The sequence below is a fragment of the Engystomops pustulosus genome, chromosome 7, assembly GCF_040894005.1.
Source record: "Engystomops pustulosus chromosome 7, aEngPut4.maternal, whole genome shotgun sequence".
NCBI lineage: Eukaryota > Metazoa > Chordata > Amphibia > Anura > Leptodactylidae > Engystomops > Engystomops pustulosus.
The window spans coordinates 1,130,178-1,202,266 of NC_092417.1; the positions used below are offsets into that span (position 1 = coordinate 1,130,178).

General features: G+C 47.4%; 1 protein-coding gene across 2 annotated transcripts; it reads right to left on the reverse strand.

Annotated features, from left to right (window-relative positions):
• Window positions 1-6,723: 6,723 nt before the first annotated feature.
• On the reverse strand, window positions 6,724-50,255 carry LOC140068635 (V-type proton ATPase catalytic subunit A-like). 2 transcript variants are annotated; one of them, XM_072114018.1, is made up of 15 exons: window positions 50,206-50,255; window positions 33,598-33,683; window positions 27,365-27,493; window positions 26,936-27,150; window positions 26,646-26,783; window positions 26,395-26,546; window positions 24,740-24,902; window positions 24,477-24,585; window positions 24,233-24,355; window positions 23,896-24,010; window positions 23,465-23,528; window positions 23,090-23,293; window positions 22,659-22,753; window positions 13,601-13,772; window positions 6,724-7,513 (listed from the first exon to the last, which is right to left on the reverse strand). In XM_072114018.1, exons 2-15 carry the CDS (start codon window positions 33,677-33,679, stop codon window positions 7,421-7,423), a joined length of 1,854 nt encoding a protein of 617 aa, XP_071970119.1. In that variant the 5' UTR covers window positions 33,680-33,683; window positions 50,206-50,255; the 3' UTR covers window positions 6,724-7,420. The 2 variants fall into 2 exon arrangements, with proteins under 2 accessions (XP_071970119.1, XP_071970120.1); XM_072114019.1 differs by having other exon boundaries at window positions 33,598-33,680; window positions 50,206-50,235.
• Between the last annotated feature and the right edge of the window lie 21,834 nt (window positions 50,256-72,089).

The following is a 72,089-nucleotide window of genomic DNA, read 5'->3' on the forward strand; positions in this document are numbered from 1 at the left end:
CGTGCCCCCATGTGATGTGTGGATGTGCGGTGCAGTTCTCTTTCTCTCCTCGTGTTGGTCTTTTTATCTTGTGCCACCATGTGATGTGTGGACGTGCGGTGCAGTTCTCTTTCTCTCCTCGTGTTGGTCTCTTTATCTTGTGCCCCCATGTGATGTGTGGACGTGCGGTGCAGTTCTCTTTCTCTCCCCGTGTTGGTCTTTTTATCTTGTGCCCCCATGTGATGTGTGGACGTGCGGTGCAGTTCTTTCTCTCCCCGTGTTGGTCTTTTTATCTTGTGCCACCATGTGATGTGTGGACGTGCGGTGCAGTTCTTTCTCTCCTCGTGTTGGTCTTTTTATCTTCTGCCTTGTCATTATTTGTGTCTTTAATATTACGTTGATTATACATCATATTATGGGGCAGATTTATCAAGCTGTCTGAAAGTCAGAATATTTCTAGTTGCCAATGGCAACCAATCACAGCTCAGCTTTCATTTTACCAGTGCTCATGAATATTTTAAAGGGAAGCTGTGATTGGTTGCCATGGGCAACTGGAAATATTCTGACTTTCAGACTGCTTGATAAATCTGCCCCATTATGTGTCATGGGAGTGGCTTGTTACAGTACCTACGTACCAGAGGTGTCTTACTCATAATCCCGGATGGACCAACTGTTGGCCGCAGGGATACAAAGGTTAATTGTTTAATTCTTTCCTCGCCGTTTCTCTAGAGCACCGCACTGGCTACGAGCATTCAGCCTCCGCTGTGCAATTCATCGCCTTACACGTGGTTTTTATTTCCTTCTTAAATAATATTTTCTCCTTGGCGCTATAGACAGATGGTTTGTGTCGGGTCCGGAGCGCTCATCGCGTCTGTGTTGGTTTCCGTAAAATATGCAGAGTTTTCCAGGATTGGATAAGGAAAACCGCGCCTCTTTTAGCTCCTTGTAAGGCAGCTCCCTATGCATCAAGCATGACCTTGAAGAGGCCTCATGACATGATGCAGGATTAAAACCAAACCAGAAGGAACAGACTCCCGGCTGTAGACGGCGCTGTATGATGTTTCCACCTGGTTGGGTCTCATCAGTATCATAGTATCATAGTATATAAGGCTGGAAGGAGACGCAAGTCCATCAAGTCCAACCTTCAAGAATTAAATAAATGTTTTATCCCCATAACCTGTGATATTTTTTCTCTCCAGAAAGTCATCCAGGCCTCTCTTGAACATGTACATAGAGTCGGCCATAACAACCTCCTGCGGCAGAGAGTTCCACAGTCTCACTGCTCTTACAGTAAAGAACCTTTGTCTATGGTGATGGTAGAACCTCCTCTCCTCTAGGTGTAGAGGATGTCCCCTGTCTATGGTGATGGTAGAACCTCCTCTCCTCTAGGTGTAGAGGAAGCCCCCTGTCTATGGTGATGGTAGAACCTCCTCTCCTCTAGGTGTAGAGGATGTCCCCTGTCTATGGTGATGGTAGAACCTCCTCTCCTCTAGGTGTAGAGGATGCCCCCTGTCTATGGTGATGGTAGACCCTCCTCTCCTCTAGGTGTAGAGGATGCCCCCTGTCTATGGTGATGGTAGAACCCCCTCTCCTCTAGGTGTAGAGGATGTCCCCTGTCTATGGTGATGGTAGAATCGCCTCTCCTCTAGGTGTAGAGGATGTCCCCTGTCTATGGTGATGGTAGAACCTCCTCTCCTCTAGGTGTAGAGGATGCCCCCTGTCTATGGTGATGGTAGAACCTCCTCTCCTCTAGGTGTAGAGGATGCCCCCTGTCTATGGTGATGGTAGAATCTCCTCTCCTCTAGATGTAGAGGATGCCCCCTGTCTATAGTGATGGTAGAACCTCCTCTCCTATAGGTGTAGAGGATGCCCCCTGTCTATGGTGATGGTAGAACCTCCTCTCCTCTAGGTGTAGAGGATGCCCCTGTCTATGTTGATGGTAGCACCTCCTCTCCTCTAGGTGTAGAGGATGCCCCCTGTCTATAGTGATGGTAGAACCTCCTCTCCTCTAGGTGTAGAGGATGCCCCCTGTCTATGGTGATGGTAGAATCGCCTCTCCTCTAGGTGTAGAGGATGCCCCCTGTCTATGGTGATGTTAGAACCTCCTCTCCTCTAGGTGTAGAGGATGTCCCCTGTCTATGGTGATGGTAGAACCTCCTCTCCTCTAGGTGTAGAGGATCCCCCTGTCTATGGTGATGGTAGAATCGCCTCTCCTCTAGGCGTAGAGGATGCCCCCTTGTCCTGGTCACAGGCCTAGGTATAAAAAGATCTTTGGAGAGATCCTTGTACTGTCCGTTCAGGTATTTGTACATTGTAATGAGGTCTCCCCTCAGTCGTCTTTTTCTAAACTGAATAATCCCAAATTTTGTAATCTGTCATTGTATTCTAGTCCCCCCATTCCCCTAATAATCCTGGTTGCTCTCCTCTGCACCCGTTCCAGCTCTACTATATCCTTTTTATACACTGGTGCCCAAAACTGTACACAATATTCCATGTGTGGTCTGACCAGGGATTTGTATAAGGGCAGAACTATGTCTTTATCATGAGAATCTATTCCTCTCTTGATACATCCCATTATTTTATTTGCTTTAGCAGCAGCCGCCTGGCTCTGGTCACTAAAATTAAGCTTACCATCCACCAATACCCCAAGTCCTTTTCAGCTTCAGTTTTACTAAGTAATTGACCGTTTAGAACATAATTATACTTTTTGTTTCCATGGCCCAAGTGCATAACTTTACATTTATCTACATTAAACCTCATCAACCATTTCTCTGCCCATCCCTCAAGCTTCCACAAATCCCTCTGTAATGCTAAACTATCGACCTCAGTATTTATTACTTTACACAGCTTAGTATCATCTGCAAATATTGAAACTTGACTGTGTAAACCCACTACAAGGTCATTAATAAAAATATTAAAAAGAAGTGGCCCCAATACTGACCCCTGTGGCACTCCACTGGTAACATCAACCCAATCTGAGAATGTGCCATTAATGACCACCCTCTGTTTTCTATCACTAAGCCAATTACTTACCCAGATACACAGATTTTCTCCTATTCCCAGCAGTCTCATTTTATATACCAACCTTTTATGTGGCACGGTGTCAAATGCCTTTGAAAAGTCCAGATATACAACATCCACAGCGTCCCCCAGATCCAGTCTTGAACTTACCTCCTCGTAGAAACCAATCAGATTAGTCTGACAGGACCGATCTCTCATAAACCCATGCTGACGCTGGGTTATAAGGTTGTGCACAGTGAGATACTCCAGGATAGCATCTCTAATAAACCCCTCAAATATTTTCCCCACCACAGCAGTTAGACTTACGGGTCTGTAGTTTCCAGGATCGCTATTTGATCCTTTTTTGTATATTGATACCACATTTGCTATGCGCCAGTCCTGTGGAACATAACCAGTCCTCAGTGAATCTTCAAATATTAAAAATAACGGTTTGTCTATCACCGTACATAATTCATGCAGAACCCGGGGGTGTATGCCATCTGGCCCAGGTGATTTATCTATCTTAGTGGTTGAGAGGCGGCGCCGTACCTCTTCCTGGGTTAAACTGTTGACATTATAAAAAGAATTTACATTATTCCTCATTGTGTCTCCACCAGGGGATTTTCCTGGGTAAAGACAGTTGAGGGAACTGGTTTGGCTGTGTGAGAGGCTTGTGACTAGGGTCAGAAAGGAAGAGTGCTCCTTATGGAGACTGCCAATTAGGCCACCGTGTAGGCGTGTGGAGTCTTATAGCCATGGATGCTCCACTAGGGGATTCTGGGAAAATATGCAAAGTTTCCAGGATGGGATAAGGAAAACTGCGCCTCTTTTAGCTCCTTGTAAGGCAGCTCCCTATGCATCAAGCATGACCTTCAAGAGGCCTCATGACATGATGCAGGATTAAAACCAAACCAGAAGGAACAGACTCCCGGCTGTAGACGGCGCTGTATGATGTTTCCACCTGGTTGGGTCTCATCAGTACAGTGTAGGGATCTGGTTTGGCTGTGTGAGAGGCTTGTGACTAGGGTCAGAAAGGAAGAGTGCTCCTCTTCCTTTCTGACCCTAGTGTAGGCGTGTGGAGTCTTATAGCCATGGATGCTCCACTAGGGGATTCTGGGAAAATATGCAAAGTTTTCCAGGATGGGATAAGGAAAACCGCGCCTCTTTTAGCTCCTTGTAAGGCAGCTCCCTTGACATCAAGGTTTCCGTAAGGAGTTCCCTTGGTAACGCGGCCGGACGCCTGTCATGGGCCGTACACTAGTACTTGGCTTGCGTTCTGCTCATGCGGGTCCGGCTCGCACAATGTTGGCTCGCGCTTGGATTATTACTTCTGCGCATTGTTGCTGACTCGGGGGATGAAGATGAGAAGCCCGGGATATATATTTTAAACCTTTTTCATGTATTTTTGTTCACTCTGCACTGGTCACGTCCTGGATGTGTATATGATAATTAGAAACTATAGGGCAGATTTACTTACCAGGTCCATTCGCGATCCAGCAGCGCGTTCTCTGCGGTGGATTCGGGTCTTCCGGCGATTCACTAAGGCAGTTCCTCCGACGTCCACCAGATGTCGCTGCTGCGCTGAACTCCATCAGAATGCACTGAAGTTCACCGTCCTACGCTGGGTGCAGGTAAGCGCGTGTAGTAGTACCCCCCTATGTGTCTATGTACTAGTATTTCGATATTTCATATGTATTGCATCATCTTGCACCAATTGATGCATTTAGATTCTTAAAACCCCTGTATAATGATATTATGACATAATATGTTAATTAGGGGGTGGGAATTACATGACCATGTGATCACTTACTTTTGAGATATATATGCTGTTCACCCACATCACTTGGCTTGAAAAAGGCTCCTTGGAGCCGAAACGTCGCTGTTGTACCTTATTGTACCTCTGAACATGGAATAAAGAACCTCACTTATTTACCACTTACATCGGATGTCTCGGAATACTGCTTACCTTATATATATTTATAGTTATGTGTGTAGATGGATAGTGATGTGTGTGTAGATGGATAGTGATGTGTGTGTAGATGGATAGTGATGTGTGTGTAGATGGATAGTGATGGGTGTGTAGATGGATAGTGATGGGTGTGTAGATGGATAGTGATGGGTGTGTAGATGGATAGTGATGTGTGTGTAGATGGATAGTGATGTGTGTGTAAATGGATAGTGATGGGTGTGTAGATGGATAGTGATGTGTGTGTAGATGGATAGTGATGTGTGTGTAGATGGATAGTGATGTGTGTGTGTGTGCAGATGGATAGTGATGTGTGTGTGTGTGTGTGTGTGTGTGTGTGTGTGTAGATGGATAGTGATGTGTGTGTGTAGATGGATAGTGGTGTGTGTAGATGGATAGTGATGTGTGTGTGTAGATGGATAGTGGTGTGTGTAGATGGATAGTGATGTGTGTGTGTAGATGGATAGTGATGTGTGTGTGTAGATGGATAGTGATGTGTGTGTAGATGGATAGTGGTGTGTGTGTAGATGGATAGTGGTGTGTGTGTAGATGGATAGTGATGTGTGTGTGTAGATGGATAGTGATGTGTGTGTGTAGATGGATAGTGATGTGTGTGTGTGTAGATGGATAGTGATGTGTGTGTAGATGGATAGTGATGTGTGTGTGTGTAGATGGATAGTGATGTGTGTGTGTAGATGGATAGTGATGTGTGTGTGTAGATGGATAGTGATGTGTGTGTGTAGATGGATAGTGATGTGTGTGTGTGTAGATGGATAGTGATGTGTGTGTGTAGATGGATAGTGATGTGTGTGTATAGATGGATAGTGATGTGTGTGTATAGATGGATAGTGGTGTGTGTGTAGATGGATAGTGGTGTGTGTGTAGATGGATAGTGGTGTGTGTGTAGATGGATAGTGGTGTGTGTGTAGATGGATAGTGGTGTGTGTGTAGATGGATAGTGGTGTGTGTGTGTGTGTAGATGGATAGTGGTGTGTGTGTGTGTAGATGGATAGTGGTGTGTGTGTGTGTAGATGGATAGTGGTGTGTGTGTGTGTAGATGGATAGTGGTGTGTGTGTAGATGGATAGTGGTGTGTGTGTAGATGGATAGTGGTGTGTGTGTAGATGGATAGTGGTGTGTGTGTGTGTAGATGGATAGTGATGTGTGTGTGTGTAGATGGATAGTGGTGTGTGTGTGTGTGTGTGTGTAGATGGATAGTGATGTGTGTGTGTGTAGATGGATAGTGATGTGTGTGTGTAGATGGATAGTGATGTGTGTGTGTAGATGGATAGTGATGTGTGTGTGTAGATGGATAGTGATGTGTGTGTGTGTAGATGGATAGTGATGTGTGTGTGTGTAGATGGATAGTGATGTGTGTGTGTGTAGATGGATAGTGATGTGTGTGTGTGTAGATGGATAGTGATGTGTGTGTGTGTAGATGGATAGTGGTGTGTGTGTAGATGGATAGTGGTGTGTGTGTGTGTAGATGGATAGTGGTGTGTGTGTGTGTAGATGGATAGTGGTGTGTGTGTGTGTAGATGGATAGTGGTGTGTGTGTGTGTAGATGGATAGTGGTGTGTGTGTGTGTGTAGATGGATAGTGGTGTGTGTGTGTGTGTAGATGGATAGTGATGTGTGTGTGTGTGTGTGTGTGTGTGTGTGTGTGTGTGTGTGTGTGTGTGTGTGTGTGTAGATGGATAGTTGTGCTAGAGTAAAAACATCCAGTCTGGTGGTACACATAAAACAAACAGCGGAGGACCATGAAGTTTTGGTAGAAATGTTTGTTCTTCATAGTAGTAACCACATATATATATATTCATCATTCTGCTGAAGGTTTTGGGTTCCTTTTCCCTTCTGTCCTTACCAGAGACATTCTCTCTTGTCTCAAATATCCATCTCATTAATGGGGGTCTCCTCTAGTGGAGACCCTGGAAGAGATCTCTGATGGGGTCTTCTACAGTGAAACCATAAATGATTGTTAGGTTGGGGTCTTAAATGAGGTCTTCTACAGTGGTACCATATATGAGAGTGGGGGTGGAGGTCTCATTTGTTGACTTCTACAGTGGTACCATATATGAGGGTGAAGGTCTCAGTTGGGGACTTCTACAGTAGAACAATACATGAGAGTGGGGGTGAAGGTCTCAGATGGGGTCTTCTAGAATGGTACCATATATAAGAGTGGGGGTGGAGGTCTCAGTTGGGGACTTCTAGAGTGGTAGCATATATGAGGGTGGAGGTCTCAGACTGGGTCTTCCAATGTGGTACCATATATGAAAGTGAGGATGAAGGTCTCAGATAAGATCCCCTCAGCTTTTCAGCCTTTAGAGTCCAGGGCAGATACAGGGCTGTCCACCGCCGGCCTGCCTCCTATAACCCCAGTGTATGAAGAGTCCTCTGCGGAGAGCCCGTCACAGTCTATACTTCAGGGAAATGTTGCATTAAATAATCTGTACATAGAGGGTCCCAGCAGCCTCTTCTTAGTCCTCCAGGCTGCGGAAAGCCGTCTGCATCTCCTCGTACAGCTGGGCATAATCGGCCTTGATCTTGGCTTCTCCATCCTTCACGGGGTCCTAAGTGGATGTGAATATAGAAACTTGGTCATGACTGGAATCAACCAACCAGGGTACAGGATCATAGTGATGCCACCTGTGGTCCCTACTGGATCCATCATGTTTCTGTGGTGCTCTGTGTATAGCGCCCAACACGGCGCTGCCCTCTATAATATTCTCAGTTCCCACATTGACCTCTTACTGCAATGCCTTCCACCTACTACCCACGACCTCCTCCATGATACCCAACATGTTGCCAACATTACCTCCTATTTCATAGTCCTCAATTTAGTACCCACCACATTTCCACATTAGCCTCCTGCTGCAGTACTTTCCAAATACAACCCACCATCAATGTTCCTTCTATGACCTCCTGCTGCAGTGCCCTCCTTATGGTGCCTCCATGTCCCCTCTATGACCTCCTGCTCCAGTGCCCTCCTTATAGTGCCCCCATGTTCCTCTATGACCTCCTGCTCCAGTGCCCTCCTTATGGTGCCCCCATGTTTCCTCTATGACCTCCTGCTGCAGTGCCCTCCTTATAGTGCCCCCATGTTCCTCTATGACCTCCTGCTGTAGTGCCCTCTTTATGGTGCCTCCATGTTCCCTCTATGACCTCCTGCTCCAGTGCCCTCCTTATGGTGCCCCCATGTTCCCTCTATGACCTCCTGCTCCAGTGCCCTCCTTATGGTGCCTCCATGTTCCCTCTATGACCTCCTGCTGTAGTGCCCTCCTTATGGTGCCCCCATGTTCCCTCTATGACCTCCTGCTGCGGTGACCTCCTTATGGTGCCCCCATGTTCCTCTATGACCTCATGCTGCAGTGCCCTCTTTATGGTGCCCCCTTATTTCCTCTATGACCTCCTGCTATGGTGCCCCCATGTTCCCTCTATGACCTCCTGCTGCAGTGCCCTCCTTATGGTGCCCCCATGTTCCTTCTATGACCTCCTGCTGTAGTGCCCTCCTTATGGTGCCCCCATGTTCCCTCTATGACCTCCTGCTGTAGTGCCCTCCTTATGGTGCCTCCATGTTCCTTCTATGACCTCCTGCTGCAGTGCCCTCCTTATGTTGCCCCCATGTTTCCTCTATGACCTCCTGCTGCAGTGCCCTCCTTATGGTGCCCCCATGTTTCCTCTATGACCTCCTGCTGCAGTGCCCTCCTTATGGTGCCCCCATGTTTCCTCTATGACCTCCTCCTGCTGTAGTGCCCTACTTATGGTGCCCCCATGTTCCCTCTATGACCTGCTGCGGTGGTGCCCTCCTTAAGGTGCCCCCATGTTCCTTCTATGACCTCCTGCTGTGGTACCCTCCTTATGGTGCCCCCATGTTTCCTCTATGACCTCCTGCTGCAATGCCCTCCTTATGGTGCCCCCATGTTTCCTCTATGACCTCCTGCTGCAGTGCCCACCTTATGGTGCCCCCATGTTCCCTCTATGACCTCCTGCTGCAGTGCCCTCCTTATGGAGCCCCCATGTTTCCTCTATGACCTCCTCCTGCTGCAGTGCCCTCCTTATGGTGCCCCCATGTTTCCTCTATGACCTCCTGCTCCAGTGCCCTCCTTATGGTGCCTCCATGTTCCTTCTATGACCTCCTGCTGTAGTGCCCTCCTTATGGTGCCCCCATGTGCCCTCTATGACCTCCTGCTGCAGTGCCCTCCTTATGGTGCCCCCATGTTCCCTCTATGACCTCCTGCTGCAGTGCCCTCCTTATGGTGCCCCCATGTTCCCTCTATGACCTCCTGCTGTAGTGCCCTCCTTATGGTGCCCCCATGTTCCCTCTATGACCTCCTGCTGTAGTGCCCTCCTTATGGTGCCCCCATGTTTCCTCTATGACCTCCTGCTGCAATGCCCTCCTTATGGTGCCCCCATGTTTCCTCTATGACCTCCTGCCGCAGTGCCCTCCTTATGGTGCCTCCATGTTCCTTCTATGACCTCCTGCTGTAGTGCCCTCCTTATGGTGCCCCCATGTTCCCTCTATGACCTCCTGCTGCAGTGCCCTCCTTATGGTGCCCCCATGTTCCCTCTATGACCTCCTGCTGCAGTGCCCTCCTTATGGTGCCCCCATGTTTCCTCTATGACCTCCTGCTGTAGTGCCCTCCTTATGGTGCCCCCATGTTCCCTCTATGACCTCCTGCTGCAGTGCCCTCCTTATGGTGCCCCCATGTTTCCTCTATGACCTCCTGCTGTAGTTCCCTCCTTATGGTGCCCCCATGTTTCCTCTATGACCTCCTGCTGCAGTGCCCTCCTTATGGTGCCCCCATGTTCCCTCTATGACCTCCTGCTGCAGTGCCCTCCTTATGGTGCCCCCATGTTTCCTCTATGACCTCCTGCTGCAGTGCCTTCCTTATGGTGCCCCCATGTTCCCTCTATGACCTCCTGCTGTAGTGCCCTCCTTATGGTGCCCCCATGTTCCCTCTATGATCTCCTGCTGTAGTGCCCTCCTTATGGTGCCCACATGTTTCCTCTTTGACCTCCTGCTGCAGTGCCCTCCTTATGGTGCCCCCATGTTTCCTCTATGACCTCCTCCTGCTGTAGTGCCCTCCTTATGGTGCCCCCATGTTTCCTCTATGACCTCCTGCGGTGGTGCCCTCCTTAAGGTGCCCCCATGTTCCTTCTTCGACCTCCTGCTGTGGTGCCCTCCTTATGGTGCCCCCATGTTTCCTCTATGACCTCCTGCTGCAATGCCCTCTTTATGGTGCCCCCATGTTTCCTCTATGACCTCCTGCTGTAGTTCCCTCCTTATGGTGCCCCCATGTTTCCTCTATGACTTCCTGCTGCAATGCATTCCTTATGGTGCCCCCATGTTTCCTCTATGACCTCCTGCTGTAGTGCCCTCCTTATGGTGCCCACATGTTCCTCTATGACCTCCTGCTGCAATGACCTCCTTATAATGCCCCCATGTTCCCTCTATGACCTCCTGCGGTGTAGCCCTCCTTATGGTGCCCCCATGTTTCCTCTATGACCTCCTGCGGTGGTGCCCTCCTTATGGTGCCCCCATGTTTCCTCTATGACCTCCTGCTGTTGTGCCCTCCTTATGGTGCCCCCATTTTCCCTCTATGACCTCCTGCTGTAGTGCCCTCCTTATGGTGCCCCCATGTTCCCTCTATGATCTCCTGCTGTAGTGCCCTCCGTATGGTGCCCCCATGTTCCCTCTATGATCTCCTGCTGTGGTTCCCTCCTTATGGTGCCCCCATGTTCCCTCTATGACCTCCTGCTGCAGTGCCCTCATTGTGGTGCCCCCATGTTCCCTCTATGACCTCCTGCTGCAGTGCCCTCCTTATGGTGCCCCCATGTTTCCTCTATGACCTCCTGCTGCAGTGCCCTCCTTATGGTGCTCCCATGTTCCCTCTATGATCTCCTGCTGTAGTGCCCTCCTTATGGTGCCCCCATGTTCCCTCTATGATCTCCTGCTGTGGTTCCCTCCTTATGGTGCCCCCATGTTCCCTCTATGATCTCCTGCTGCAGTGCCCTCCTTATGGTGCCCCCATGTTCCCTCTATGACCTCCTGCTGTAGTGCCCTCCTTATGGTGCCCCCATGTTTCCTCTATGACAGCCTGCTGCAGTGCCCTCCTTATGGTGCCCCCATGTTTCCTCTATGATCTCCTGCTGTAGTGCCCTCCTTATGGTGCCCCCATGTTCCTCTATGACCTCCTGCTGTAGTGCCCTCCTTATGGTGCCCCCATGTTTCCTCTATGACCTCCTGCTGCAGTGCCCTCCTTTTGGTGCCCCCATGTTTCCTCTATGATCTCCTGCTGTAGTGCCCTCCTTATGGTGCCCCCATGTTCCCTCTATGACCTCCTGCTGTAGTGCCCTCCTTATGGTGCCCCCATGTTTCCTCTATGACCTCCTGCTGCAGTGCCCTCCTTTTGGTGCCCCCATGTTCCCTCTATGATCTCCTGCTGTAGTGCCCTCCTTATGGTGCCCCTATGTTCCCTCTATGATCTCCTGCTGTGGTTCCCTCCTTATGGTGCCCCCATGTTCCCTCTATGACCTCCTGCTGCAGTGCCCTCCTTATGGTGCCCCCATGTTTCCTCTATGACCTCCTGCTGCAGTGCCCTCCTTATGGTGCCCCCATGTTCCCCCTATGACCTCCTGCTGTAGTGCCCTCCTTATGGTGCCCCCATGTTTCCTCTATGACCTCCTGCTGTAGTGCCCTCCTTATGGTGCCCCCATGTTCCTCTATGACCTCCTGCTGTAGTGCCCTCCTTATGGTGCCCCCATGTTTCCTCTATGATCTCCTGCTGTAGTGCCTTCCTTATAGTGCCCCCATGTTCCCTCTATGACTTCCTGCTGCAGTGCCCTCCTGCTATGGTGCCCCCATGTTCCTCTATGACCTCCTGCTGCAGTGCCCTCCTTATGGTGCCCCCATGTTTCCTCTATGACCTCCTGCTGCAGTGCCCTCCTTTTGGTGCCCCCATGTTTCCTCTATGACCTCCTGCTGTAGTGCCCTCCTTATGGTGCCCCCATGTTCCCTCTAGGACCTCCTGCTGTAGTGCCCTCCTTATGGTGCCCCCATGTTTCCTCTATGACCTCCTGCTGTAGTGCCCTCCTTACGGTGCCCCCTTATTTCTTCTATGACCTCCTGCTGCAGTGCCCTCCTTATGGTGCCCCCATGTTTCCTCTATGACCTCCTGCTGTAGTGCCCTCCTTACGGTGCCCCCTTATTTCTTCTATGACCTCCTGCTGTAGTGCCCTCCTTATGGTGCCCCCATGTTCCCTCTAGGACCTCCTGCTGTAGTGCCCTCCTTATGGTGCCCCCATGTTTCCTCTATGACTTCCTGCTGCAGTGCCCTCCTTATGGTGCCCCCATGTTTCCTCTATGACCTCCTGCTGCAGTGCCCTCCTTATGGTGCCCCCATGTTTCCTCTATGACCTCCTGCTGCAGTGCCCTCCTTATGGTGCCCCCATGTTCCCTCTATGATCTCCTGCTGCAGTGCCCTCCTTATGGTGCCCCCATGTTCCCTCTAGGACCTCCTGCTGTAGTGCCTTCCTTATAGTGACCTCATGTTCCTCTATGACCTTCTGCTGTATTGCCCTCCTTATGGTGCCCCCATGTTTCCTCTATGACCACCTGCGGTGGTGCCCTCCTTATGGTGCCCCTATGTTCCCTCTATGACCTCCTGCTGCAGTGCCCTCCTTATGGTGCCCCCATGTTTCCTCTATGACCTCCTGCTGCAGTGCCCTCCTTATGGTGCCCCCATGTTTCCTCTATGACCTCCTGCTGTAGTGCCCTCCTTACGGTGCCCCCTTATTTCTTCTATGACCTCCTGCTGTAGTGCCCTCCTTATGGTGCCCCATGTTCCTTCTATGACCTCCTGCTGTAGTGCCCTCCTTATGGTGCCCCATGTTCCTTCTATGACCTCCTGCTGCAGTGCCCTCCTTATGGTGCCCCATGTTCCTTCTATGACCTCCTGCTGCAGTGCCCTCCTTATGGTGCCCCATGTTCCTTCTATGACCTCCTGCTGCAGTGCCCTCCTTATGGTGCCCCCATGTTCCTTCTATGACCTCCTGCTGCAGTGCCCTCCTTATGGTGCCCCATGTTCCTCTTTGACCTCCTGCTGTAGTGCCCTCCTTACGGTGCCCCCTTATTTCTTCTATGACCTCCTGCTGTGGTGCCCTCCTCATAGTGCAGTGATGGGCAACCTTTTGAGCTTGGTGTGCCAAAATTCGCCAAAAAACCTAGCATAACTCGGGTGGTGTGTAACCATGACAAAAAAAGCATGATTTTGTTATATTTATAGTTTAAATAACTATATGTATGTAATATGTATAATTATTTAACTTCTAGGGTACTTTAACCCTAGGTTGTCTGCAATCTCTCAGCCTCCCGGCTACTGCACCGCTACTCAGCTGTGTAGGAGCTCCCGGGCGGCTGTGTGTCAGTGAAAATGGCTACGCGTGTCATAGGTTCGCCATCACTGTTATAGTGCCTCCTAGGTAACTCCTATGTGAGCAGGGTCAGGGCCTCTTCTCGCTACTTTCTTCTTCGATTTCTCTCATTTTGGGAGTCGCAGCTTATTTACACTGTTGAGTATTGACTTAGACATCTCACCCCCTACTCATCTGTGTTCTGCAGCAGCTGAGGCCTATGTAGCATCTTTCCTGGCACTCACCTTGAACTTCATGGAGCTGAGTTTGTAAAGGATGTCTCCAAGGTTCTCCCGGATGATGGACCATGTGATCTTATTCTCCGCCTGTGCGGTTGCCTCTACCGCGTGTCGGGCCATGTCGTAGAAGGCGATCATGTTCTGTAGCATCCCCACCGTCTTATAGAAGGGACAGTACCTGCCGAGGAGGAACATCATCCTAGGTACATCATACGGATACAGCGACACTCCACCGCAGACCTAGCACCCTCCAGGAATCCACCTGATACAGGGTCAATACTGTTCTACTTCCCATCATGTGCCTCCCTTGGTGCTCAGCTCCTCCAGATATGGAAGCTTTGGTATAACAGAGGGTCTCCACCACAAAATCCCCAATAATCAATCTCTCTTCTAGGACTCTTTGCTAGACATTTATGGTGGCACAATCCAGAGATTAGACCTTCCCAGAGTCTGGAGGATGATCCCAATCTAGGGGGACTAGGAGTCTTTACATATGAGAAGTCTTAGTACTATGACCCCTAGGACTGATGTATATACAGATCTGGGACTACTTACAGCACACATTACAATATGACTGCTCTTCGAGGGTCGGATTCATATATTACAGTAAAACCCCGGGACAAGGGTGGAAACGTGGTGGTCCTTCATACAGATCCCACTTTCCGGTATAATGGTGGCCTTGGAGAATGATCTCATCTTGGACCTCCCTCACTACGATAGTGACATTCTATACTACCCTGGGCCCATTGTATCGGGGGTTAACTCATTGTGTCATATGACTTTATTATCAGTGCTAAGACCTTTTGTTTTTGCTTTCCATCCTATATTAAAGACTCAATGAATTGAAGGTATCTAAGGGGATGATGAGGTAACAAGGACATAGAGGCGGGGGAACACGAGAGGGAGGCGGTGTGATTTGCATAACCCTTGTTGCAGATTTGCTGTATTTCTATAACCTTGATACTACCACCAGCTCAGGGGCACCGCAATGGGTGGTCCTTCAGCTCCCACCTGGACTGATGGGGGTGATAATCCACCTGAAGGACCGGATGGGGGGCTTATTCCGAGGTGTATTTATGACATATTCGTCTTGTGGATGCAGAGTCTTTCTGTTCCTTGGAGCGGATTGGGTTCCGTTTTACGTGTGAGGCTCATCATGACCAACTACTAATGATTAAAAGGGCCCCACACGTTCTGGTCCAAACATCGGTCTATAGAGAACCCTCCAATCCAAAGGGGCAACTTCTAAGACTGACAACAACAAAGACTTTAAGAGATTTCTAATGATCTTCCATTTAGGTTTAAGGAAAGAGGTCACAGGGTACGGGAAGTGTTTCCGCAGGAATCCCTGAGATCCAGCATAAAACAATGACTACAAGACTTGATAATGGTGCGGAGGTGGCCAGAGGCTTCCACGGGCCGGTGTGGACCCAGACCAACATATCTGTGATGTTCAGACGAGGGAGATCTATACATGACAGGGTGGTTCATATCACCTCCCCAAATCCCCCAGGGACGTTGCTGGACCCAATGGCTGCTTTGAGTGCATTGCCTGCCCCTGGGAGTGATTATTAAGGCAATGTGCATCTGTGGGGCTAAAACCATACAAGAATTGGGGATGAATTGGTGATCATCTAGGGTGACGGTCTCCCACCACCAGGCGGTGCCCCAAGACTGGACCATGGAACGCCTCTCCAGTGCTCCTCTTCATCCCACAGCTCCTCATGTTCTCCCCTCAGGTCCTGGGTAGAGGCGCGTCTCTGCCGTCTGATTACATCATAGAGGGTGCTCGCCAGCGGACGGGTGAAACGCACCTCTACCCAGAACCTGAGGGGAGAATAAGAGGAGCTCCAGAGGTAAGTGTTGTCTTTATTATTTTTATTGGGCCAGTGCTGTGGACATTTAATTGGGGGGGAACATTACTGGGGGCATTATATTGGGCCACTGCAGTGGACATTTTGTTGGGGAGGTGGAAGCACTGCTGGGCGCATTTTATGTGGGAAGAGCACTGCTAGGGGCACTATATGGGGGTAGGGGCACTGTTTGGTGCACTATACGGGGGTTAGAGCACTGCCAGGGACATATTATGTGGCCATAGCTGTGGACATAATATTGGGGAGAAGGAAGCACTGCTGGGGGCATTTTGTTAGGGGGGAGCACTGCTAGGGGCACTATATGGGGGTAGGGGCACTGTTGGGTGCACTATACGGGGGTGGGAGCACTCCAGGGACTTTATATGGGGGGGCACTGCTTGGAGCATTATATGGGGGGCATTATATGGGGGACATTGCTGGGACCATTATATGGGGGGGTTGCTGCTTGGGGCGTTATATGGGGCCACTGCTGAGGGCTATTCATTTGGACGTAGCACTGCTGGGGACATTGGGGCTCATTTACTAAGGTTCCGAACGCCGCACTTTTGTCGGGTTTCCCGAATATTTCTCTTTTGCCCTGAATTGCCACGGGCCACGACAGAAATGGGGCACGTGGCCGTCGGACAATCCGACGGATTCAGACAAACCTCGGAAATTAAAAAAGGATCAGCACTCACATGCACCAGGAAGAAGAAGGTGACGGGGCAGAAGCGACACAAGCAGGAACTCCGACGCATGATCTTAGTGAATCGCGCCGGACCCAAATCCTCGTCGCACTGGTGGGGGCATTGCATTAGGGGTGGGAAGCACTGGTGGGGGGCATTGCATTAGGGGTGGGAAGCACTGGTGGGGGGCATTGCATTAGGGGTGGGAAGCACTGGTGGGGGGCATTGCATTAGGGGTGGAAAGCACTGGTGGGGGCATTTGACACTGTTGGGGAACTTATAATTTATAAATGCAGCTGGTCCTCAGATACAAAAAGGTTGGGGAACACTGATCTAGGGGACATTGAAAATGTTCAGGATACCCCCATATCCCGACATATGCCAATATATATTCATGGACAAGCACAATTCTGAAATTTACTGGGATTGAACTGGTGGCTTTCCCACCTAGCGGAGTGGACAAGGATTGGGGGAGGGGTTCTTTACTTATTGAACACAAAGACCCAATGGGCCTGCACTTTGCTTATTTTGCATAATTTCTCTTGTTCTTCCCCTCTTTTGTGTTATGTAAGTGACGTTGTTCTGGTTCAAAATGTAAATATCTACTAGTCCATGTCACACTGTGGACCTTAATGTTAATGTCATGTTACGTACATCCTGCACCCCCTTTGGTTTGACTCTTTTGGGTCTTAACTGTGTATGTGGCATATTTCTATATGACCCAATTCCTAGATGCCGTATGGTTCCTGAAATCACACTTATGGGGAGTCTGGCACGCTTGCCCAGGGTTAAGTAATAACAGCGTTTATGCTCCACCTCGCTAGGCTCTAATACCTATGCTGGGGCTATGCCCCCTACTTTAGATGCTGTGAGCGTCTGCAGAACATACAACACACACCCATAGGTCGTCCATATGGTAACTTGTGGTGACTGATAACTTCCAGGTCACATGTGAACGCCTTTACACACCAAATCATGAGCATCCTGCAGCCTAGTGGACCGGACGTCTTTCATACATCACCGGCTTGGAAGGACTCATGAGTATTTATTCATAGCTCAAGCCAAAGCATGGCGGCACACGCCGGGAAACAACTTGTGTGGGGTAGGGGGCATGGAGCCTAGACCTAGATGCTGAAGAGGGGGAGGACATGGGGTAGGGGGCATGGAGGATCCCATCCCGGTTGTGTGCTAGGCCTAGATGCTAAAGAGGGGGAGGACATGGGGTAGGGGACATGGAGGATCCCATCCCCGGTGTATACTGGACCTAGATGCTGAATAGGGGGAGGACATGGGTAGGGGACATGGAGGATCCCATCCCGGTTGTGTGCTAGGCCTAGATGCTAAAGAGGGGGAGGACATGGGGTAGGGGACATGGAGGATCCCATCCCCGGTGTATACTGGACCTAGATGCTGAATAGGGGGAGGACATGGGGTAGGTGACATGGATGATCCCATCCCGGGTGTACACTGGACCTAGATGCTAAAGAGGGGGAGGACATGGGGTAGGGGACATGGAGGATCCCCATCCCGGGTGTATACTGGACCTAGATGCTGAAGAGGGGGAGGACATGGGGTAGGGGACATGGAGGATCCCCATCCCGGGTGTATACTGGACCTAGATGCTAAAGAGGGGGAGGACATGGGGTAGGGGACATGGAGGATCCCATCCCGGGTGTATACTGGACCTAGATGCTAAAGAGGGGGAGGACATGGGGTAGGGGACATGGAGGATCCCATCCCGGGTGTATACTGGACCTACATGCTAAAGAGGGGGAGGACATGGGGTAGAAGACATGGAGGATCCCATCCAGGGTGTATACTGGACCTAGATGCTGAAGAGGGGGAGCACATAGGGTAGGGGACATGGAGGATCTCATCCCGGGTGTATACTGGACCTAGATGCTGAAGAGGGGGAGGACATGGGGTAGAAGACATGGAGGATCCCATCCCAGGTGTGTGCTATGCCTAGATGCTGAAGAGGGGGAGGACATGGGGTAGGGGACATGGAGGATCCCATCTCGGGTATATACTGGACCTAGATGCTGAAGAGGGGGAACACATGGGGTAGGAGACATGGAGGATCCAATCCCAGGTGTATACTGGACCTTGATGCTGAAGAGGCAGAGGACATGGGGTAGGGGACATGGAGGATACCATCCCAGGTGTATACTGGACCTAGATGCTGAATAGGGGGAGGACAAGTGGTAGGGTACATGGAAGAACCCATCCCAGGTGTGTGCTGGACCTAGATGCTGAAAAGGGGGAGGACATGGGGTAGGGGACATGGAGAATCCGATCCCAGGTGTATACTGGACCTAGATGCTGAATAGGGGGAGGACAAGGGGTAGGGTACATGGAGGAACCCATCCCGGGTGTGTGCTGGGCCTAGATGCTGAAGATGGGGAGGACATGGGGTAGGGGACATGGAGGATTCCCATCCCGGATGTGTGCTGGGCCTAGATGCTGAAGAGGGGGAGGAAATGGGGTAGGGGACATGGAGGCCCCCATCCCAGGTGTGTGCTGGACCTAGATGCTAAAGAGGCGGAGGACACGGGGTATGGGACATGGAGGATCCCATCCTGCTTGTATAATGGACCTAGATGCTGAAGAGGGGGAGGACATGGGGTAGGTGACATGGAGGATCCAATCCTGGGTGTGTGCTGGAACTAGATGCTGAAGAGGGGGAGGACATGGGGTAGGGGACATGGAGGATCCAATCCCGGGTGTGTGCTGGAACTAGATGCTGAAGAGGGGGAGGACATGGGGTAGGGGACATGGAGGATCACATCCAGGGTGTATACTGGACCTAGATGCTGAAGAGAGGGAGGACATGGGGTAGGGGACATGGAGGATCCCTATCACATGTGTGTGCTGGACCTAGATGCTGAAAAGGGGGAGGACATGGGATAGGGGACATGGAGGATCCCATCCCAGGTGTATACTGGACCTAGATGCTGAATAGGGGGAGGACATGGGGTAGGGACATGGGGGATTCCATCCTGGGTGTATACTGGACCTAGATGCTGAAGAGGGGGAGGACATGGGGTAGGGGCATGGAGGATCCCATCCCGGTTGTGTGCTGGACCTAGATGCTAAAGAGGCGGAGGACACGGGGTATGGGACATGGAGGATCCCATCCTGCTTGTATAATGGACCTAGATGCTGAACAGGGGGAGGACATGGGGTAGGTGACATGGAGGATCCCATCCTGGGTGTTTGCTGGACCTAGATGCTGAAGAGGGGGAGGACATGGGGTAGGGGACATGGAGGATCCCATCCCGGGTGTGTGCTGAAACTAGATGCTGAAGAGGGGGAGGACATGGGGTAGGGGACATGGAAGATCCCATCCAGGGTGTATACTGGACCTAGATGCTGAAGAGAGGAAGGACATGGGGTAGGGGACATGGAGGATCCCATCCTGGGTGTATACTGGACCTAGATGCTGAAGAGGGGGAGGACATGGGGTAGGGGCATGGAGGATCCCATCCCGGTTGTGTGCTGGGCCTGGATGCTGAAGAGGGGGAGGACATGGCGTAGGGGACAGGGAGGATCCCATCCCTGGTGCATACTGGACCTAGATGCTGAATAGGGGGAGGACATGGGGTAGGGGCATGGAGGATCCCATCCCGGTTGTGTGCTGGACCTAGATGCTGAAGAGTGGGAGGACATGGAGGATCATGGAGGATCCCATCCCAAGTGTGTGCTAGGCCTAGATGCTGAAGAGGGGGAGGACATGGGGTAGGGGCATGGAGGATCCCCATCCCGGGTGTACACTGGACCTAGATGCTGAATAGGGGGAGGACATGGGGTACGGGACATGGAGGATCCCCATCCCAGGTGTATACTGGACCTAGATGCTGAAGAGAGGGAGGACATGGGGTAGGGGACACGGAGGATCCCATCCCGAGTGTGTGCTGGGCCTAGATGCTGAAGAGGGGGAGGACATGGGGTAGGGGACATGGAAGCTCCCCATCCCAGGTGTATACTGGACCTAGATGCTGAAGAGGGGGAGGACATGGGGTAGGGGACATGGAAGCTCCCCATCCCAGGTGTATACTGGACCTAGATGCTGAAGAGGGGGAGGACATGGGGTAGGGGACATGGTGGATCCCTTCCCGGGTGTATACTGGACCTAGATGCTAAAGAGGGGGAGGACATGGGGTAGGGGACATGGAGGATCCAATCCCGGCTGTATACTGGACCTAGATGCTGAAGAGGGGGAGGACATGGGGTAGGGGACATGGAGGATCCCCATCCCGGGTGTATACTGGACCTAGATGCTGAATAGGGGGAGTACACGGGGTAGGGGACATGGAGGATTTCATCTCAGGTGTATACTGGACCTAGATGCTGAAGAGGTGGAGCACATGGGGTAGGGGACATGGAGGATCCCTTCCCGGGTGTATACTGGACCTAGATGCTGAAGAGGGGGAGGACATGGGGCAGGGGACATGGAGGATCCCATCTCGGGTGTGTGCTGGACCTAGATGCTGAAGAGGGGGAGGACATGGGGTAGGGGACATGGAGGATCCCATCCCGGGTGTATACTGGACCTAGATGCTGAATAGGGGGAGGACACTGGGTAGGGGACATGGAGGATCCCATCCCGGGTGTACACTGGACCTAGATGCTGAAGAGTGTGAGCACATTGGGTAGAAGACATGGAGGATCCCATCCTGGGTGTATACTGGACCTAGATGCTGAAGAGGGGGAGGACATGGGGCAGGGGACATGGAGGATCCAATCCCAGGTGTGTGGTTGGCCTAGATGCTGAAGAGGGGGAGGACATGGAGTAGGGGACATGGAGGATCCCATCTCGGGTGTATACTGGACCTAGATGCTGAAGAGAGGAAGGACATGGTAGGGGACATGGAGAATCCCCATCCCGGGTGTATACTGGACCTAGATGCTGAATAGGGGGAGGACAAGGGGTAGGGGCATGGAGGATCCCATCCCGGTTGTGTGCTGGACCTAGATGCTGAAGAGGGGGAGAAAAGGGGTACGGTACATGGAGGATCCCCATCCCAGGTGTATACTGGACCTAGATGCTGAAGAGGGGGAGGACATGGGGTAGGGGACATGGAGGATCCAATCCCGGGTGTGTGCTGGGCCTAGATGCTGAAGAGGGGGAGGACATGGGGTAGGGGACATGGAGAATCCCCATCCCAGGTGTATACTGGACCTAGATGCTAAAGAGGGGGAGGACATGGTGTAGGGGCATGGAGCATCCCCATCCCAGGTGTATACTGGACCTAGATGCCGAATAGCGGGAGGACAAGGGGTAGGGTACATGGAGGATCCTCATCCCGGGTGTATACTGGACCTAGATGCTGAAGAGGGGGAGGACATGGGGTAGGGACATGGAGGATCCTGTCCCGCGTGTGTGCTGGGCCTAGATGCTGAAGAGGGGGAGGACACGGGGTAGGGGAAATGAAGGATCCCATCCCAGGTGTATACTGGGCCTAGATGCTGAAGAGGGGGAGGACATGGGTAGGGGACATGGAGGATCCCATCCCGGTTGTGTCCTAGGTCTAGATGCTAAAGAGGGGGAGGATATGTGGTAGGGGCATGGAGGATCCCATCCCAGGTGTATACTGGACCTAGATGCTGAAGAGGGGGATGACATGGGGTAGGGGACATGGAGGATCCCATCCCGGTTGTGTGCTGTGCCTAGATGCTGAAGAGGGGGAGGAAATGGAGTAGTGGACATGGATGATCCCATCCCGGGTGTATACTGGACCTAGATGCTGAATAGGGGAAGGACATGGGGTAGGGGACATGGAGGATCCCATCTCAGGTGTGTGCTGGGCCTAGATGCTGAAGAGGGGGAGGACATAGGGTAGGGTACATGGAGGATCCCATCCCGGGTGTATACTGGACCTAGATGCTGAAGAGGGGGAGGACATGGGGTAGAAGACATGGAGGATCCCATCCTGGGTGTATACTGGACCTAGATGCTGAAGAGGGGGAGGACATGGGGTAGGGGACATGGAGGATCCTATCCCAGGTGTGTGCTAGGCCTAGATGCTGAAGAGGGGGAGGACATGGGGTAGGGGACATGAAGGATCCCATCCCGGGTGTGTGCTGGGCCTAGATGCTGAATAGAGAGCGGACATTGGGCAAGAGACATGGAGGAACCTCTTATTTTCCTTTATTACAGAAGCCTTTGTCACATCATCTACTGTAACTGTGTTGTAAGGTCCATTGGATTGTGTCATAGAGAAACCTCAGAGGCCTCCACGAGTCGCTTTGCCTGGGCTGGATTTCGCCATGACACATGTTACACAACACAATAGTGAGATGGGTTCAGCCTGACTGGTTGATAACATAACATCTGATTCAGGGAAGAGCTGAAGAGCTTGGTGATGGCCTCATCCTCGTGTGGTATCAGCCCTCTACAATGAGTTCTCGTTACTGCTCCTGGTCGCATAATGCTTATACACAAGGGGTGCCAAAGAGCAACAAGACCCCACCCAGGTGACACAGGGCTGACCTCCAGCTACTTCACAAGCTACAAGCACTTACCTGTCATAGGGAGAGTAACCGTTCTGCTGCAGAAAGTCATCCTTTATCAATTTGGCCACTTCCAATGTGATCTTATCTGCTTCTGCCAGGGAACCCTGTGATGGGGTGAGAGAGGACAATGGATGTCAAGGATTTCTCACATAGTACTATCTGGACTGACACTTGGTTATAGATGGTGGGGGTAACAGGGGTTTATGTGTGAGAGGATATAAGTGTATGAGAAATGTGCCACCACAAAGGACTAACCTAATGCCAGAGAACCAAGAGCAGGACCAGCCTTACCCAGGCTTTGTACATCACCCCTCCAACCCCACCATTACCCCATAGGATTATATGTGTTCCTATGGATTCAGGGTAGAGCCAATGAGCACGGCACTATGGGTGGCCTCACAAACCATCACCAACCCAACACAAACCAGAAGTCTGCTCACCTTGCCGACCAGTTGGACAATCTCAGCCAAGTCCTCTTCTTCTTGCAGGATTTCCTTGGCCTTGGTCCTGAGAGGCACAAGTTCCTGGAAGTTCCTCTCATAGTACTCATCCAGGGCCCGCATGTACTTGCTGTAGCTGATGAGCCAGTTCACAGAGGGGAAATGTTTTCTCTGTGCCAACTTCTTATCTAATCCCCAGAAGACCTGTGACAAGATAACAATGATGAGCTCCTCAGTTGTTCTTCCACCACTCTAGCACTGAGACCACAACCATATTCGGTGCCTCCTGGCAGCCATGACAGCACTGACGCATCAAAGTGTGCCTCAATATCCTCTGCATGATGCCACAGCAAGGACTGGTGCTCATCGCCTCACCTGTACGATTCCCAGAGTGGCCGATGTAACTGGGTCAGAAAAGTCGCCTCCTGGTGGTGATACTCTGTGAATGTAGAGAAGAGCCAGTCGTTACAGAGAACATTCATGGATCATTGTCTCCAGCTTTCCTTTTCTATGATCCTCAGTCGGAGGGTTTAGCCATTTTCTGGGTGTACTAGTTCCTTAAATCATGGTCTTCCTTCATGTACAAACCCAGTGACTACTGAGCCATGTCTGTCTAAGTGTTGGGCATCTATGGGCCAAGGTGAGGGGTGTGTGACCCATGACAGGACGATGCGTGATGTGACACACTCTGGAGGACAACGCTATGCAATACTAATAACTATCACTTGTCTCCATCATTCCCTGGCTACAGCATCTTCCACAATCCAGTAATATGAGATACGCATTGGCCAAAAAGCAGAACTCACGCTCCAACAATGCTGACACTTCCTTCTCTGTCTGGGCTTCCGAGACACCGGACTCTTCCTGCCCGCTCGTAGAAGGAAGCCAACCGGGCACCAAGGTAGGCAGGATAGCCACTGTCTGTGAAATATCAGCCATGGTTAGGAGTCTGAACATTACCTGATTGTGATCAAGGACACAGGGATTCAAAAGGGAATAGCCAGCAATTCAAAGCCACAATAAAAATGATTCAAAATGGTGCCAAAGCTCCAGAACAGACAGAAGAGGCTGCACCCATCTACACACAATCATCTATGTGTCTGTCCTGTGGTGGACTCCATTGAGATGTCTCATGAATCTTACCAGCAGGCATTTCCGCCAGACGACCAGAGATTTCTCTCAAGGCTTCCGCCCATCGAGATGTAGAGTCAGCCATCATACTGACGTTGTAGCCCATGTCTCGGAAGTACTCTGAAAGGGTGATGCCTAGACACGGGGAAACAACCCATGCAGTTATTAGAGGGTTAGCGGTCATGTGTTATAACACAGTGGACATAGGACAATATAGTCCTAATGGACATACAGGACTGGACTTATGTCAGCTCACCTGTATAGATGGATGCCTCACGGGCAGCCACTGGCATGTTTGATGTGTTGGCCACCAAGGTTGTCCTCTTCATGATAGTCTCTGTTTTGCCATCCACCTCCATAGTAAGCTTGAAAAAATAATCACACAATCAGATCTTAGAATCAACAGTATGAAAGGCCAAAGTAACCGAGCCATCCGTATACAGCATGGGTGCAGATATACCAGCAGATGCCACCACCACATGGGCTTCTGGTGCAGCAGAGGACCTTGTACGGCCTTACCTCAGGGAAGTCTCTCAACACCTCAGACATTTCATTGCCTCGTTCTCCACATCCCACATACACTATGACATCACTGTTGGAGTATTTGGAAAGAGCCTGGGAGATTACAGTTTTCCCACAACCGAAGGCTCCTGGTATGGCGGTGGTCCCACCTTGAACACATCTATAACATAGAGATATAATACACCCTACATGAATATCAAAGAACTATCAACATCCTCATTATGTCCATGACAACTCATGGATGACATATGGACGGCTTGAGTTCTGATGGATCACTAGTGACGGTTTACATTCTCATTCACAGTTACTGATTGTCACCATGTGGGGGAGGGTGAGTAAGGAAACTCCTCACCAGCCAACACATTTTTCTGTGATTGCTATGGCCCATTAATGGCTTTATTTTATTTATCAGAATCCCCAGAACTGCACAAAGATGATGACTACTGCTGCCAGTACAAGCCATGGATAAGAACGCCAAGAAGCGGCCCCAGGTAAACATGTATGTGAGATACAGGTACTACATGATATCATTATGGAGACTAATAGGACATCTTGCAGGGAACGGCTTCTAGTAAATGGTAGATCGGGTATGTGATCAGCTTCACTAGTGCTACCCATAGTCAATCTGAAGCTATTAAAGGGCCATCTACTCAAGTGTGCACTGCTTAGTGCTGAGGAATATAATGCCCCTAGACTTTATCCCTCATTGGAATTATACCCCTAGACTTTATCCCTCGTTGGGATGACACTCCTAGACTTTATCCCTCGTTTGGGTGACACCCCTAGTCTTTATCCCTCGTTGGGGTGACACCCCTAGTCTTTATCCCTTGTTGGGATGACACCCCTAGTCTTTATCCCTCGTTGGGATGACACTCCTGGTCTTTATCCCTTGTTGGGGTGATACCCATGTTCTTTATCCCTCATTGGGATTACACCCCTAGTCTTTATCCCTCGTTGGGGTGACACCCCTAGTCTTTATCCCTCGTTGGGATTACACCCCTAGTCTTTATCCCTCGTTGGGGTGATACCTCTAGTCTTTATCCCTCGTTGGGGTGACACCCCTAGTCTTTATCCCTTGTTGGGATGACACCCCTGGTCTTTATCCCTCTTTGGGATGACACCCCTGGTCTTTATCCCTCGTTGGGATGACACCCCTGGTCTTTATCCCTCATTGGGGTGACACCCCTAGTCTTTATCCCTCGTTGGGGTGATACCTCTAGTCTTTATCCCTCGTTGGGGTGACACCCCTAGTCTTTATCCCTTGTTGGGATGACACCCCTGGTCTTTATCCCTCGTTGGGATGACACCCCTGGTCTTTATCCCTCGTTGGGATGACACCCCTGGTCTTTATCCCTCATTGGGGTGACACTCCTAGTCTTTATCCCTCGTTGGGGTGATATCCCTAGTCTTTATCCTTTGTTGGTATAATGCTGCTAGTCTTTATCCCTCGTTGGGGTGATACCTCTAGTCTTTATCCCTCGTTGGGGTGACACCCCTAGTCTTTATCCCTCGTTGGGGTGATGTCCCTAGTCTTTATCCCTCATTGGGATGATCCTGCTAGTGTTTATTCCTTGCTGGGATTATGCCGCTAGTCTACATGTTTTGAATGGGTTGGATCAAGACTTCCAAAATTGTAAGGGTGAAGAACATACGGAAAGAGCGCATCCAAGACTCTCTGTCCAGTCAGCAGGGGGTGATTTGCTGGAAGCTTCTCTGCTGTTGGGCGAATCTGTCGGACAGGCCACACTTGTACCATGGTCAACTTCTCTTTGACGCCTTCAAAGTCTAACTCCATAACCACATCCTGACAAGAAAGATAAATCAAGAGATTGTCCATATATTGTCCACATGTCTGGTCTCCACTTTACTGATGGCTATGTTATCTCTATATACCACTACGTACCGACACATCATAGTTCCCAGGTGGTGCAATGTATGTGACTGTCCCACAGCTTCGGGGAGGGACCATGATCTTGTGTTTGATGAGGGAGTTCTCCTGAACAAGTCCATAGATATCTCCTCCAGTAACATGACTCCCAGCCTGGAAGAAGCAGAAGGCCACTAAGTATCGCCAATATTTATGACCCATAAACCTGAGGTCAAGAGGGCTAATAGTAAGACCTTCCATCTTTGACACAAAGTATTGAGATGAAGATAGTGGAAGATTCTTCTCATACAATGTGGCTAACTCACCCGGATGTTTTTGTCAGGAATAAACTCCCACTTGATATCACGAGACAAAGCGTTCACATTAACTCCTCGGGGGATGTAGATGCTTTTAGTCAGGTCAGCGATGTCTTTCAATGGACGTTGAATCCCATCGAAGATGTTCCCCATAATTCCTGGACCCAGCTCTACTGAAAGAGGTTTTCCAGTCCTCAGGACCGGGTCGCCCACAGACACTCCAGCTAAAGGCCTCAAATTAAGGAAGATTCCGGTCATTACCATCCGGTCAGGACTGATCATGGGCCATGTAATAAGAGGAGGTGGCTGAGTCATTACCCACGTTTTGACCAGAAGCTCCATGGAATTGTATGTGGTTGGCTATGAAGCTATATATAGAAACAATCATGGAATATCACAAAGTGCCTTTCAGGTCACTGTAGTCTATGAAAAGGATACAGGTCTCCTCATACACCTGAATAGTGGCCAGGTCTCCCTCCAGGCGGATAATTTCCCCAACAAGCTCTGAGTGACCCACACGCACCAGCTCATACATGGCCGCCCCTGCCATCTGCGCTGCAGTGACCACTGAAAGACACAAGTGGTGGATGGAGATAGGACAAAGAATGCAACTAAAAGGAGACACTACATCCCATATTCCAGTCTGAAAGAGGAGGGCAGATGGGTCTGGAGAAGGAGGACAGAGGAGTATGGAGGAGGAGGACAGAGGAGTCTGGAATAGGAAGAGGAGGAGAACAGAGGAGTCTGTAAGAGGAGGACAGAGGGGTCTGGAGAAGCAGGCCAAAGAAGTATGGAGGAGGAGGACAGATGGGTTTGGAGGAGGAGGACAGATGGGTTTGGAGGAGGAGGACAGAGGGGTCTGGAGAAGGAGGACAGAAGAGTCTGGAGGAGGAGGAGGACAGAGGGGTCTGGAGGAGGAGGAGGACAGAGGGGTCTGGAGGAGGAGGAGGACAGAGGGGTCTGGAGGAGGAGGAGGACAGAAGAGTCTGGAGGAAGAGGAGGACAGACGAGTCTGGAGGAAGAGGAGGACAGACGAGTCTGGAGGAAGAGGAGGACAGACGAGTCTGGAGGAGGAGGAGGACAGACGAGTCTGGAGGAGGAGGAGGACAGACGAGTCTGGAGGAGGAGGAGGACAGACGAGTCTGGAGGAGGAGGGAAAGAGAAGTATAGAGGAGGAGGGGGCAGAGAGATCTGAAGAAGGGGAACAGGGGTCATGATTTGTAGGACACAGGGCTCTAGAGGAGGACAGGGGGTCAGAAGGGAGGACAGAAGAGTCTAGAGGAGGAGGATGACAGAGGAGTCTGGAGAAGGACTGAGAAGTCTGGAGGATATAGACAGAAGGTTTTGGAGGAGAAGCCTGAGTATCATAGTATCATAGTATATAAGGCTGGAAGGAGAGGCAAGTCCATCAAGTCCAACCTTTAAGAATTAAATAAATGTTTTATCCCCATAACCCGTGATATTTTTTCTCTCCAGAAAGGTATCCAGGCCTCTCTTGAACATGTACATAGAGTCCGCCATAACAACCTCCTGCGGCAGAGAGTTCCACAGTCTCACTGCTCTTACAGTAAAGAACCTTTGTCTATGTTGATGGTAAAATCGCCTCTCCTCTAAGCGTAGAGGATGCCCCCTGTCTATGGTGATGGTAGAATCGCCTCTCCTCTAAGCGTAGAGGATGCCCCCTTGTCCTGGTCACAGGCCGAGGTATAAAAAGATCTTTGGAGAGATCCTTGTACTGTCCGTTCAGGTATTTGTACATTGTAATGAGGTCTCCCCTCAGTCGTCTTTTTTCTAAACTGAATAATCCCAAATTTTGTAATCTGTCAGTGTATTCTAGTTCCCCCATTCCCCTAATAATCCTGGTTGCTCTCCTCTGCACCCGTTCCAGCTCTACTATATCCTTTTTATATACTGGTGCCCAAAACTGTACACAATATTCCATGTGTGGTCTGACCAGGGATTTGTATAAGGGCAAAACTATGTCTTTATCATGAGAATCTATTCCTCTCTTGATACATCCCATTATTTTATTTGCTTTAGCAGCAGCCGCCTGGCTCTGGTCACTAAAATTAAGTTTACCATCCACCAATACGCGCAAGTCCTTTTCAGCTTCAGTTTTACTAAGTAATTGACCGTTTAGAACATAATTATACTTTTTGTTTCCATGGCCCAAGTGCATAACTTTACATTTATCTACATTAAACCTCATCAACCATTTATCTGCCCATCCCTCAAGCTTCCACAAATCCCTCTGTAATGCTAAACTATCGACCTCAGTATTTATTACTTTACACAGCTTAGTATCATCTGCAAATATTGAAACTTGACTGTGTAAACCCACTACAAGGTCATTAATAAAAATATTAAAAAGAAGTGGCCCCAATACTGACCCCTGTGGCACTCCACTGGTAACATCAACCCAATCTGAGAATGTGCCATTAATGACCACCCTCTGTTTTCTATCACTAAGCCAATTACTTACCCAAATACACAGATTTTCTCCTATTCCCAGCAGTCTCATTTTATATACCAACCTTTTATGTGGCACGGTGTCAAATGCCTTTGAAAAGTCCAGATATACAACATCCACAGCGTCCCCCAGATCCAGTCTTGAACTTACCTCCTCGTAGAAACCAATCAGATTAGTCTGACAGGAGCGATCTCTCATAAACCCATGCTGACGCTGCTTTATAAGGTTGTGCACAGTGAGATACTCCAGGATAGCATCTCTAATAAACCCCTCAAATATTTTCCCCACCACAGCAGTTAGACTCACGGGTCTGTAGTTTCCAGGATCGCTATTTGATCCTTTTTTGTATATTGGTACCACATTTGCTATGCGCCAGGCCTGTGGAACATAACCAGTCCTCAGTGAATCTTCAAATATTAAAAATAACGGTCTGTCTATCACCGTACATAATTCATGCAGAACCCGGGGGTGTATGCCATCTGGCCCAGGTGATTTATCTATCTTAGTGGTTGAGAGGCGGCGCCGTACCTCTTCCTGGGTTAAACTGTTGACATTATAAAAAGAATTTTCATTATTCCTCATTGTGTCTTCCACCAGGGGATTTTCCTGGGTAAAGACAGTTGAGAAGGCGACATTCAGTAGATTGGCCCTTTCCTCATCTCCTTCCACCATGACCCCCATGTTATTTCTAAGGGGACCCACGCTCTCTGTTTTTAGTTTCTTATCATTTATATACTTGAAAAATAATTTGGGATTATTTTTGCTCTCCCTGGCAATATTTCTCTCAGTCTCTATTTTTGCGGCCTTTATCTGCTTTTTACAGGATTTATTTTTCTCTCTATAATCCTGTAATGCTTCATCGCTACCTTCACATTTTAGCACCTTAAACGCTTTATCTTTCTCGCTTATTGCTTTCCTTACAAGACTAGTTAGCCACATAGGGTTTTTCTTGTTCCTTTTATGCTTTTTCCCATAAGGTATGTGTTTCTCACAGGACTTTTTCAGAATATATAAGAAAAAGTCCCATTTTTGGGGTGTACTTTTGTCTTTGAGAACATTATCCCAGTCTATGCCTTTAAGGTCTTCCCTTAGTTGATGAAAATTTGCCCTCCTGAAGTTTAGAGTGTTGGTTGCCCCTTCACTAACGCTCTTAGTAAAGCATAATACAAAATCAATGATATTATGATCACTATTCCCCAGGTTCCCCCCAACCTGTAGTTTTGATATCCTATCAGGTCTGTTGGTAAGGATAAGGTCCAGCAGTGCCCTCCCTCTTGTTGGCTCCAGGACTAGTTGCGACAGGTAATTGTCTTTTGTTGTTGACAAGAACCTGCTGCCTTTGAAGGACCTGCATGTTTCTGCCCCCCAGTCAATATCTGGGTAATTGAAGTCCCCCATGATAAGTACTTCACCTTGCTTTGAAGCCGCATCCATTTCACTTATCAGCGTTTCCTCTGCTGCCTCCATTATATTTGGAACCTTATAACAAACCCCTAGTAATATTTTATTATTCTTTTTCCCTCCCCTTATCTCCACCCATAGGGACTCCACATTTGCGTTACTGATGTCATCTCGCAGGACGGGCTTGAGGCAAGAATTCACATATAAACAAACCCCCAGATAGAGGAGTCTGCAGAAAAGGGAAAGAGGAGCCTCGAGGAGGAGGACAGAGGAGTCTGGGGGAGGACAGAGGAGTCTAGTGGAGAACAGAGGGATCTGGGGGAGGACAGAGGAGTCTGGAGGAGGAGGACAGAGGAGTCTGGGGGAGGAGGATAGAGGAGTCTGTAGCATGAGAACATTGGAGTCCAGAGAGAGGACATAGGAGTCTAGAGGGAGGACAGAGGGGTCTGGAGGAGGAGGACAGAGGGGTCTGGAGGAGGAGGACAGAGGAGTCTGGAGGGAGGAGGAGGACAGAGGAGTCTGGAGGGAGGAGGAGGACAGAGGAGTCTGGAGGGAGGAGGAGGACAGAGGAGTCTGGAGGGAGGAGGAGGACAGAGGAGTCTGGAGGGAGGAGGAGGACAGAGGAGTCTGGAGGGAGGAGGAGGACAGAGGAGTCTGGAGGAGGAGGAGGACAGAGGAGTCTGGAGGGAGGAGGAGGACAGAGGAGTCTGGAGGAGGAGGAGGACAGAGGAGTCTGGAGGAGGAGGAGGACAGAGGAGTCTGGAGGGAGGAGGAGGACAGAGGAGTCTGGAGGAGGAGGAGGACAGCGGAGTCTGGAGGGAGGAGGAGGACAGAGGAGTCTGGAGGAGGAGGAGGACAGAGGAGTCTGGAGGAGGAGGAGGACAGAGGAGACTGGAGGGAGGAGGAGGACAGAGGAGACTGGAGGGAGGAGGAGGACAGAGGAGTCTGGAGGGAGGAGGAGGATAGAGGAGTCTGTAGCATGAGAACATTGGAGTCCAGAGAGAGGACATAGGAGTCTAGAGGGAGGACAGAGGGGTCTGGAGGAGGAGGACAGAGGGGTCTGGAGGAGGAGGACAGAGGAGTCTGGAGGGAGGAGGAGGACAGAGGAGTCTGGAGGGAGGAGGAGGACAGAGGAGTCTGGAGGGAGGAGGAGGACAGAGGAGTCTGGAGGAGGAGGAGGACAGCGGAGTCTGGAGGGAGGAGGAGGACAGAGGAGTCTGGAGGAGGAGGAGGACAGAGGAGTCTGGAGGAGGAGGGATAGTGGGGTCTGGAGGAGGACAGAGGAGTCTGGAGGGAGGAGGAGGACAGAGGAGTCTGGAGGGAGGAGGAGGACAGAGGAGTCTGGAGGGAGGAGGAGGACAGAGGAGTCTGGAGGAGGAGGAGGACAGAGGAGTCTGGAGGAGGAGGAGGACAGAGGAGTCTGGAGGAGGAGGACAGAGGAGTCTGGAGGAGGAGGAGGACAGAGGAGTCTGGAGGAGGAGGAGGACAGAGGAGTCTGGAGGAGGAGGAGGACAGAGGAGTCTGGAGGAGGAGGACAGAGGAGTCTGGAGGAGGAGGGATAGTGGGGTCTGGAGGAGGACAGAGGAGTCTGGAGGAGGAGGAGGACAGAGGAGTCTGGAGGAGGAGGAGGACAGAGGAGTCTGGAGGGAGGAGGAGGACAGAGGAGTCTGGAGGAGGAGGAGGACAGCGGAGTCTGGAGGGAGGAGGAGGACAGAGGAGTCTGGAGGAGGAGGAGGACAGAGGAGTCTGGAGGAGGAGGAGGACAGAGGAGTCTGGAGGGAGGAGGAGGACAGAGGAGACTGGAGGGAGGAGGAGGACAGAGGAGTCTGGAGGGAGGAGGAGGACAGAGGAGTCTGGAGGGAGGAGGAGGATAGAGGAGTCTGTAGCATGAGAACATTGGAGTCCAGAGAGAGGACATAGGAGTCTAGAGGGAGGACAGAGGGGTCTGGAGGAGGAGGACAGAGGGGTCTGGAGGAGGAGGACAGAGGAGTCTGGAGGGAGGAGGAGGACAGAGGAGTCTGGAGGGAGGAGGAGGACAGAGGAGTCTGGAGGGAGGAGGAGGACAGAGGAGTCTGGAGGAGGAGGAGGACAGAGGAGTCTGGAGGAGGAGGGATAGTGGGGTCTGGAGGAGGACAGAGGAGTCTGGAGGGAGGAGGAGGACAGAGGAGTCTGGAGGAGGAGGAGGACAGAGGAGTCTGGAGGAGGAGGACAGAGGAGTCTGGAAAGAGGAGGAGGACAGAGGAGTCTGGAGGGAGGAGGAGGACAGAGGAGTCTGGAGGGAGGAGGAGGACAGAGGAGTCTGGAGGGAGGAGGAGGACAGAGGAGTCTGGAGGAGGAGGAGGACAGAGGAGTCTGGAGGAGGAGGGATAGTGGGGTCTGGAGGAGGACAGAGGAGTCTGGAGGGAGGAGGAGGACAGAGGAGTCTGGAGGGAGGAGGAGGACAGAGGAGTCTGGAGGAGGAGGAGGACAGAGGAGTCTGGAGGAGGAGGACAGAGGAGTCTGGAGGGAGGAGGAGGACAGAGGAGTCTGGAGGAGGAGGAGGACAGAGGAGTCTGGAGGAGGAGGAGGACAGAGGAGTCTGGAGGAGGAGGACAGAGGAGTCTGGAGGAGGAGGGATAGTGGGGTCTGGAGGAGGACAGAGGAGTCTGGAGGGAGGAGGAGGACAGAGGAGTCTGGATGGAGGAGGAGGACAGAGGAGTCTGGAGGAGGAGGAGGACAGAGGAGTCTGGAGGAGGAGGAGGGCAGCGGAGTCTGGAGGGAGGACAGAGGGTTGAGAGACGTCACAATCTTCATCTTGTACCTGGTCCAGAGACCCCATGGACAAATCCCAGCATGCTCTCCTGCTCCATATCACTGAGCCGCGGAAGCTTGGAGAAGTCCATCCTGCTGGAGGTGGAAGGGGAGATGATGAGTGAGAACATCTAATATCCTGGACATATGTTACACAGAGCTGTGCATACTGATATGTGTAGTGTTATATGAGGTTAAATATATTTCTATAAGGAACATACTAAAATGTGTAGTAATGTATGTAGAGATGTATAGGAGTGGTAATGTATATAGAGATGTATATGTGTGGTAATGTATATAGAGATGTATAGGTGTGGTAATGTATATAGAGATGTATAGGTGTGGTAATGTATATCGAGATGTATAGGTGTGGTAATGTATATAGTAATGTATATAGAGATGTATATAGTGATGTATAGGTGTGGTAATGTATATAGAGATGTATATAGAGATGTATAGGTGTGGTAATGTATATAGAGATGTATAGGTGTGGTAATGTATATAGAGATGTATAGGTGTGGTAATGTATATCGAGATGTATAGGTGTGGTAATGTATATAGTAATGTATATAGAGATGTATATAGTGATGTATAGGTGTGGTAATGTATATAGAGATGTATATAGAGATGTATAGGTGTGGTAATGTATATAGAGATGTATAGGTGTGGTAATGTATATCGAGATGTATAGGTGTGGTAATGTATATAGTAATGTATATAGAGATGTATATAGTGATGTATAGGTGTGGTAATGTATATAGAGATGTATATAGAGATGTATAGGTGTGGTAATGTATATAGAGATGTATAGTTGAGGTGATGTACATAGAGCTGTAAATGTGAAGTGATGTATATAGTGATGTATAGGTGTGGTAATGTATATAGAGATGTATAGGTGTGGTAATGTATATAGAGATGTATAGGTGTGGTAATGTATATCGAGATGTATAGGTGTGGTAATGTATATAGTAATGTATATAGAGATGTATATAGTGATGTATAGGTGTGGTAATGTATATAGAGATGTATATAGAGATGTATAGGTGTGGTAATGTATATAGTGATGTATAGGTGTGGTAATGTATATAGAGATGTATAGGAGTGGTAATGTATATAGAGATGTATAGGTGTGGTAATGTATATAGTAATGTATATAGAGATGTATATAGTGATGTATAGGTGTGGTAATGTATATAGAGATGTATATAGAGATGTATAGGTGTGGTAATGTATATCGAGATGTATAGGTGTGGTAATGTATATCGAGATGTATAGGTGTGGTAATGTATATAGTAATGTATATAGAGATGTATATAGTGATGTATAGGTGTGGTAATGTATATAGAGATGTATATAGAGATGTATAGGTGTGGTAATGTATATAGAGATGTATAGTTGAGGTGATGTACATAGAGCTGTAAATGTGAAGTGATGTATATAGTGATGTATATAGTGATGTATATAGAGATATATAGGTGCAGTGATGACTTGATGCCGGTGTGTGGTGTCAGTCCTTCGCATGACCTTATGGTGACACACTGTGACGGATCTGCAGTGCTGACTGTAAATACTGTAGAACCGGCCCAGCAGGTGATTGTTTTGTGTGAGGTCAGACAGCCCTTCCCCCTCTACTACTGGAGACAATCCACAAGAGCTAGCACTCACCCAGGGGTGAACCTGAGCTCTCTGCGGCCTGAGGCCCCTCCACCACCCACCAGCTATCTAATGTTACCTTTAGTTCATCTCTCCCATCAGTGTCCTCCATCCACATCTGTTCTTCCATCCTTCCTCCACCACTGTCCTCCTCTCACGTTCTCCATACTTTATCTAGCCCCCATCCTCCATCCACATCTGTTCTTCCATCCTTCCTCCACCACTGTCCTCCTCTCACGTTCTCCATACTTTATCTAGCCCCCATCCTCCATCCACATCTGTTCTTCCATCCTTCCTCCACCACTGTCCTCCTCTCACGTTCTCCATACTTTATCTAGCCCCCATCCTCCATCCACATCTGTTCTTCCATCCTTCCTCCACCACTGTCCTCCTCTCACGTTCTCCATACTTTATCTAGCCCCATCCTCCATCCACATCTGTTCTTCCATCCTTCCTCCACCACTGTCCTCCTCTCACGCTCTGTATACTTTATCTAGCCTCATCCTCCATCCACATCTGTTCTTCCATCCTTCCCCCACCACTGTCCTCCTCTCACGTTCTCCATACTTTATCTAGCCCCCATCCTCCATCCACATCTGTTCTTCCATCCTTCCTCCACCACTGTCCTCCTCTCACATTCTCCATACTTTATCTAGCCTCATCCTCCATCCACATCTGTTCTTCCATCCTTCCCCCACCACTGTCCTCCTCTCACGTTCTCCATACTTTATCTAGCCTCATCCTCCATCCACATCTGTTCTTCCATCCTTCCTCCACCACTGTCCTCCTCTCACGTTCTCCATACTTTATCTAGCCCCCATCCTCCATCCACATCTGTTCTTCCATCCTTCCTCCACCACTGTCCTCCTCTCACGTTCTCCATACTTTATCTAGCCCCCATCCTCCATCCACATCTGTTCTTCCATCGTTCCTCCACCACTGTCCTCCTCTCACGTTCTCCATACTTTATCTAGCCCCCATCCTCCATCCACATCTGTTCTTCCATCCTTCCTCCACCACTGTCCTCCTCTCACGTTCTGTATACTTTATCTAGCCCCCATCCTCCTCCACATCTGTTCTTCCATCCTTCCTTCAGCACTGTCCTCCTCTCACGTTCTGTATACTTTATCTAGCCCCCATCCTCCATCCACATCTGATCTTCCATCCTTCCTCCACCACTGTCCTCCTCTCACGTTCTCTATACTTTATCTAGCCCCCATCCTCCATCCACATCTGTTCTTCCATCCTTCCTCCACCACTGTCCTCCTCTCACGTTCTCCATACTTTATCTAGCCCCCATCCTCCATCCACATCTGTTCTTCCATCCTTCCTCCACCACTGTCCTCCTCTCACGTTCTCCATACCTTATCTAGCCCCCATCCTCCATCCACATCTGTTCTGCCATCCTTCCTCCACCACTGTCCTCCTCTCACGTTCTCCATACTTTATCTAGCCCCCATCCTCCATCCACATCTGTTCTTCCATCCTTCCTCCACCACTGTCCTCCTCTCACATTCTCCATACTTTATCTAGCCTCCATCCTCCATCCACATCTGTTCTTCCATCCTTCCTTCAGCACTGTCCTCCTCTCACGTTCTCCATACTTTATCTAGCCCCCATCCTCCATCCACATCTGTTCTTCCATCCTTCCTCCACCACTGTCCTCCTCTCACGTTCTCCATACTTTATCTAGCCCCCATCCTCCATCCACATCTGTTCTTCCATCCTTCCTCCACCACTGTCCTCCTCTCACGTTCTCCATACTTTATCTAGCCTCCATACTCCATCCACATCTGTTCTTCCATCCTTCCTCCACCACTGTCCTCCTCTCACGTTCTCCATACTTTATCTAGCCCCCATCCTCCATCCACATCTGTTCTTCCATCCTTCCTCCACCACTGTCCTCCTCTCACGTTCTCCATACTTTATCTAGCCCCCATCCTCCATCCACATCTGTTCTTCCATCCTTCCTCCACCACTGTCCTCCTCTCACGTTCTCTATACTTTATCTAGCCCCCATCCTCCATCCACATCTGTTCTGCCATCCTTCCTCCACCACTGTCCTCCTCTCACGTTCTCCATACTTTATCTAGCCCCCATCCTCCATCCACATCTGTTCTTCCATCCTTCCTTCACCACTGTCCTCCTCTCACGTTCTCCATACTTTATCTAGCCTCCATCCTCCTCCACATCTGTTCTTCCATCCTTCCTCCACCACTGTCCTCCTCTCACATTCTCCATACTGTATATAGCCTCATCCTCCATCCACATCTGTTCTTCCATCCTTCCTCCACCACTGTCCTCCTCTCACATTCTCCATACTTTATCTAGCCTCCATCCTCCATCCACATCTGTTCTTCCATCCTTCCTTCAGCACTGTCCTCCTCTCACGTTCTCCATACTTTATCTAGCCCCCATCCTCCATCCACATCTGTTCTTCCATTCTTCCTCCACCACTGTCCTCCTCTCACGTTCTCCATACTTTATCTAGCCCCCATCCTCCATCCACATCTGTTCTTCCATCCTTCCTCCACCACTGTCCTCCTCTCACGTTCTCCATACTTTATCTAGCCTCCATCCTCCATCCACATCTGTTCTTCCATCGTTCCTCCACCACTGTTCTCCTCTCACATTCTCCATACTTTATCTAGCCCCCATCCTCCATCCACATCTGTTCTTCCATCCTTCCTCCACCACTGTCCTCCTCTCACATTCTCCATACTTTATCTAGCCCCCATCCTCCATCCACATCTGTTCTTCCATCCTTCCTCCACCACTGTCCTCCTCTCACGTTCTCTATACTTTATCTAGCCCCCATCCTCCATCCACATCTGTTCTTCCATCCTTCCTCCACCACTGTCCTCCTCTCACGTTCTCTATACTTTATCTAGCCTCCATCCTCCATCCACATCTGTTCTTGCATCCTTCCTCCACCACTGTCCTCCTCTCACATTCTCCATACTGTATATAGCCTCATCCTCCATCCACATCTGTTCTTCCATCCTTCCTTCACCACTGTCCTCCTCTCACGTTCTCCATACTTTATCTAGCCTCCATCCTCCATCCACATCTGTTCTTCCATCCTTCCTTCACCACTGTCCTCCTCTCACGTTCTCCATACTTTATCTAGCCCCCATCCTCCATCCACATCTGTTCTTCCATCCTTCCTTCACCACTGTCCTCCTCTCACGTTCTCCATACTTTATCTAGCCCCATCCTCCATCCACATCTGTTCTTCCATCCTTCCTCCACCACTGTCCTCCTCTCACGTTCTCCATACTTTATCTAGCCCCCATCCTCCATCCACATCTGTTCTTCCATCCTTCCTTCACCACTGTCCTCCTCTCACGTTCTCCATACTTTATCTAGCCCCCATCCTCCATCCACATCTGTTCTTCCATCCTTCCTCCACCACTGTCCTCCTCTCACGTTCTCCATACTTTATCTAGCCCCCATCCTCCATCCACATCTGTTCTTCCATCCTTCCTCCACCACTGTCCTCCTCTCACGTTCTCCATACTTTATCTAGCCCCCATCCTCCATCCACATCTGTTCTTCCATCCTTCCTTCAACACTGTCCTCCTCTCACGTTCTCCATACTTTATCTAGCCCCCATCCTCCATCCACATCTGTTCTTCCATCCTTCCTCCACCACTGTCCTCCTCTCACGTTCTCCATACTTTATCTAGCCTCCATCCACATCTGTTCTTCCATCCTTCCTCCACCACTGTCCTCCTCTCACATTCTCCATACTTTATCTAGCCTCCATCCTCCATCCACATCTGTTCTTCCATCCTTCCTTCAGCTCTGTCCTCCTCTCATGTTCTCTATACTTTATCTAGCCCCCATCCTCCATCCACATCTGTTCTTCCATCGTTCCTCCACCACTGTCCTCCTCTCACATTCTCCATACTTTATCTAGCCCCCATCCTCCATCCACATCTGTTCTTCCATCCTTCCTCCACCACTGTCCTCCTCTCACGTTCTCCATACTTTATCTAGCCCCCATCCTCCATCCACATCTGTTCTTCCATCCTTCCTCCACCACTGTCCTCCTCTCACATTCTCCATACTTTATCTAGCCCCCATCCTCCATCCACATCTGTTCTTCCATCCTTCCTCCACCACTGTCCTCCTCTCACGTTCTCTATACTTTATCTAGCTTCCATCCTCCATCCACATCTGTTCTTCCATCACCACTGTCCTCCTCTCACGTTCTCCATACTTTATCTAGCTCCCATCCTCCATCCACATCTGTTCTTCCATCCTTCCTCCACCACTGTCCTCCTTTAACGTTCTCTATACTTTATCTAGCTTCCATCCTCCATCCACATCTGTTCTTCCATCACCACTGTCCTCCTCTCACGTTCTCCATACTTTATCTAGCCCCCATCCTCCATCCACATCTGTTCTTCCATCCTTCCTCCACCACTGTCCTCCTCTCACGTTCTCCATACTTTATCTAGCCTCCATCCTCCATCCACATCTGTTCTTCCATCCTTCCTCCACCACTGTCCTCCTCTCACGTTCTCTATACTTTATCTAGCCCCCATCCTCCATCCACATCTGTTCTTCCATCCTTCCTCCACCACTGTCCTCCTCTCACGTTCTCCATACTTTATCTAGCCCCCATCCTCCATCCACATCTGTTCTTCCATCCTTCCTCCACCACTGTCCTCCTCTCACGTTCTCCATACTTTATCTAGCCCCCATCATCCATCCACATCTGTTCTTCCATCCTTCCTCCACCACTGTCCTCCTTTCACGTTCTCTATACTTTATCTAGCCCCCATCCTCCATCCACATCTGTTCTTCCATCCTTCCTCCACCACTGTCCTCCTCTTACGTTCTCTATACTTTATCTAGCCCCCATCCTCCATCCACATCTGTTCTTCCATCCTTCCTCCACCACTGTCCTCCTCTCACGTTCTCCATACTTTATCTAGCCCCCATCCTCCATCCACATCTGTTCTTCCATCCTTCCTCCACCACTGTCCTCCTCTCACGTTCTCCATACTTTATCTAGCCCCCATCCTCCATCCACATCTGTTCTTCCATCCTTCCTCCACCACTGTCCTCCTCTCACGTTCTCCATTCTTTATCTAGCCCCCATCCTCCATCCACATCTGTTCTTCCATCCTTCCTCCACCACTGTCCTCCTCTCACATTCTCCATACTTTATCTAGCCCCCATCCTCCATCCACATCTGTTCTTCCATCCTTCCTCCACCACTGTCCTCCTCTCACGTTCTCTATACTTTATCTAGCTTCCATCCTCCATCCACATCTGTTCTTCCATCCTTCCGTCACCACTGTCCTCCTCTCACGTTCTCCATACTTTATCTAGCCCCATCCTCCATCCACATCTGTTCTTCCATCCTTCCTCCACCACTGTCCTCCTCTCACGTTCTCCATACTTTATCTAGCCCCATCCTCCATCCACATCTGTTCTTCCATCCTTCCTCCAGCACTGTCCTCCTCTCACGTTCTCCATACTTTATCTAGCCCCCATCCTCCATCCACATCTGTTCTTCCATCCTTCCTCCACCACTGTCCTCCTCTCACGTTCTCCATACTTTATCTAGCCCCCATCCTCCATCCACATCTGTTCTTCCATCCTTCCTCCACCACTGTCCTCCTCTCACGTTCTCCATACTTTATCTAGCCTCATCCTCCATCCACATCTGTTCTTCCATCCTTCCGTCACCACTGTCTTCCTCTCACGTTCTCTATACTTTATCTAGCCTCATCCTCCATCCACATCTGTTCTTCCACCCTTCCGTCACCACTGTCCTCCTCTCACGTTCTCCATACTTTATCTAGCCTCCATCCTCCATCCACATCTGTTCTTCCATCCTTCCTCCACCACTGTCCTCCTCTCACGTTCTCTATACTTTATCTAGCCCCCATCCTCCATCCACATCTGTTTTTCCATCCTTCCTCCACCACTGTCCTCCTCTCATGTTCTCCATACTTTATCTAGCCCCATCCTCCATCCACATCTGTTCTTCCATTCTTCCTTCACCACTGTCCTCCTCTCATGATCTCTATACTTTATCTAGCCCCCATCCTCCATCCACATCTGTTCTTCCATCCTTCCTCCACCACTGTCCTCCTCTCACGTTCTCTATACTTTATCTAGCCCCCATCCTTCAACCACATCTGTTCTTCCATCCTTCCTCCACCACTGTCCTCCTCTCACGTTCTCCATACTTTATCTAGCCCCCATCCTCCATCCACATCTGTTCTTCCATCCTTCCTCCACCCACGTTCTCCATACTTTATCTAGCCCCCATCCTCCATCCACATCTGTTTTTCCATCCTTCCTCCACCACTGTCCTCCTCTCATGTTCTCCATACTTTATCTAGCCCCATCCTCCATCCACATCTGTTCTTCCATTCTTCCTTCACCACTGTCCTCCTCTCATGATCTCTATAATTTATCTAGCCCCCATCCTCCATCCACATCTGTTCTTCCATCCTTCCTCCACCACTGTCCTCCTCTCACGTTCTATATACTTTATCTAGCCCCCATCCTTCAACCACATCTGTTCTTCCATCCTTCCTCCACCACTGTCCTCCTCTCACGTTCTCCATACTTTATCTAGCCCCCATCCTCCATCCACATCTGTTCTTCCATCCTTCCTCCACCCACGTTCTCCATACTTTATCTAGCCCCCATCCTCCATCCACATCTGTTCTTCCATCCAATCTCCACCACTGTCCTCCTCTCACGTTCTCCATACTTTATCTAGCCCCATCCTCCATCCACATCTGTTCTTCCATCCTTCCTCCACCACTGTCCTCCTCTCACGTTCTCTATACTTTATCTAGCCCCCATCCTTCAACCACATCTGTTCTTCCATCCAATCTCCACCACTGTCCTCCTCTCACGTTCTCCATACTTTATCTAGCCCCATCCTCCATCCACATCTGTTCTTGCATCCTTCCTCCACCACTGTCCTCCTCTCACGTTCTCCATACTTTATCTAGCCTCATCCTCCATCCACATCTGTTCTTCCATCCTTCCCCCACCACTGTCTTCCTCTCACGTTCTCTATACTTTATCTAGCCTCCATCCTCCATCAACATCTGTTCTTCCATCCTTCCCCCACAACTGTTCTCCTCTCACGTTCTCCATACTTTATCTAGCCCCATCCTCCTCCACATCTGTTCTTCCATCCTTCCTTCAGCACTGTCCTCCTCTCACATTCTGTATACTTTATCTAGCCTCCATCCTCCATCCACATCTGTTCTTCCATCCTTCTTCCACCACTGTCCTCCTCTCACATTCTGTATACTTTATCTAGCCTCCATCCTCCATCCACATCTGTTCTTCCATCCTTCCTCCACCACTGTCCTCCTCTCACGTTCTCCATACTTTATCTAGCCTCATCCTCCATCCACATCTGTTCTTCCATCCTTCCTTCACCACTGTCCTCCTCTCACGTTCTCCATACTTTATCTAGCCTCATCCTCCATCCACATCTGTTCTTCCATCCTTCCTTCACCACTGTCTTCCTCTCACGTTCTCTATACTTTATCTAGCCTCATCCTCCATCCACATCTGTTCTTCCATCCTTCCGTCACCACTGTCCTCCTCTCACATTCTCCATACTTTATCTAGCCTCATCCTCCATCCACATCTGTTCTTCCATCCTTCCTTCACCACTGTCTTCCTCTCACGTTCTCCATACTTTATCTAGCGCCCATCCTCCTCCACATCTGTTCTTCCATCCTTCCGTCACCATTGTCTTCCTCTCACATTCTGTATACTTTATCTATCCCCCATCCTCCATCCACATCTGTTCTTCCATCCTTCCTCCACCACTGTCCTCCTCTCACGTTCTCTATACTTTATCTAGCCCCCATCCTCCATCCACATCTGTTCTTCCATCCTTCCGTCACCACTGTCTTCCTCTCACGTTCTCCATACTTTATCTAGCCTCCATCCTCCATCAACATCTGTTCTTCCATCCTTCCCCCACCACTGTCCTCCTCTCACGTTCTCCATACTTTATCTAGCCCCATCCTCCATCCACATCTGTTCTTCCATCCTTCCTCCACCACTGTCCTCCTCTCACGTTCTCCATACTTTATCTAGCCCCCATCCTCCATCCACATCTGTTCTTCCATCCTTCCTCCACCACTGTCCTCCTCTCACGTTCTCCATACTTTATCTAGCCCCCATCCTCCATCCACATCTGTTCTTCCATCCTTCCTTCAACACTGTCCTCCTCTCACGTTCTCCATACTTTATCTAGCCCCCATCCTCCATCCACATCTGTTCTTCCATCCTTCCTCCACCACTGTCCTCCTCTCACGTTCTCTATACTTTATCTAGCCTCCATCCTCCATCCACATCTGTTCTTCCATCCTTCCTCCACCACTGCCCTCCTCTCACGTTCTCCATACTTTATCTAGCCCCCATCCTCCATCCACATCTGTTCTTCCATCCTTCCTCCACCACTGTCCTCCTCTCACGTTCTCTATACTTTATCTAGCCTCCATCCTCCATCAACATCTGTTCTTCCATCCTTCCTCCACCACTGTCCTCCTCTCACGTTCTGTATACTTTATCTAGCCCCCATCCTCCATCCACATCTGTTCTTCCATCCTTCCTCTACCACTGTCCTCCTCTCATGTTCTGTATACTTTATCTAGCCTCCAGCCTCCATCCACATCTGTTCTTCCATCCTTCCTCCACCACTGTCCTCCTCTCACGTTCTCCATACTTTATCTAGCCCCCATCCTCCATCCACATCTGTTCTTCCATCCTTCCTCCACCACTGTCCTCCTCTCACATTCTCCATACTTTATCTAGCCCCCATCCTCCATACACATCTGTTCTTCCATCCTTCCTTCACCACTGTCCTCCTCTCACGTTCTCCATACTTTATCTAGCCCCCATCCTCCATCCACATCTGTTCTTCCATCCTTCCTTCACCACTGTCCTCCTCTCACGTTCTCCATACTTTATCTAGCCTCCATCCTCCTCCACATCTGTTCTTCCATCCTTCCTCCACCACTGTACTCCTCTCACGTTCTCTATACTTTATCTAGCCCCCATCCTCCATCCACATCTGTTCTTCCATCCTTCCTTCAGCACTGTCCTCCTCTCACGTTCTGTATACTTTATCTAGCCTCCATCCTCCATCCACATCTGTTCTTCCATCCTTCCTCCACCACTGTCCTCCTCTCACGTTCTCCATACTTTATCTAGCCCCATCTTCCATCCACATCTGTTCTTCCATCCTTCCTCCACCACTGTCCTCCTCTCACGTTCTCCATACTTTATCTAGCCCCATCCTCCATCCACATCTGTTCTTCCATTTTTCCTCCACCACTGTCCTCCTCTCACGTTCTCCATACTTTATCTAGCCCCATCCTCCATCCACATCTGTTCTTCCATCCTTCCTCCACCACTGTCCTCCTCTCACGTTCTCCATACTTTATCTAGCCTCCATCCTCCATCCACATCTGTTCTTCCATCCTTCCTTCACCACTGTCCTCCTCTCACGTTCTCCATACTTTATCTAGCCCCCATCCTCCATCCACATCTATTCTTCCATCCTTCCTTCACCACTGTCCTCCTCTCACGTTCTCCATACTTTATCTAGCCTCCATCCTCCTCCACATCTGTTCTTCCATCCTTCCTCCACCACTGTCCTCCTCTCACGTTCTCTATACTTTATCTAGCCCCCATCCTCCATCCACATCTGTTCTTCCATCCTTCCTCCACCACTGTCCTCCTCTCACGTTCTCCATACTTTATCTAGCCCCCATCCTCCATCCACATCTGTTCTTCCATCCTTCCTTCAGCACTGTCCTCCTCTCACGTTCTGTATACTTTATCTAGCCTCCATCCTCCATCCACATCTGTTCTTCCATCCTTCCTCCACCACTGTCCTCCTCTCACGTTCTCCATACTTTATCTAGCCCCATCCTCCATCCACATCTGTTCTTCCATCCTTCCTCCACCACTGTCCTCCTCTCACGTTCTCCATACTTTATCTAGCCTCCATCCTCCATCCACATCTGTTCTTCCATCCTTCCGTCACCACTGTCCTCCTCTTACGTTCTGTATACTTTATCTAGCCCCCATCCTCCATCCACATCTGTTCTTCCATCCTTCCTCCACCACTGTCCTCCTCTCACGTTCTCCATACTTTATCTAGCCCCCATCCTCCATCCACATCTGTTCTTCCATCCTTCCTCCACCACTGTCCTCCTCTCACGTTCTCCATACCTTATCTAGCCCCCATCCTCCATCCACATCTGTTCTTCCATCCTTCCTCCACCACTGTCCTCCTCTCACGTTCTCCATACTTTATCTAGCCCCCATCCTCCATCCACATCTGTTCTTCCATCCTTCCTCCACCACTGTCCTCCTCTCACGTTCTCCATACCTTATCTAGCCCCCATCCTCCATCCACATCTGTTCTTCCATCCTTCCTCCACCACTGTCCTCCTCTCACGTTCTCCATACTTTATCTAGCCCCCATCCTCCATCCACATCTGTTCTTCCATCGTTCCTCCACCACTGTCCTCCTCTCACGTTCTCCATACTTTATCTAGCCTCCATCCTCCTCCACATCTGTTCTTCCATCCTTCCGTCACCACTGTCCTCCTCTCACATTCTCCATACTTTATCTAGCTCCCATCCTCCATCCACATCTGTTCTTCCATCCTTCCTCCACCACTGTCCTCCTCTCACGTTCTCCATACTTTATCTAGCCCCCATCCTCCATCCACATCTGTTCTTCCATCGTTCCTCCACCACTGTCCTCCTCTCACGTTCTCCATACTTTATCTAGCCTCCATCCTCCTCCACATCTGTTCTTCCATCCTTCCGTCACCACTGTCCTCCTCTCACATTCTCCTTACTTTATCTAGCTCCCATCCTCCATCCACATCTGTTCTTCCATCCTTCCTCCACCACTGTCCTCCTCTCACGTTCTCCATACTTTATCTAGCCCCCATCCTCCATCCACATCTGTTCTTCCATCCTTCCTCCACCACTGTCCTCCTCTCACATTCTCCATACTTTATCTAGCTCCCATCCTCCATCCACATCTGTTCTTCCATCCTTCCTCCACCACTGTCCTCCTCTCACGTTCTCCATACTTTATCTAGCCCCCATCCTCCATCCACATCTGTTCTTCCATCGTTCCTCCACCACTGTCCTCCTCTCACGTTCTCCATACTTTATCTAGCCTCCATCCTCCTCCACATCTGTTCTTCCATCCTTCCGTCACCACTGTCCTCCTCTCACATTCTCCTTACTTTATCTAGCTCCCATCCTCCATCCACATCTGTTCTTCCATCCTTCCTCCACCACTGTCCTCCTCTCACGTTCTCCATACTTTATCTAGCCCCCATCCTCCATCTGGTTCTACTTTCTCATAAATCACTTACTCATCTTCTCCTGCTCCTAGCAGCAGGTGATATCTCTCCAAACCTTGGCCCTCCTTCTTTCAATTCCAAACTTTCTACCCCTCATAGGAACCCTGCTAACCTCCTCAGTATCCAGTGCATCCCCTGACTATCTCCCCTTCCCGTCCTACAACTCCTTTCATATGTGACCTCTGGAACGCCGGCTGAGGATGAGGGGGTGACACAAGAGCTTACAGTCTATGAGGATGAGGGGTGAAAAAATAGCTTACAGTCTATGAGGATGAGGGGTGAAACAAGAGCTTACAGTCTATGAGGATGAGGGGAGGACACAAGAGCTTACAGTCTATGAGGATGAGGGGGTGACACAAGAGCTTACAGTCTATGAGGATGAGGGGAGGACACAAGAGCTTACAGTCTATGAGGATGAGGGGCTGACACCAGAGCTTACAGTCTATGAGGATGAGGGGCTGACAGCAGAGCTTACAGTCTATGAGGATGAGGGGCTGACACAAGAGCTTACAGTCTATGAGGATGAGGGGCTGACACAAGAACTTACAGTCTATGAGGATGAGGGGGGAAACAAGAGCTTACAGTCTATGAGGATGAGGGGTTGACACCAGAGCTTACAGTCTATGAGGATGAGGGGCTGACACAAGAGCTTACAGTCTATGAGGATGAGGGGGTGACACAAAAGCTTACAGTCTATGAGGATGAGGAGGTGACACAAGAGCTTACAGTCTATGAGGATGAGGGGGGGACACAAGAGCTTACAGTCTATGAGGATGAGGAGGTGACAGAAGAGCTTACAGTCTGAGGATAAGGGGAGGACACAAGAGCTTACAGTCTATGAGGATGAGGGGAGGACACAAGAGCTTACAGTCTATGAGGATGAGGGGGGCACAAGAGCTTACAGTCTATGAGGATGAGGGGTGACACAAGAGCTTACAGTCTATGAGGATGAGGGGAGGAGTAGTAGTACTGTGCTGTGCCCATATATACAGGATAGGAGTAGTAGTACTGTGCTGTGCCCATATATACAGGATAGGAGTAGTAGTACTGTGTTTTGCCCATATATACAGGATAGGAGTTGAAGTACTGCGCTCTGCCCATATATACAGGATAGGAGTAGTAGTACTGTGCTGTGTCCATATATACAGGATAGGAGTAGCAGTACTGTGCTGTGCCCATATATACAGGATAGGAGTAGCAGTACTGTGCTGTGCCCAAATATACAGGATAGGAGTAGTAGTACTGTGCTTTGTACATATATACAGGATAGGAGTAGTAGTACTGTGCTGTGCCCATATATACAGGATAGGAGTAGTAGTACTGTGCTGTGTCCATATATACAGGATAGGAGTAGTAGTACTGTGCTGTGCCCATATATACAGGATAGGAGTAGTAGTACTGTGCTGTTCCCATATATACAGGATAGGAGTAGTAGTACTGTGCTGTGTCCATATATACAGTATAGGAGTAGTAGTACTGTGCTTTGTACATACATACAGGATAGGAGTAGTAGTACTGTGCTGTGCTCATATATACAGGATAGGAGTAGTAGTACTGTGCTGTGCCCATATATACAGGATAGGAGTAGTGGTACTGTGCTGTGCACATATATACAGGATAGGAGTAGTAGTACTGTGCTGTGCTCATATATACAGGATAGGAGTAGTAGTACTGTACTGTGTCCATATATACAGGAGAGGAGTAGTAGTACTGTGCTGTGTACATATATACAGGATAGGAGTAGTAGTACTGTGCTGTGTCCATATATACAGGATAGGAGTAGAAGTGCTGTGCTGTGCCCATATATACAGTATAAGAGTAGTAGTACTGTGCTGTGTCCATATATACAGGATAGGAGTAGTAGTACTGTGCTGTGCCCATATATACAGGATAGGAGTAGTAGTACTGTGCTGTGCCCATATATACAGGATAGGAGTAGTAGTACTGTGCTGTGCTCATATATACAGGATAGGACTAGTAGTACTGTGCTGTGCCCATATATACAGGATAGGAGTAGTAGTACTGTGCTGTGCCCATATATACAGGATAGGAGTAGTAGTACTGTGCTGTGCCCATATATACAGGATAGGAGTAGTAGTACTGTGCTGTGTCCATATATACAGGATAGGAGTAGTAGTACTGTGCTGTGCCCATATATACAGGATAGGAGTAGTAGTACTGTGCTGTGCCCATATATACAGGATAGGAGTAGTAGTACTGTGCTGTGCTCATATATACAGCATAGGAGTAGTAGTACTGTGCTGTGCTCATATATACAGCATAGGAGTAGTAGTATTGTGCTGTGTACATATATACAGGATAGGAGTAGTAGTACTGTGCTGTGCCCATATATACAGGATAGGAGTAGTAGTACTGTGCTTTGTACATATATACAGGATAGGAGTAGTAGTACTGTGCTGTGTCCATATATACAGGATAGGAGTAGTAGTACTGTGCTGTGCCCATATATACAGGATAGGAGTAGTAGTACTGTGCCCATGTATACAGGATAGGAGTAGTAGTACTGTGCCCATATACACAGGATAGGAGTAATAGTACTGTGAACATATATACAGGATAGGAGTAGTAGTACTGTGCTGTGCCCATATATACAGGATAGGAGTAGTAGTACTGTGCTGTGCCCATATATACAGGATAGGAGTAGTAGTACTGTGCTTTGTACATATATACAGGATAGGAGTAGTAGTACTGTGCTGTGTCCATATATACAGGATAGGAGTAGTAGTACTGTGCTGTGCCCATATATACAGGATAGGAGTAGTAGTACTGTGCCCATGTATACAGGATAGGAGTAGTAGTACTGTGCCCATATATACAGGATAGGAGTAGTAGTACTGTGCTGTGCCCAAATATACAGGATAGGAGTAGTAGTACTGTGCTTTGTACATATATACAGGATAGGAGTAGTAGTACTGTGCTGTGCCCATATATACAGGATAGGAGTAGTAGTACTGTGCTTTGTACATATATACAGGATAGGAGTAGTAGTACTGTGCTGTGCTCATATATACAGGATAGGAGTAGTAGTACTGTGCTGTGTCCATATATACAGGATAGGAGTAGTAGTACTGTGCTGTGCTTATATATACAGGATAGGAGTAGTAGTACTGTGCTGTGCCCATATATACAGGATAGGAGTAGTAGTACTGTGCTGTGCCCATATATACAGAATAGGAGTAGTAGTACTGTGCTGTGCTTATATATACAGGATAGGAGTAGTAGTACTGTGCTGTGCTCATATATACAGGATAGGAGTAGTAGTACTGTGCTGTGCCCATATATACAGGATAGGAGTAGTAGTACTGTGCTGTGCCCATATATACAGGATAGGAGTAGTAGTACTGTGCTTTGTACATATATACAGGATAGGAGTAGTAGTCCTGTGCTGTGTACATATATACAGGATAGGAGTAGTAGTACTGTGCTGTGTCCATATATACAGGATAGGAGTAGTAGTCCTGTGCTGTGTACATATATACAGAATAGGAGTAGTAGTCCTGTGCTGCGTACATATATATAACAATGGTAGTTGTTCTCACCTGTGTGTTCCTCTTGTGTCGGTGTGTCAGGCTGTGACGCATGTGGACCCATCTTTATATGGTGGGTGTAGGGTGGGTTGGTGGGGTGAGTGTAGGGCAGGTTTGGGGGTGGGTATGTGGTGGGGTAGTTGTAGACTGTGATGGCACAGACCAGTCTTGTCCGCCTCACCCTGTAACCCGTGAAGGTGAAGACAAAGCTGGAGCGTTGACAGTAAACAGTAGTGTTTGTGTACATCACGTACCTGGTGCCCGACCCCTCCCGACATATGTACAGTGATGACACAAAGTAAGTGACCCCCCCAAGGTATATCACACAAACAAATACTGCCATTATCTGGGGCAGCACAATCTCCTGAGGTAATAATTCCTCTATATATGATATATCAGCCATGTCTGCAGTGTATGAGGTGACTGGGGCAGATACATGAGGAGACATGGTGACTACATGATCTCCTGTGGTAATAATTCCTCTATATATGATATATCGGCCATGTCTGCAGTGTATGAGGTGATGGAGCAGATACATGAGGAGACATGGTGACTACATGATCTCCTGTGGTAATAATTCCTCTATATATGATATATCAGCCATGTCTGCAGTGTATGAGGTGACTGGGGCAGATACATGAGGAGACATGGTGACTACATGATCTCCTGTGGTAATAATTCCTCTATATATGATATATCAGCCATGTCTGCAGTGTATGAGGTGACTGGAGCAGATACATGAGGAGACGTGGTGACTACATGACCTCCTGTGGTAATAATTCCTCTATATATGATATATCAGCCATGTCTGCAGTGTATGAGGTGACTGGAGCAGATACATGAGGAGACATGGTGACTACATGATCTCCTGTGGTAATAATTCTCCTATATATGATATATCAGCCATGTCTGCAGTGTATGAGGTGACTGGGAGCAGATACATGAGGAGACATGGTGAGTACATGATCTCCTGTGGTAATAATTCTCCTATATATGATATATCAGCCATGTCTGCAGTGTATGAGGTGACTGGGGGCAGATACATGAGGAGACATGGTGACTACATGATCTCCTGTGGTAATAATTCCTCTATATATGATATATCAGCCATGTCTGCAGTGTATGAGGTGACTGGGGCAGATACATGAGGAGACATGGTGACTACATGATCTCCTGTGGTAATAATTCCTCTATATATGATATATCAGCCATGTCTGCAGTGTATGAGGTGACTGGGAGCAGATACATGAGGAGACATGGTGACTACATGATCTCCTGTGGTAATAATTCCTCTATATATGATATATCAGCCATGTCTGCAGTGTATGAGGTGACTGGGAGCAGATACATGAGGAGACATGGTGACTACATGATCTCCTGTGGTAATAATTACTCTATATATGATATATCAGCCATGTCTGCAGTGTATGAGGTGACTGGAGCAGATACATGAGGAGACATGGTGACTACATGATCTCCTGTGGTAATAATTCCCCTATATATGATATATCAGCCATGTCTGCAGTGTATGAGGTGACTGGGGCAGATACACGAGGAGACATGGTGACTACATGACCTCCTGTGGTAATAATTCCTCTATATATGATATATCAGCCATGTCTGCAGTGTATGAGGTGACTGGGAGCAGATACATGAGGAGACATGGTGACTACATGATCTCCTGTGGTAATAATTCCTCTATATATGATATATCAGCCATGTCTGCAGTGTATGAGGTGACTGGGGCAGATACATGAGGAGACATGGTGACTACATGATCTCCTGTGGTAATAATTCCTCTATATATGATATATCAGCCATGTCTGCAGTGTATGAGGTGACTGGGAGCAGATACATGAGGAGACATGGTGACTACATGATCTCCTGTGGTAATAATTCCTCTATATATGATATATCAGCCATGTCTGCAGTGTATGAGGTGACTGGGAGCAGATACATGAGGAGACATGGTGACTACATGATCTCCTGTGGTAATAATTACTCTATATATGATATATCAGCCATGTCTGCAGTGTATGAGGTGACTGGAGCAGATACATGAGGAGACATGGTGACTACATGATCTCCTGTGGTAATAATTCTCCTATATATGATATATCAGCCATGTCTGCAGTGTATGAGATGACTGGGGCAGATACATGAGGAGACATGGTGACTACATGATCTCCTGTGGTAATAATTCTCCTATATATGATATATCAGCCATGTCTGCAGTGTATGAGGTGACTGGGGCAGATACATGAGGAGACATGGTGACTACATGATCTCCTGTGGTAATAATTCTCCTATATATGATATATCAGCCATGTCTGCAGTGTATGAGGTGACTGGGAGCAGATACATGAGGAGACATGGTGACTACATGATCTCCTGTGGTAATAATTCCTCTATATATGATATATCAGCCATGTCTGCAGTGTATGAGGTGACTGGGAGCAGATACATGAGGAGACATGGTGACTACATGATCTCCTGTGGTAATAATTATCCTATATATGATATATCAGCCATGTCTGCAGTGTATGAGATGACTGGGGCAGATACATGAGGAGACATGGTGACTACATGACCTCCTGTGGTAATAATTCCTCTATATATGATATATCAGCCATGTCTGCAGTGTATGAGGTGACTGGGAGCAGATACATGAGGAGACATGGTGACTACATGATCTCCTGTGGTAATAATTCCTCTATATATGATATATCAGACATGTCTGCAGGGTATGAGGTGACTGGAGCAGATACATGAGGAGACATGGTGACTACATGATCTCCTGTGGTAATAATTCTCCTATATATGATATATCAGCCATGTCTGCAGTGTATGAGGTGACTGGAGCAGATACATGAGGAGACATGGTGACTATATGATCTCCTGTGGTAATAATTCCCCTATATATGATATATCAGCCATGTCTGCAGTGTATGAGGTGACTGGGAGCAGATACATGAGGAGACATGGTGACTACATGATCTCCTGTGGTAATAATTCCTCTATATATGATATATCAGCCATGTCTGCAGTGTATGAGGTGACTGGAGCAGATACATGAGGAGACATGATGACTACATGATCTCCTGTGGTAATAATTCCTCTATATATGATATATCAGCCATGTCTGCAGTGTATGAGGTGACTGGGAGCAGATACATGAGGAGACATGGTGACTACATGATCTCCTGTGGTAATAATTCCCCTATATATGATATATCAGCCATGTCTGCAGTGTATGAGGTGACTGGGGCAGATACATGAGGAGACATGGTGACTACATGATCTCCTGTGGTAATAATTCTCCTATATATGATATATCAGCCATGTCTGCAGTGTATGAGGTGACTGGAGCAGATACATGAGGAGACATGGTGACTACATGATCTCCTGTGGTAATAATTCCTCTATATATGATATATCAGCCATGTCTGCAGTGTATGAGGTGATGGAGCAGATACATGAGGAGACATGGTGACTACATGACCTCCTGTGGTAATAATTCCTCTATATATGATATATCAGCCATGTCTGCAGTGTATGAGGTGACTGGGGCAGATACATGAGGAGACATGGTGACTACATGATCTCCTGTGGTAATAATTCCCCTATATATGATATATCAGCCATGTCTGCAGTGTATGAGGTGACTGGGAGCAGATACATGAGGAGACATGATGACTACATGATCTCCTGTGGTAATAATTCCTCTATATATGATATATCAGCCATGTCTGCAGTGTATGAGGTGATGGAGCAGATACATGAGGAGACATGGTGACTACATGATCTCCTGTGGTAATAATTCCTCTATATATGATATATCAGCCATGTCTGCAGTGTATGAGGTGACTGGGGCAGATACATGAGGAGACATGGTGACTACATGATCTCCTGTGGTAATAATTCCTCTATATATGATATATCAGCCATGTCTGCAGTGTATGAGGTGACTGGAGCAGATACATGAGGAGACATGGTGACTACATGATCTCCTGTGGTAATAATTCCTCTATATATGATATATCAGCCATGTCTGCAGTGTGTGAGGTGACTGGAGCAGATACATGAGGAGACATGGTGACTACATGACCTCCTGTGGTAATAATTCCTCTATATATGATATATCAGCCATGTCTGCGGTGTATGAGGTGACTGGAGCAGATACATGAGGAGACATGGTGACTACATGATCTCCTGTGGTAATAATTCCCCTATATATGATATATCAGCCATGTCTGCAGTGTATGAGGTGACTGGAGCAGATACATGAGGAGACATGGTGACTACATGATCTCCTGTGGTAATAATTCCTCTATATATGATATATCAGCCATGTCTGCAGGGTATGAGGTGACTGGGGCAGATACATGAGACATGGTGACTACATGATCTCCTGTGGTAATAATTCTCCTATATATGATATATCGGCCATGTCTGCAGTGTATGAGGTGATGGAGCAGATACATGAGGAGACATGGTGACTACATGATGTCCTGTGGTAATAATTCTCCTATATATGATATATCAGCCATGTCTGCAGTGTATGAGGTGACTGGAGCAGATACATGAGGAGACATGGTGACTACATGATCTCCTGTGGTAATAATTCCCCTATATATGATATATCAGCCATGTCTGCAGTGTATGAGGTGACTGGGGGCAGATACATGAGGAGACATGGTGACTACATGATCTCCTGTGGTAATAATTCCTCTATATATGATATATCAGCCATGTCTGCAGTGTATGAGGTGACTGGAGCAGATACATGAGGAGACATGGTGACTACATGATGTCCTGTGGTAATAATTCTCCTATATATGATATATCAGCCATGTCTGCAGTGTATGAGGTGACTCGGGCAGGTACATGAGGAGACATGGTGACTACATGATCTCCTGTGGTAATAATTCCTCTATATGTGATATATCAGCCATGTCTGCAGTGTATGAGGTGACTGGGAGCAGATACATGAGGAGACATGGTGACTACATGATCTCCTGTGGTAATAATTCTCCTATATATGATATATCAGCCATGTCTGCAGTGTATGAGGTGACTGGGAGCAGATACATGAGGAGACATGGTGACTACATGATCTCCTGTGGTAATAATTCCTCTATATATGATATATCAGCCATGTCTGCAGTGTATGAGGTGATGGAGCAGATACATGAGGAGACATGGTGACTACATGACCTCCTGTGGTAATAATTCCTCTATATATGATATATCAGCCATGTCTGCAGTGTATGAGGTGACTGGGAGCAGATACATGAGGAGACATGGTGACTACATGATCTCCTGTGGTAATAATTCCTCTATATGTGATATATCAGCCATGTCTGCAGTGTATGAGGTGACTGGGAGCAGATACATGAGGAGACATGGTGACTACATGATCTCCTGTGGTAATAATTCCCCTATATATGATATATCAGCCATGTCTGCAGTGTATGAGGTGACTGGGAGCAGATACATGAGGAGACATGATGACTACATGATCTCCTGTGGTAATAATTCCTCTATATATGATATATCAGCCATGTCTGCAGTGTATGAGGTGATGGAGCAGATACATGAGGAGACATGGTGACTACATGATCTCCTGTGGTAATAATTCCTCTATATATGATATATCAGCCATGTCTGCAGTGTATGAGGTGACTGGGGCAGATACATGAGGAGACATGGTGACTACATGATCTCCTGTGGTAATAATTCCTCTATATATGATATATCAGCCATGTCTGCAGTGTATGAGGTGACTGGAGCAGATACATGAGGAGACATGGTGACTACATGATCTCCTGTGGTAATAATTCCTCTATATATGATATATCAGCCATGTCTGCAGTGTGTGAGGTGACTGGAGCAGATACATGAGGAGACATGGTGACTACATGACCTCCTGTGGTAATAATTCCTCTATATATGATATATCAGCCATGTCTGCGGTGTATGAGGTGACTGGAGCAGATACATGAGGAGACATGGTGACTACATGATCTCCTGTGGTAATAATTCCCCTATATATGATATATCAGCCATGTCTGCAGTGTATGAGGTGACTGGAGCAGATACATGAGGAGACATGGTGACTACATGATCTCCTGTGGTAATAATTCCTCTATATATGATATATCAGCCATGTCTGCAGGGTATGAGGTGACTGGGGCAGATACATGAGACATGGTGACTACATGATCTCCTGTGGTAATAATTCTCCTATATATGATATATCGGCCATGTCTGCAGTGTATGAGGTGATGGAGCAGATACATGAGGAGACATGGTGACTACATGATGTCCTGTGGTAATAATTCTCCTATATATGATATATCAGCCATGTCTGCAGTGTATGAGGTGACTGGAGCAGATACATGAGGAGACATGGTGACTACATGATCTCCTGTGGTAATAATTCCCCTATATATGATATATCAGCCATGTCTGCAGTGTATGAGGTGACTGGGGGCAGATACATGAGGAGACATGGTGACTACATGATCTCCTGTGGTAATAATTCCTCTATATATGATATATCAGCCATGTCTGCAGTGTATGAGGTGACTGGAGCAGATACATGAGGAGACATGGTGACTACATGATGTCCTGTGGTAATAATTCTCCTATATATGATATATCAGCCATGTCTGCAGTGTATGAGGTGACTCGGGCAGGTACATGAGGAGACATGGTGACTACATGATCTCCTGTGGTAATAATTCCTCTATATGTGATATATCAGCCATGTCTGCAGTGTATGAGGTGACTGGGGCAGATACATGAGGAGACATGGTGACTACATGATCTCCTGTGGTAATAATTCTCCTATATATGATATATCAGCCATGTCTGCAGTGTATGAGGTGACTGGAGCAGATACATGAGGAGACATGGTGACTACATGATCTCCTGTGGTAATAATTCTCCTATATATGATATATCAGCCATGTCTGCAGTGTATGAGGTGACTGGGAGCAGATACATGAGGAGACATGGTGACTACATGATCTCCTGTGGTAATAATTACTCTATATATGATATATCAGCCATGTCTGCAGTGTATGAGGTGACTGGAGCAGATACATGAGGAGACATGGTGACTACATGATCTCCTGTGGTAATAATTCTCCTATATATGATATATCAGCCATGTCTGCAGTGTATGAGGTGACTGGAGCAGATACATGAGGAGACATGGTGACTACATGATCTCCTGTGGTAATAATTCCTCTATATATGATATATCAGCCATGTCTGCAGTGTATGAGGTGACTGGAGCAGATACATGAGGAGACATGGTGACTACATGATCTCCTGTGGTAATAATTCTCCTATATATGATATATCAGCCATGTCTGCAGTGTATGAGGTGACTGGGAGCAGATACATGAGGAGACATGGTGACTACATGATCTCCTGTGGTAATAATTCCTCTATATATGATATATCAGCCATGTCTGCAGTGTATGAGGTGACTGGGGGCAGATACATGAGGAGACATGGTGACTACATGACCTCCTGTGGTAATAATTCCTCTATATATGATATATCAGCCATGTCTGCAGTGTATGAGGTGACTGGAGCAGATACATGAGGAGACATGGTGACTACATGACCTCCTGTGGTAATAATTCCTCTATATATGATATATCAGCCATGTCTGCAGTGTATGAGGTGACTGGGAGCAGATACATGAGGAGACATGGTGACTACATGATCTCCTGTGGTAATAATTCCTCTATATATGATATATCAGCCATGTCTGCAGTGTATGAGGTGACTGGGGCAGATACATGAGGAGACATGGTGACTACATGACCTCCTGTGGTAATAATTCCTCTATATATGATATATCAGCCATGTCTGCAGTGTATGAGGTGACTGGAGCAGATACATGAGGAGACATGGTGACTACATGATCTCCTGTGGTAATAATTCTCCTATATATGATATATCAGCCATGTCTGCAGTGTATGAGGTGACTGGGAGCAGATACATGAGGAGACATGGTGACTACATGATCTCCTGTGGTAATAATTCTCCTATATATGATATATCAGCCATGTCTGCGGTGTATGAGGTGACTGGGGCAGATACATGAGGAGACATGGTGACTACATGATCTCCTGTGGTAATAATTCTCCTATATATGATATATCAGCCATGTCTGCAGTGTATGAGGTGATGGAGCAGATACATGAGGAGACATGATGACTACATGATGTCCTGTGGTAATAATTCCTCTATATATGATATATCAGCCATGTCTGCAGTGTATGAGGTGACTGGGGCAGATACATGAGGAGACATGGTGACTACATGATGTCCTGTGGTAATAATTCCTCTATATATGATATATCAGCCATGTCTGCAGTGTATGAGGTGATGGAGCAGATACATGAGGAGACATGGTGACTACATGATCTCCTGTGGTAATAATTCCTCTATATATGATATATCAGACATGTCTGCAGGGTATGAGGTGACTGGAGCAGATACATGAGGAGACATGGTGACTACATGATCTCCTGTGGTAATAATTCCTCTATATATGATATATCAGCCATGTCTGCAGTGTATGAGGTGACTGGGAGCAGATACATGAGGAGACATGGTGACTACATGACGTCCTGTGGTAATAATTCTCCTATATATGATATATCAGCCATGTCTGCAGTGTATGAGGTGACTGGAGCAGATACATGAGGAGACATGGTGACTACATGATCTCCTGTGGTAATAATTCCTCTATATATGATATATCAGCCATGTCTGCAGTGTATGAGGTGACTGGGAGCAGATACATGAGGAGACATGGTGACTACATGATCTCCTGTGGTAATAATTCTCCTATATATGATATATCAGCCATGTCTGCAGTGTATGAGGTGACTGGGGCAGATACATGAGGAGACGTGGTGACTACATGATCTCCTGTGGTAATAATTCTCCTATATAAGATATATCAGCCATGTCTGCAGTGTATGAGGTGACTGGGAGCAGATACATGAGGAGACATGGTGACTACATGATCTCCTGTGGTAATAATTCTCCTATATATGATATATCAGCCATGTCTGCAGTGTATGAGGTGACTGGGAGCAGATACATGAGGAGACATGGTGACTACATGATCTCCTGTGGTAATAATTCTCCTATATATGATATATCAGCCATGTCTGCAGTGTATGAGGTGACTGGAGCAGATACATGAGGAGACATGGTGACTACATGATCTCCTGTGGTAATAATTCTCCTATATATGATATATCAGCCATGTCTGCAGTGTATGAGGTGACTGGGGCAGATACATGAGGAGACATGGTGAGTACATGACCTCCTGTGGTAATAATTCTCCTATATATGATATATCAGCCATGTCTGCAGTGTATGAGGTGACTGGAGCAGATACATGAGGAGACATGGTGACTACATGATCTCCTGTGGTAATAATTCTCCTATATATGATATATCAGCCATGTCTGCAGTGTATGAGGTGACTGGAGCAGATACATGAGGAGACATGGTGACTACATGATCTCCTGTGGTAATAATTCCTCTATATATGATATATCAGCCATGTCTGCAGTGTATGAGGTGACTGGGGCAGATACATGAGGAGACGTGGTGACTACATGACCTCCTGTGGTAATAATTCCTCTATATATGATATATCAGCCATGTCTGCAGTGTATGAGGTGACTGGAGCAGATACATGAGGAGACATGGTGACTACATGATCTCCTGTGGTAATAATTCCTCTATATATGATATATCAGCCATGTCTGCAGTGTATGAGGTGACTGGAGCAGATACATGAGGAGACATGGTGACTACATGATCTCCTGTGGTAATAATTCTCCTATATATGATATATCAGCCATGTCTGCAGTGTATGAGGTGACTGGGGCAGATACATGAGGAGACATGGTGACTACATGACCTCCTGTGGTAATAATTCCTCTATATATGATATATCAGCCATGTCTGCAGTGTATGAGGTGACTGGGAGCAGATACATGAGGAGACATGGTGACTACATGATCTCCTGTGGTAATAATTCCCCTATATATGATATATCAGCCATGTCTGCAGTGTATGAGGTGACTGGAGCAGATACATGAGGAGACATGGTGACTACATGATCTCCTGTGGTAATAATTCCTCTATATATGATATATCAGCCATGTCTGCAGTGTATGAGGTGACTGGGGCAGATACATGAGGAGACATGGTGACTACATGATCTCCTGTGGTAATAATTCCTCTATATATGATATATCAGCCATGTCTGCAGTGTATGAGGTGACTGGGGCAGATACATGAGGAGACATGGTGACTACATGATCTCCTGTGGTAATAATTCCCCTATATATGATATATCAGCCATGTCTGCAGTGTATGAGGTGACTGGGGGCAGATACATGAGGAGACATGGGGGGACATTTACTTAAAGTGTCGGTGTCTGCATTGGCTTTGTTACCGACCTGCTCTCGGAAAGAAGATACACATTTAATATTGTAGAGCTGTGCAGAGACATTTCTGTCCCCGAGCCCATTTTCTGTCCCTGGGACCAAAATCTGTCCCAAGCACCAGAAATGTGTCCAACAGTCCCTGCTAGACCAGTTTTCTTTTGGTCTACTTTCCGCCAGTTTACAGCGCCCAAAAATTGCTGTGACACATATTAATTCTGTCTGAGTTTCCACTCCGCCAAAGCCACGCCCCTTTTCGGAGAAGAGTCGGAGCAGACGGAAAAAGTCATTTTTTCTGTCCCCGACAGCTAATAAATAGGTAGGAGAGCAGAACATGTGGTGAGAGCGCCACAAAACTGGCGGAAACGCCATAGTAAATGTCCCCCATGGTGACTATATGATCTCCTGTGGTAATAATTCCCCTATATATGATATATCAGCCATGTCTGCAGTGTATGAGGTGACTGGAGCAGATACATGAGGAGACATGGTGACTACATGATCTCCTGTGGTAATAATTCCTCTATATATGATATATCAGCCATGTCTGCAGTGTATGAGGTGACTGGGGGCAGATACATGAGGAGACATGGTGACTACATGATCTCCTGTGGTAATAATTCCTCTATATATGATATATCAGCCATGTCTGCAGTGTATGAGGTGACTGGAGCAGATACATGAGGAGACATGGTGACTACATGACCTCCTGTGGTAATAATTCCTCTATATATGATATATCAGCCATGTCTGCAGTGTATGAGGTGACTGGGGCAGATACATGAGGAGACATGGTGACTACATGATCTCCTGTGGTAATAATTCTCCTATATATGATATATCAGCCATGTCTGCAGTGTATGAGGTGACTGGGGCAGATACATGAGGAGACGTGGTGACTACATGACGTCCTGTGGTAATAATTCCTCTATATATGATATATCAGCCATGTCTGCAGTGTATGAGGTGACTCGGGCAGGTACATGAGGAGACATGGTGACTACATGACCTCCTGTGGTAATAATTCCTCTATATATGATATATCAGACATGTCTGCAGTGTATGAGGTGACTGGGAGCAGACACATGAGGAGACATGGTGACTACATGATCTCCTGTGGTAATAATTCTCCTATATATGATATATCAGCCATGTCTGCAGTGTATGAGGTGACTGGGAGCAGATACATGAGGAGACATGGTGACTACATGACCTCCTGTGGTAATAATTCTCCTATATATGATATATCAGCCATGTCTGCAGTGTATGAGGTGACTGGGAGCAGATACATGAGGAGACATGGTGACTACATGATCTCCTGTGGTAATAATTCTCCTATATATGATATATCAGCCATGTCTGCAGTGTATGAGGTGACTGGAGCAGATACATGAGGAGACATGGTGACTACATGATCTCCTGTGGTAATAATTCTCCTATATATGATATATCAGCCATGTCTGCAGTGTATGAGGTGACTGGAGCAGATACATGAGGAGACATGGTGACTACATGATCTTCTGAGGTAATAATTCTCCTATATATGATATATCAGCCGTGTCTGCAGTGTATGAGGTGACTGGGGGCAGATACATGAGGAGACATGGTGACTACATGATCTCCTGTGGTAATAATTCTCCTATATATGATATATCAGCCATGTCTGCAGTGTATGAGGTGACTGGGAGCAGATACATGAGGAGACATGGTGACTACATGATCTCCTGTGGTAATAATTCTCCTATATATGATATATCAGCCATGTCTGCAGTGTATGAGGTGACTGGAGCAGATACATGAGGAGACATGGTGACTACATGATCTCCTGTGGTAATAATTCCTCTATATATGATATATCGGCCATGTCTGCAGTGTATGAGGTGACTGGGGCAGATACATGAGGAGACATGGTGACTACATGATCTCCTGTGGTAATAATTCTCCTATATATGATATATCAGCCATGTCTGCAGTGTATGAGGTGACTGGGGCAGATACATGAGGAGACGTGGTGACTACATGACCTCCTGTGGTAATAATTCCTCTATATATGATATATCAGCCATGTCTGCAGTGTATGAGGTGACTGGGAGCAGATACATGAGGAGACATGGTGACTACATGATCTCCTGTGGTAATAATTCCTCTATATATGATATATCAGCCATGTCTGCAGTGTATGAGGTGACTGGGAGCAGATACATGAGGAGACATGGTGACTACATGATCTCCTGTGGTAATAATTCCTCTATATATGATATATCATCCATGTCTGCAGTGTATGAGGTGACTGGAGCAGATACATGAGGAGACATGGTGACTACATGATGTCCTGTGGTAATAATTCTCCTATATATGATATATCAGCCATGTCTGCAGTGTATGAGGTGACTGGGAGCAGATACATGAGGAGACATGGTGACTACATGATCTCCTGAGGTAATAATTCCTCTATATATGATATATCAGCCATGTCTGCAGTGTATGAGGTGACTGGGGCAGATACATGAGGAGACATGGTGACTACATGACCTCCTGTGGTAATAATTCCTCTATATATGATATATCAGCCATGTCTGCAGTGTATGAGGTGACTGGAGCAGATACATGAGGAGACATGGTGACTACATGATGTCCTGTGGTAATAATTCTCCTATATATGATATATCAGCCATGTCTGCAGTGTATGAGGTGACTGGGAGCAGATACATGAGGAGACATGGTGACTACATGATGTCCTGTGGTAATAATTCTCCTATATATGATATATCAGCCATGTCTGCAGTGTATGAGGTGACTGGGGAAGATACATGAGGAGACATGGTGACTACATGATCTCCTGTGGTAATAATTCCTCTATATATGATATATCAGCCATGTCTGCAGTGTATGAGGTGACTGGGGCAGATACATGAGGAGACATGGTGACTACATGATCTCCTGTGGTAATAATTCCTCTATATATGATATAACAGCCATGTCTGCAGTGTATGAGGTGACTGGGGCAGATACATGAGGAGACATGGTGACTACATGATCTCCTGAGGTAATAATTCCTCTATATATGATATATCAGCCATGTCTGCAGTGTATGAGGTGACTGGGGCAGATACATGAGGAGACATGGTGACTACATGACCTCCTGTGGTAATAATTCCTCTATATATGATATATCAGCCATGTCTGCAGTGTATGAGGTGACTGGGGCAGATACATGAGGAGACATGGTGACTACATGATCTCCTGTGGTAATAATTCCTCTATATATGATATATCAGCCATGTCTGCAGTGTATGAGGTGACTGGGAGCAGATACATGAGGAGACATGGTGACTACATGACCTCCTGTGGTAATAATTCTCCTATATATGATATATCAGCCATGTCTGCAGTGTATGAGGTGACTGGAGCAGATACATGAGGAGACATGGTGACTACATGATCTCCTGTGGTAATAATTCCTCTATATGTGATATATCAGCCATGTCTGCAGTGTATGAGGTGACTGGGGCAGATACATGAGGAGACATGGTGACTACATGATCTCCTGTGGTAATAATTCCTCTATATATGATATATCAGACATGTCTGCAGTGTATGAGGTGACTGGGAGCAGATACATGAGGAGACATGGTGACTACATGATCTCCTGTGGTAATAATTATCCTATATATGATATATCAGCCATGTCTGCAGTGTATGAGGTGACTGGGAGCAGATACATGAGGAGACATGGTGACTACATGATCTCCTGTGGTAATAATTCCTCTATATATGATATATCAGCCATGTCTGCAGTGTATGAGGTGACTGGAGCAGATACATGAGGAGACATGGTGACTACATGATCTCCTGTGGTAATAATTCCTCTATATATGATATATCAGCCATGTCTGCAGTGTATGAGGTGACTGGAGCAGATACATGAGGAGACATGGTGACTACATGATCTCCTGTGGTAATAATTCTCCTATATATGATATATCAGCCATGTCTGCAGTGTATGAGGTGACTGGGAGCAGATACATGAGGAGACATGGTGACTACATGATCTCCTGTGGTAATAATTCTCCTATATATGATATATCAGCCATGTCTGCAGTGTATGAGGTGACTGGGGCAGATACATGAGGAGACATGGTGACTACATGACCTCCTGTGGTAATAATTCTCCTATATATGATATATCAGCCATGTCTGCAGTGTATGAGGTGACTGGGAGCAGATACATGAGGAGACATGGTGACTACATGATCTCCTGTGGTAATAATTCCTCTATATATGATATATCAGCCATGTCTGCGGTGTATGAGGTGACTGGGAGCAGATACATGAGGAGACATGGTGACTACATGATCTCCTGTGGTAATAATTCCTCTATATATGATATATCAGCCATGTCTGCAGTGTATGAGGTGACTGGGGCAGATACATGAGGAGACGTGGTGACTACATGATCTCCTGTGGTAATAATTCTCCTATATATGATATATCAGCCATGTCTGCAGTGTATGAGGTGACTGGAGCAGATACATGAGGAGACATGGTGACTACATGATCTCCTGTGGTAATAATTCCTCTATATATGATATATCAGCCATGTCTGCAGTGTATGAGGTGACTGGGGCAGATACATGAGGAGACGTGGTGACTACATGATCTCCTGTGGTAATAATTCTCCTATATATGATATATCAGCCATGTCTGCAGTGTATGAGGTGACTGGGGCAGATACATGAGGAGACATGGTGACTACATGACCTCCTGTGGTAATAATTCCTCTATATATGATATATCAGCCATGTCTGCAGTGTATGAGGTGACTGGGAGCAGATACATGAGGAGACATGGTGACTACATGATCTCCTGTGGTAATAATTCCTCTATATATGATATATCAGCCATGTCTGCAGTGTATGAGGTGACTGGGGCAGATACATGAGGAGACATGGTGACTACATGATCTCCTGTGGTAATAATCCCTCTATATATGATATATCAGCCATGTCTGCAGTGTATGAGGTGACTGGGGCAGATACATGAGGAGACATGGTGACTACATGATCTCCTGTGGTAATAATTCCTCTATATATGATATATCAGCCATGTCTGCAGTGTATGAGGTGACTGGGAGCAGATACATGAGGAGACATGGTGACTACATGATCTCCTGTGGTAATAATTCCTCTATATATGATATATCAGCCATGTCTGCAGTGTATGAGGTGACTGGAGCAGATACATGAGGAGACATGGTGACTACATGACCTCCTGTGGTAATAATTCTCCTATATATGATATATCAGCCATGTCTGCTGTGTATGAGGTGACTGGGGCAGATACATGAGGAGACATGGTGACTACATGATGTCCTGTGGTAATAATTCTCCTATATATGATATATCAGCCATGTCTGCAGTGTATGAGGTGATGGAGCAGATACATGAGGAGACATGGTGACTACATGACCTCCTGTGGTAATAATTCCTCTATATATGATATATCAGCCATGTCTGCAGTGTATGAGGTGACTGGAGCAGATACATGAGGAGACATGGTGACTACATGATCTCCTGTGGTAATAATTCCTCTATATATGATATATCAGCCATGTCTGCAGTGTATGAGGTGACTGGGGCAGATACATGAGGAGACATGGTGACTACATGATCTCCTGTGGTAATAATTCCTCTATATATGATATATCAGCCATGTCTGCAGTGTATGAGGTGACTGGGGCAGATACATGAGGAGACATGGTGACTACATGATGTCCTGTGGTAATAATTCCTCTATATATGATATATCAGCCATGTCTGCAGTGTATGAGGTGACTGGAGCAGATACATGAGGAGACATGGTGACTACATGATCTCCTGTGGTAATAATTCCTCTATATATGATATATCAGCCATGTCTGCAGTGTATGAGATGACTGGGGCAGATACATGAGGAGACATGGTGACTACATGACCTCCTGTGGTAATAATTCTCCTATATATGATATATCAGCCATGTCTGCAGTGTATGAGGTGACTGGGAGCAGATACATGAGGAGACATGGTGACTACATGATCTCCTGTGGTAATAATTACTCTATATATGATATATCAGCCATGTCTGCAGTGTATGAGGTGACTGGAGCAGATACATGAGGAGACATGGTGACTACATGATCTCCTGTGGTAATAATTCTCCTATATATGATATATCAGCCATGTCTGCAGTGTATGAGGTGACTGGAGCAGATACATGAGGAGACATGGTGACTACATGATCTCCTGTGGTAATAATTCCCCTATATATGATATATCAGCCATGTCTGCAGTGTATGAGGTGACTGGAGCAGATACATGAGGAGACATGGTGACTACATGATCTCCTGTGGTAATAATTCTCCTATATATGATATATCAGCCATGTCTGCAGTGTATGAGGTGACTGGGAGCAGATACACGAGGAGACATGGTGACTACATGATCTCCTGTGGTAATAATTCTCCTATATATGATATATCAGCCATGTCTGCAGTGTATGAGGTGACTGGAGCAGATACATGAGGAGACATGGTGACTACATGATCTCCTGTGGTAATAATTCCTCTATATATGATATATCAGCCATGTATGCAGTGTATGAGGTGACTGGAGCAGATACATGAGGAGACATGGTGACTACATGATGTCCTGTGGTAATAATTCTCCTATATATGATATATCAGCCATGTCTGCAGTGTATGAGGTGACTGGGGCAGATACATGAGGAGACATGGTGACTACATGATCTCCTGTGGTAATAATTCCCCTATATATGATATATCAGCCATGTCTGCAGTGTATGAGGTGACTGGGGCAGATACATGAGGAGACATGGTGACTACATGATCTCCTGTGGTAATAATTCCTCTATATATGATATATCAGCCATGTCTGCAGTGTATGAGGTGACTGGGAGCAGATACATGAGGAGACATGGTGACTACATGATCTCCTGTGGTAATAATTCTCCTATATATGATATATCAGCCATGTCTGCAGTGTATGAGGTGACTGGGAGCAGATACATGAGGAGACATGGTGACTACATGATCTCCTGTGGTAATAATTCCTCTATATATGATATATCAGCCATGTCTGCAGTGTATGAGGTGACTGGGGCAGATACATGAGGAGACATGGTGACTACATGATCTCCTGTGGTAATAATTCTCCTATATATGATATATCAGCCATGTCTGCAGTGTATGAGGTGACTGGGGCAGATACATGAGGAGACATGGTGACTACATGACCTCCTGTGGTAATAATTCTCCTATATATGATATATCAGCCATGTCTGCAGTGTATGAGGTGACTGGGGCAGATACATGAGGAGACATGGTGACTACATGATCTCCTGTGGTAATAATTCCCCTATATATGATATATCAGCCATGTCTGCAGTGTATGAGGTGACTGGAGCAGATACATGAGGAGACATGGTGACTACATGATCTCCTGTGGTAATAATTCCTCTATATATGATATATCAGCCATGTCTGCAGTGTATGAGGTGACTGGGGCAGATACATGAGGAGACATGGTGACTACATGATCTCCTGTGGTAATAATTCCTCTATATATGATATATCAGCCATGTCTGCAGTGTATGAGGTGACTGGGGCAGATACATGAGGAGACATGGTGACTACATGATCTCCTGTGGTAATAATTCTCCTATATATGATATATCGGCCATGTCTGCAGTGTATGAGGTGACTGGAGCAGATACATGAGGAGACATGGTGACTACATGACCTCCTGTGGTAATAATTCTCCTATATATGATATATCAGCCATGTCTGCAGTGTATGAGGTGACTGGAGCAGATACATGAGGAGACATGGTGACTACATGATCTCCTGTGGTAATAATTCTCCTATATATGATATATCAGCCATGTCTGCAGTGTATGAGGTGATGGAGCAGATACATGAGGAGACATGGTGACTACATGATCTCCTGTGGTAATAATTCCTCTATATATGATATATCAGCCATGTCTGCAGTGTATGAGGTGACTGGGGCAGATACATGAGGAGACATGGTGACTACATGATCTCCTGTGGTAATAATTCTCCTATATATGATATATCAGCCATGTCTGCAGTGTATGAGGTGACTGGGGCAGATACATGAGGAGACATGGTGACTACATGATGTCCTGTGGTAATAATTCCTCTATATATGATATATCAGCCATGTCTGCAGTGTATGAGGTGACTGGAGCAGATACATGAGGAGACATGGTGACTACATGATCTCCTGTGGTAATAATTCCTCTTTATATGATATATCAGCAATGTCTGGAGTGTATGAGGTGACTGGAGTAGATACATAAGGAGACATGGTGACTACATGATCTCCTGTGGTAATAATTCCTCTATATATGATATATCAGCCATGTCTGCAGTGTATGAGGTGACTGGGGCAGATACATGAGGAGACATGGTGACTACATGATCTCCTGTGGTAATAATTCCTCTATATATGATATATCAGCCATGTCTGCAGTGTATGAGGTGACTGGGGGCAGATACATGAGGAGACATGGTGACTACATGATCTCCTGTGGTAATAATTCTCCTATATATGATATATCAGCCATGTCTGCAGTGTATGAGGTGACTGGAGCAGATACATGAGGAGACATGGTGACTACATGATCTCCTGTGGTAATAATTCCTCTATATATGATATATCAGCCATGTCTGCAGTATATGAGGTGACTGGAGCAGATACATGAGGAGACATGGTGACTACATGATCTCCTGTGGTAATAATTCTCCTATATATGATATATCAGCCATGTCTGCAGTGTATGAGGTGACTGGGGCAGATACATGAGGAGACATGGTGACTACATGATCTCCTGTGGTAATAATTCCTCTATATATGATATATCAGCCATGTCTGCAGTGTATGAGGTGACTGGGAGCAGATACATGAGGAGACATGGTGACTACATGATCTCCTGTGGTAATAATTCCTCTATATATGATATATCAGCCATGTCTGCAGTGTATGAGGTGACTGGAGCAGATACATGAGGAGACATGGTGACTACATGATCTCCTGTGGTAATAATTCCTCTATATATGATATATCAGCCATGTCTGCAGTGTATGAGGTGACTGGGAGCAGATACATGAGGAGACATGGTGACTACATGATCTCCTGTGGTAATAATTCCTCTATATATGATATATCAGCCATGTCTGCAGTGTATGAGGTGACTGGAGCAGATACATGAGGAGACATGGTGACTACATGATCTCCTGTGGTAATAATTCTCCTATATATGATATATCAGCCATGTCTGCAGTGTATGAGGTGACTGGGGCAGATACATGAGGAGACATGGTGACTACATGACCTCCTGTGGTAATAATTCCTCTATATATGATATATCAGCCATGTCTGCAGTGTATGAGGTGACTGGGGCAGATACATGAGGAGACATGGTGACTACATGATCTCCTGTGGTAATAATTCCTCTATATATGATATATCAGCCATGTCTGCAGTGTATGAGGTGACTGGGGCAGATACATGAGGAGACGTGGTGACTACATGACCTCCTGTGGTAATAATTCCTCTATACAGGCGGTCCCCTACTTAAGGACACCCGACTTACAGACAACCCATAGTTACAGACAGACCCCTCTGCCCACTGTGACCTCTGGTGAAGCTCTCTGGATGCTTTAAAATAGTCCCAGATTGCAATAATCAGCTTAAAATTGTCTGCAATGAAGCTTTATTGATAATTCTTGGTCCTATTACAGCAAAAAAATTTGAAACTCCAATTGTCACTGGGGCAAAAAAAAAGAATTGTCGGCAACTACAATGATAAAATATACAGTTTCGACTTACATACAAATTCAACTTAAGAACAAACCTACAGTCCCTATCTTGTATGTAACCCGGGGACTGCCTGTATATGATATATCAGCCATGTCTGCAGTGTATGAGGTGACTGGGAGCAGATACATGAGGAGACATGGTGACTACATGATGTCCTGTGGTAATAATTCTCCTATATATGATATATCAGCCATGTCTGCAGTGTATGAGGTGACTGGGAGCAGATACATGAGGAGACATGGTGACTACATGATCTCCTGTGGTAATAATTCTCCTATATATGATATATCAGCCATGTCTGCAGTGTATGAGGTGACTGGAGCAGATACATGAGGAGACATGGTGACTACATGATCTCCTGTGGTAATAATTCCTCTATATATGATATATCAGCCATGTCTGCAGTATATGAGGTGACTGGGGCAGATACATGAGGAGACATGGTGACTACATGATCTCCTGTGGTAATAATTCTCCTATATATGATATATCAGCCATGTCTGCAGTGTATGAGGTGACTGGGAGCAGATACATGAGGAGACATGGTGACTACATGACCTCCTGTGGTAATAATTCTCCTATATATGATATATCAGCCATGTCTGCAGTGTATGAGGTGACTGGGAGCAGATACATGAGGAGACATGGTGACTACATGACCTCCTGTGGTAATAATTCCTCTATATATGATATATCAGCCATGTCTGCAGTGTATGAGGTGACTGGGGCAGATACATGAGGAGACATGGTGACTACATGATCTCCTGTGGTAATAATTCCTCTATATATGATATATCAGCCATGTCTGCAGTGTATGAGGTGACTGGGGCAGATACATGAGGAGACATGGTGACTACATGATCTCCTGTGGTAATAATTCCTCTATATATGATATATCAGCCATGTCTGCAGTGTATGAGGTGACTGGGGCAGATACATGAGGAGACGTGGTGACTACATGACCTCCTGTGGTAATAATTCCTCTATTTATGATATATCAGCCATGTCTGCAGTGTATGAGGTGACTGGAGCAGATACATGAGGAGACATGGTGACTACATGATCTCCTGTGGTAATAATTCTCCTATATATGATATATCAGCCATGTCTGCAGTGTATGAGGTGACTGGGAGCAGATACATGAGGAGACATGGTGACTACATGATCTCCTGTGGTAATAATTCTCCTATATATGATATATCAGCCATGTCTGCAGTGTATGAGGTGACTGGGGCAGATACATGAGGAGACATGGTGACTACATGATCTCCTGTGGTAATAATTCTCCTATATATGATATATCAGCCATGTCTGCAGTGTATGAGGTGACTGGAGCAGATACATGAGGAGACATGGTGACTACATGATCTCCTGTGGTAATAATTCCTCTATTTATGATATATCAGCCATGTCTGCAGTGTATGAGGTGACTGGAGCAGATACATGAGGAGACATGGTGACTACATGATCTCCTGTGGTAATAATTCCTCTATAT

Bases quoted from the DNA above. Each gene is read 5' to 3' on its own strand.
- LOC140068635 (XM_072114018.1), bottom strand. From the start codon at position 33,679: ATGGACTTCTCCAAGCTTCCGCGGCTCAGTGATATGGAGCAGGAGAGC. The intron at 27,151-27,364 runs GTATCCTTTTCA...TGAGGCCTTTAG, and splicing joins TCAGGTGTATGAGGAGACCT to CTGGAGTGTCTGTGGGCGAC. The intron at 24,011-24,232 runs GTAAGATTCATG...GATATTTCACAG, and splicing joins TCTGGCGGAAATGCCTGCTG to ACAGTGGCTATCCTGCCTAC.